The sequence below is a fragment of the Ochotona princeps genome, chromosome 2, assembly GCF_030435755.1.
Source record: "Ochotona princeps isolate mOchPri1 chromosome 2, mOchPri1.hap1, whole genome shotgun sequence".
Taxonomy (NCBI): domain Eukaryota; kingdom Metazoa; phylum Chordata; class Mammalia; order Lagomorpha; family Ochotonidae; genus Ochotona; species Ochotona princeps.
Window position 1 is genome coordinate 163651576 of NC_080833.1, and position 70874 is coordinate 163722449.

Here is a 70874-nt window from a genome sequence, read left to right on the forward strand (position 1 = left end):
GAAAGTGGAGCAGCCAGGACTGGAAACAGAACCCGTATGAGATGCCAGTTTTTGCAGACAGCAGGCTTGCCCACCAGGCCACAACACCAGGCAAACCAATAAAGCTTTAGAAAACTAACTAACTAATGTCAACAAGGGACAATACTGTGGCTCACTGGGTCAAGCCCCACTCAGGATTCCACGATTCCCGTTCAGCTTCCTGCTGATGAATGAGCCTGGGGAGGCGCTGGGACAGCAGGTGACAGCCTAGGCACCTGGGTTCCTGTCACCCTCACGGGAGACCCACATGGAATTTCGAGCTCCTGGCTGCAGTCCAGCCTAACCCAACCTTTGTAGACATTTGGAAGAATGAACTAGCAGGTGGACGATTTCTCTTGCTCTCTCTTCATTTCCCTTCTCTTCTCTCTCTGTCATTCAGACTTCCAAATAAATAAATGAAACTTTTACTTTTTAAAAAAATGTAGTCACCTCTCTACATTATCCAAAGAATGAAGGAAGATGATACACAAAGCACCCAGCAGCCATCATTACTGTACGAAGTGGGGTGAGTTCTCTGAACTTTGCCTTGCTTTGGCAAAATATTTCCCTGGGCTAAGAGAATTCAAAACATGCATCAACTTGTACCACATGCCTGGTACAAAATCCCAGTTACTATTATTTGAAATGTTTATTACTACAAACACACCCTCAATGTAATAACAAAAAATGCTTTACCATTTAAATTATGTTCTCATATTCCAAGGACAAGATTACAGCCTGGAAATGGGGACTTTAATTAAGGAGATTTAGAAAAATTGATTAACCTCTCGTGGCCATGGTTTTTCCATCTATAAAGTTACCTTCTCAGAACCTTCCAGATCAACCCCTCTGCCTCAGAGGCAGAGTCAGGGCCACCACAGCACATTTACCAACAGCACACAGGGTGGCAATGACTCTGCACTGAGCATGGCTGCTCATCAGCCTCCTGATTTGTTTGTGAACTCAATGAGGGCTGACAGTTCTCTCACCTCTTCTATGTGCCATTGAGGGTCCTAAGTAAATGTTCACTGAATAAGCAAATCCCAAGTTCCACCTGAGAATTCTGGCACCCAGATCCCATATGGGTGCCGGGTCTAGTTCCTGCAGCTCCACTTCCCATCCAGCTCCTTGCTTATGGCCTGGGAAAGCAGTCGAGGACAACCCAAAGCTTTGGGACCCTGTACCCACGCGTGGGAGACTGGGAGGAGGCACCTGGCTCCTGGCTTGGGCCATTGCGGCTGCTTGGGGAGTGAATCAGCAGAAGGAAGATCTTTCTGTCTCTCCTCCTCTGTATATCTGACTTTCCAATAAAAATAGACAAATCTTTTTTAAAAATCACCAGTTTAGATAATGGGAGATGTGCTTTTCCGTCAGAAAACTCTCTATTTTTATCAGCTTCTACAAAGGAATAAATTTGAAGCGATTGTTTTCTTTGCAAATAATGTTAGCATCAATTGCCTTTAAATTGCAAGTCACTCCAGGGCATTCAAAAATCAATTTGATCTAGTAAATTTCGATGTCTCTACAACTTACCTGTTATACAAAGCAAATGTGGCTGGATCGTGACCCAGGGGTTAATGGACACACATTATCAGGATGGCTGTTGCCTCTGGTGGGCCTGGGGATCGGTTTGTTGTTTTTCATAAAGAAAAAAGCTGAGGAATTGCATAATGAAGTCCTGACCAGAAGACACCACTTTGTTCTTAATTCGTAGGTATTGATTCAAATATCCAGCAAGGTGGGAATGAAACCTGGAAGAAGAATCAAACCCAAATAATTTTTGCTCTGGGAAAGTGAGGTTTCTTCTCAATCCCAAACCATGATTGCAGAACACAAATACGATGAAAATATCAGTGATTACATTCTACAAACACGGTCTCTTAAAACTCAGAAACAACACTTGTATGTCAAGAGCTTCTATTCCAAGAACCCAATTTGGGAATCATTAACACATACACACACACACACACACACACACACACACTTTCCAGCTCAGAATCTGGATTTACAGACATGGTGACATCTCTGGCAAGTGGGATCCATGTGTCTCCTCGGAATCTCCTCCCCTAGTGGCTGTTTCATAGGAAGGTGTTCCTCTGGGTCATCTTCTCGTAGGATTAAGTCACCAGTGAGCAAGGGAAAACAAGCGGGCTGGTATGCAGACAAGGTGAAAAGCAACATTGCAAAGGGCACCTTGCTCATGGGCCGGCACCGGCCTGTGTGCACACACGGGGCCCCATAGCCAATCCACCCAGGTTTCGCCTTCAGGGGTGCCACTGTAGCCATTCCCAGTTTTTTTCTGGAAAGGCAAGGAGAGCAGGTGTCAGCCTGACCATGCCCCTTGCAGCTGCCTGGATGGTACTGGCCATCACAGGCTTCAAGGGCAAACTCCATGACCCAACGCTGCCTTACACTCCAACCCCAGGTGTGCTATCTGCACAGCCAGCAGTGACGTCTGCTTTGACCTTAACCTGCAGAGGGTGATACAACTTAGACATCGTATGTATTCCCCTCACCCCAAACTATATGCATTTCCAAGCTACCTATATTTGGGCAGGTTTTGTGGCACAGTGGGCTAAGCCATTGCTTGGATTCCACCTCCCTTATGGCGCGCCACTTTGAATCTCGGTTGCTCAACTTCTCCAGCTCCCTGCTAATGTGCCTGGGACACAGCAGATACTAGCCCTCATGCCAAGTACTTGAGTTCCTCCCATGGGGGACATATGGATGCCTCCCTCTCAAATACGTAACCAACACCCATATATTTTATGCATACCAAGTGTCTTTAGTAAACCAGCTCCCACTTCTTTCAGGAATTTCTGTGTTTACACTTCGGTCAGCCTCACCAGATGGATTTAAGTGTCAAGGTCATTTTTGTTGAATCAACAGTGCAAAGCATGACACACAATTGGGTTGGCATTTGATGAGTAAGTAAACCAGTGTGCCCAGGTTCAGGGCAATGTGGCTCATCCTAACTGAAGTCCCACCCTTGGCCACCGTGCAAGCTCAGACGACTTCACCTCTAGCATCGGTGTTTTATTCCTCAAATATAATGTGCAGAAACCACAACACTGGACACTGTAGAATTTACACCAGGGGACCCTACACAAAGAACATGCTAAATATCATTACCACAGTTTTTAAATTCAGAATACCTAACCACTGCCCTATTAAAAGAATTAGAATGTTTATCTAGCTTAGTCCCAAGATCCTTGAAAAAAGATTTATTTATTGGGCCCGGCGCAATGGCCTAGTGGCTGAAGTCCTTTCCTTGCACACGCCAGGATCCCATATGGGCGCCGGTTCTAATCCCGGCAGCTCCACTTCCCATCCAGCTCCCTGCTTGTGGCCTGGGAAAGCAGTCGAGGACGGCCCAAAGCTTTGGGAACCTGCACCCGCGTGGGAGACCCGGAAGAGGTTCCTGGTTCCCAGCTTCGGATCAGCGCGCACCGGCCATTGCGGCTCACTTGGGGAGTGAAACATCAGATGGAAGATCTTCCTCTCTGTCTCTCCTCCTCTCTGTATATCCGACTTTGTAATAAAAATAAATAAATCTTTAAAAAAAAGATTTATTTATTTTTATTAGAAAGATTTGTAGAGAGAAAGAGCGAGAGAGAGAAAGATCTTGCACCCACTGGTTCACCCCCCAGTGGCTGCCATGGCCAGAGCTGAGCCAATCTGAATCCAGGAGCCACAAACTTCTTCCAGGTCTTTCACATGGTTTCAGAGTCTCATCCAGATCTTGTGGGGAAAAGCTCACTTCCTGAGATCTCATTTCACAGCTGAGATGTGAGATCACAGCCTTCTACAAAGGGAAGAAGTCTCAGGCCCTGAGGTGTGGTAAGCTCTCTTTCCTTGCCAGCAAGGACCAGGTGCAGGTCTTAAACATTGAGTGATTACGGAATAAAGTATTAGGAACAACTCTGTCATGTTTGAGGCTCTGGAACTGTCGAGGGAAGCCATGAGAACCCTCACACTCCCTTGAGATTCTTAAAAAAATGAGTCCGTGAATGAGCTTTCTCTAAGATGAGTAGGGGCCAGGAAAACAAGCAGTCTGCACTTGGTGTAAGACAAGTTCATCGGTGACGGACATTATTCCTGACAAGTGCCAAAGCTGGAGCCAGGAGTATGCAAGAGGAAGACGGTGTGGGAAGTACCGTCTCCCCCTTAGTAAGATGATGATTGAAACATTGTAATGTGGTGCTAATCCCCATTCAAAATAACTGGAGTCTCATTAAAAAGCCGTTTCTGAAGGGCTTGAAGGAGTGATGGGCTGGCCTAAGAACTTGAGCACAGGCAGCCAAGGCCATGCTTGGGGCCGCCCCAGCTAAGTCCCCACCACTCCATTGCTTCCAGATCACGTTACCACACATGCAATTTTCAGCTTAATATGGAAAATGGAAGGAGAAAAAGTCACTTTCATTCCACTCTCGAGGGGGAAAATGTGTCAGGGAAACTCATGTGAGTAGAGAGGCCTAAATTACACACCTATTATGCTTTGCAAGCGAGAGAGTACTTTGCATATTCCCTCTTGGGTGCAAATATTCTGAGTGTAGTGGAGAGGTGAATGCCGCCTCTTGCTCCTCTCCTCGGTTGCTCAGAGGAACAGACCGAAAAGAAAGCAGCTTTCTAGGGGGGAGGAAGAAAGCTTTGATGCCAGGCAACCTGAAGTCTGAGTGGGGCTTCTCTCAGAGTGTGTGTAGGTGAGGGATTCACAGCTTTATAGCCATATAAGGGGATTAGACAGGAATGGTGATATGCGATAAAGACACTTAAACGGAATTTAACGGTTTGTTCTCTTTCAAATTATTGAACATTAAGTTTAAATGTTTTCATATAAATATTAAATTTTATGAGCATAGCAGAATTGCAAATTTGCACACTGATACTCAGCTTTTCAAGGAAAAGTGGGTGTCTTTATTTCCTGTCACTAAGCCACGCTTCCTCTATGTTTGTACCCAGTTGAGGAGCTGGGGGGACCCTGAATCAGTCAATTAATAATATCTCAGGTGCTTCCCTTTGAAGCAATGTCTTTTGGTCTTTCTTGTTTTAAGTGAGACAAACTGTTCTTGAGGTATCCCCAATAGCTCAAAGTGATGGCGAAAGGGCAGGTGACCTACATATGGTGGCCTTGTCCTTGCTGCCAGGTGGCTTGGTCCAAGCCGGACCTGGATCTTCTGGAGCACACACACAGCTGGCCCCTGCCCGCCTCTGGGACACAGGTACTCCCTTGTGGAGCTGACACCATAGCAGGTTGCCGGGAGGAGGTACTCTGCCGCAGATCACGAATGTGGTCGCCACCAGGATCCTGCTTCTTGGCTCCCAGCTCGCCTGGGACAGACTGTCAAGGTTTGGCCACTTTCCCTGCAGCCTCACAGCCTTCCAATTCTCCCAGGCTGAAGGCAGACAGCGATGACGGGCCCTAACCTCTCCCACTCAGATCCACATCTTTCTAGTACAACCTGCTCTGTTCCCCAGGTTTCGCCTCACAAAGGAGGGGAAATGTTTCTCTTACAGCTGCGCTTGCGATGTTTCCCTACAACTAGTTTTAACCAGCTGAAGCTATCAAAGGACCATGACTTTAAGTCTTGCCCCAAGCACCAAGCAGCTAAATCCAAAAACAATTAAGAACAGGGCATTCCCTCTCATTCGTCAGACCGCTGTTGGTTCGTGTGCAGTAACATGGTGTGTTTGAACCGAGCATATGCACACACGTGGTGACACTGTGCCCGAGTGAAAACGCGCATCAGGCGCTAACAGGCCCACCAAGAGCCTCCTCCCTTCCAAGCGCATAAAACGTCCTGCGAGTCCTGCTCACCCAAAGTGTGCCGCAGCATTCTGCCTTAGAAGAGCCGAAGCTCAACATTGGCTTTGGTGAGCACTGAGGCAGCCCTGGGACGTCCAGGGAGGTTGCCAACAGCAGGAAGAGGACACAGGCGTTTGAGGGCTTTGCCTTGCCCTCACAGCCACTCCTCTCCTCCACTGCGCTTCTCCGCTTTGCGGAGGTCGTCCCCTGCATCAGGGTTCCCAGGGAAGTTAAGCCTCGTGGCCTAGCACCAATACCAGACGGGATAGAGAAAAACGGGCTGCACACAGGGGCACACAGTAGAGAGCATTTTTAAACTATGATTTCCATAATACATGTGTATCATGAAAGAACAATTGATAGTTAAATCTGACAGAGATTTTTTTTTTTAAACTCAAGATTTTACTTACTGAGACCTGTGCTATGGCGCAAGGGGTTAAGCTACACCTGTAATGCCAGCACCCCGTAAGGGCATCAGTTAGATTTCTGGCCGTTCCACTCTTGAACCAGCTCCCTCTTAGTGTGCCTGGGAACTCAGTGGGAGATGGCCCAGTGCTCAGGTCCCTGCACCCACGCAGGAAGATGTTCCTGGATTCTGTCTTCTATCTCACCCGGCTCTAGCCATTGTGGTCATTTGGAGAGAGACCCAGCAATCTTTAAATAAAGTCTCATTCTACTTTGCACTAGTAATATTTTCCATGTTTTCCTTTTAAGTACTTAACACAGGGCCTGGCATGATAGCCTAGTGGCTAAATTCTCACCTTGAATGTGCCAGGATCCCATATGGGTGCCGGCTCATGTCCCAACTGCTCCTTTTCCCATCAAGCTCCCTGCTTGTGGCCTGGGAAAGCAGTAGAGGATGGCCCAAAGCCTTGGGACCCTGCACCTGCATGGAGACCCAGAAGAAGTTCCTGACTCCTGGCTTCAGATCGGCTCAGCTCTGACTGCTGTGACCACTTGGGGAGTGAGCCGGTAGATGCAAGATTTTTCTGTCTCTCCTTCTCTCTGTAAATCTGCCTTTCCAATAAAATAATAATTATTTAAAAGTACTTCGCATGTACCAGGCACTTTTCTGAAAAGCTGACCCTTTAACTCTTGAAATTAAGTATCTTAGGAGGACCGAGGGCATCCTTTGCACTGAGGCCTGCTGCGTGCTCAGCCCCTGGAGAGTGGATTTGGTCACTTAGTCTAAGAAGCGAAACAAAAGCGGGGAACATCAGGCAACGTGGAGCGAAGTGTCTGATTTGTGTCCAAGGAAATTTTGTCCATATTTTTAAGATGAAAAAAAAAAGCCCAATAACAAGAGAGTGAACTTGGAAGTAAGGGACTCAGTCCCCAGTTCTTCCTGAATAAAGGAATTTTGGTGGGTTTTTTTGTTTGTTTTTCTCTTCATACCTGATCACACACTGAAGCCATTTGCTGGAATAACTCAGGGAAATCACTTTCTCCCTCCACAAAAATCAGCCAGAGACAAACATGTACTATCAAATTATCAGGGTTTAATCACTGACAACATCAGAACCACAGTGCATTAATGTAAAAACCGGTATGTACAATTACACACTCACACACACACACAATGCTCTTTGTGAGCAGCAATTTTCAGCAAATCTGACTAACAGTAAGAGTCATTCCTATCTGGGGTTTGAAAGGAGAGATGGAAATTTCCAAGATGCCCCCGCCTCTGTCTGGCTCCAGTGACCCCCGAGCAGCAATTTGCAGAGGCCCGAGGTGGCAGGGAGGCATTAGCAGTACCAGGCACTCATGCCTTCCCTTGTTCGGCGGAGGAGACATCTTCCATCATTTATTACACTGATGTTCCACCCATCTGCATCATTAGGTTCAGTAGTTACCATGACAATGTGATGCCTTCAGCAATCTAACTTGATAGCCAGATGCCAGAATGTGAAAAAAATAGGACCAGCCAAGAAAGTGAGAGAAATATAATTAATCTGAACCACAGAGAGAATATACGCAAAACTAGGACCAGGAGAAAAACCGCTGAATTGTCACTGAGAAGGGAATGAGGAAGGGTGAGAGCTACCACATTTCAGGGGAAAAGGCGTTGCTGACTACGGCCACAGGGCCTGGGGAGAGGAGGGGAGTCTGGGAGGTGGCTCTGTGCCCCTGCCACCCCACCACACCCAGCTCTGTGCCCCTGCCACCCCACCACACCCAGCTCTGTGCGCCTGTCACCCAGCTCAGTGGGCTCAGCCCTGACTCTGGTTGTGGATTCTAAAGGTCCTCGCATTATTGCCCAGGCTCCCTGGCCACCCTCATCTCAAACAGCCACCAGCAGACACTACTCCCTTCCAATTTGCTGTGGTCCCCCCGCCCCCGCTGCCTTCCTATGACATCATTTCTGCCATTCTGAAGCAAATCTTAAGAGCCTGCCCTGAGATACGTCTAAGGACGCCCTGTTCCCTGGCCTCCAAAGAGTTAGGTGGAGGCAACAGACCCCACAGACCTCCAGAGCAGCCAGGAAGTTGAGAAAGGCAGAGTAGTATAAACATCACAGTCCTGGCACCTGAGCCTGGCTGGGTGGTCGCTCTCAGCAGGGCTGCGTGGGGTAGCGGCGCTGAGCCAGGCGGTTTGGCCGATTGAGGCCAGTAGCCATGGGCAGCTGAAAAACAGAATAAACGTGATACCAGAGGAGGGCCAGGTGTTCGGCACCGCCATGAGGATGCCACTTGGAATGCCCGCTCTCCCATACCCAATGCCTGGGTTTGAGTCTTAACTCAACTTTCTACCTTCTTTCAAGTGGACACTGGAAGACAGATGTGATAGCTCAGGTGGTCGGGTCCCTGGCACCCATGTGAGAACCTAGACTGTGTTCCTTCCTGCCTCGTGGACTTGGTGTGACCGTGTAGAACACTTCTGCTCCAGCTGGCTTGCCTTTCCCTGGTGCCTCCACCTCTTATATATGGGAGTGGTGAAACAAATTCAACTTCATAAACAAAAGGGAGACCATATAACACATGAGCAGTGCTAAGTCTGCCCCTTGGGTGCTGAGGAGCAGGGGGCTTGGTCTCTCTCCAAGTCGGCTAGGAGCCCTCACCCCAAGACAGAGTGGTGCACCTGTGCCGCTGACCCAAATACCAACTGTGCCTCTCCCACGTCAAGATTAAGAGCAACATTAATTAGAGCTGCATTTATTGAACATTGTCTGGGGCAGGCTTTTCAGGAACCCATCTATAAGGTAGCTACTGCCAGCCCCATTTACTAACACAGACGTTGAGACGTTGCTTAAACAACTGCTCAAGATGGAAGCGCCTATGATGAGCAGTAGGCTGGAATTATAATCCCAGGTCTCCTTAATCCGAAGCCGGGAGCCCCCAACCCCACCCCAGGAGGGCTTCCTTACCTGCGGAACCTGGGATGGGTTGTAGAGAGGGACAGCCCCCTCCAAGGAAGGTGGAGGAAGTAGAACCCCAGGACCGGAGTAGAGCTCAGAGGACACACCCTGTGATAAAAAGTAACAGAAAATGGCATTGGTGGCCACGGTCCCACAGGGAGGACACCCTGAGCATCAGCTTTAGTCAGGAGAAGTTCATGGGGAGAATCTCTCAATAGAACGGGGAATAGCAAGCAAACACTGCCCAAGTGGGCACAGCAAGTCCTTGGTCCAGGAGACAGCACAGAGGCTTAGGTGTAAGGAAAACCCACTGTAAATTACACTGATGTTCTCATAAGCACCACCCTACTTTGTCCAGGACCTCACATCACCAAGAGCACTCTAATCAGGATTCAAGAATTAAACGCGCTTTCCTAGCAAGAGGTGTGAACCCCATGCTGACGTGACCAAGTCATCAGGAACCTGTTATAACCCGAGGTCAGGGCTGGGCTGGGGCTTTCTGTGAAACAGGGCAAGAGCCAGCGTCAGGCAAGGAAGCTGTTGGCAGCTGAATTGCATCCTGCCCCAAACCCATGCACTGAAGCCCTTGCTTTCAGCAGCTCATAACGTGACTACACTTGGACTCGGCATCTTTGAAGAGTGATCACAAGCAAAACGGCGGTCCTACAGGTGCCCATCCGATCTGATCGCTGAATACAAGACACACACACACACAGAGAAAGGTTTGTGTAGACACAAGGCAGGAACGTGGCTTCAGAAGCAAGACTTCTCGCACCAGGATCTTGCACTTCTGGCCCCCACAGCTGGGAGAAACATCTGCTAAGCTCTTTTGTCTGCAGCACCCTGTGCCTGTGACGACAGTCTGCGCCAATCACACACACGCTTCCTCCCTGTGATGACAGTCTGCGCCAATCACACACACGCTTTCTCCCTGTGATGACTGTCTGCGCCAATCACACACACGCTTTCTCCCTGTGATGACAGTCTGCGCCAATCACACACACGCTTTCTCCCTGTGATGACAGTCTGCGCCAATCACACACACCTTTCTCAGTCTGCGCCAATCACACACATGCTTTCTCATTTTCCCACAAGTCAACGCTTCCCAGGAAGCACCAGCAGTCCACACTGGGCGTTCAGGCCAGTCTCACATATGGGCATCTTTGGGATCACAGGCCCCAGTTCACAGCTCACTCACCCCTGGCCCAGACAGGTCTCCAATCCCAGCGCCGTTAGCCATCCCTGGGGTAGGCAGGCCTCCTCGGACTTCAGCCCTTCCTGGAAAGCAGGAGTCAGAGAGGTGTCCTCTACCCAGGTCCGAGGGACCCTTACTGCCAGAAGCCACCCCTTGCCCCTGGGGAGCACCAACAGCCTGAGACAAACCCCAGAATGTGAGGCTGCTGCTACCTTTGTCCCTAGAGAAGGTGCCACCACCTGGCACAGGTGGGGACTCCAGTGGGGGTGTCAGTGAGGGGTCCTGGCCAGCCTCGGAGGGAGAAGATGCTCTGGGGTTCTCCTGCTACGGGGAGAAATGAGAGCGGCATTGCAGACAGTGGTGGTATGTGGATTCCCCAACCCGTGATGATGGAGTCAGGTGCAACCGGCTGCTGGGCCACTCCCCACATCACATCTCTCCACGCGCCACGCTCCCTGCTCAGTGACCCATCAGCAACCCAATCGCTGGTCCCCTGACGTCAAAACCTTTCATTCGAATTTATAATCCACCTCTGCCCTCTCAAGACCAATTTATTTCCCATCTTCTCCCAACACAGAAGTCCTGGTTCATTCACACAGGGGTGGAGTCAGAGCGAGCGCCAGGAAACCCCAGCGGCTGAGCAAGTGCCCTGGACAGGTGCACAGGTCAGGGTGTGTCCTCTCCTCCCCCTGTGGTCACCTCTGAGTCAGGGCTGTCTGAGGAGTCCTCCTCTCCGGAGGGGGATGCATTCTTGGTGGGCTTCGAGCGAAACCAGCTGAACCAGCCGAACCCGGAGCTCTGCAAGGGGAAGTAGCATGCACACTGCTGCCGGTGACCTGCTCCCTGGTGGCCCTAACGTGGCTCCCAGCACCCAGGACCCAGGATCCCCGCAGTGCTCCTCGGTGCACTCAGGACCCGAAGGAAGGGGCAGAGACAGAGCAAGTCCTCCACCTTGCCGTTCTCTTTCCTATCGGCCGGCTTCCCTTTGCGTGCTGTATCTGGGGGAGATTTTCCATCTGCCTCGTCAGAGGACTCCTCCTCGGCCTCCTTGACCAACCTGGTGGAGGTCTCAGAGGAAGTCCGCGCCCGGGGAGCCAGCGGCACCTGCAGCGAGAGGAAATGCATGCCCTGTGGAGCACCTGATGGTTCACTGCGTGGCTTCCTCCCTAAGCCAGCTACTCCCAGGCACCTGCCCTCAGGGACTCGCTAAGGTGTCAGGATGGACAGCCCAGAGCCCAAGCCCGATGCTCACACTGCTCCTGGTGGTGGGCACTGCGGGCTGCCTCTCTGGAGAGGGCCCAAGAGGCAGCTGGCCTAGAGCCAGGGACTCAATGGCCCAAACCAAAACCCCCAAGGTTAACTCACTCACAGCTGTCTTCCTAATGCGCATGCCCAAGCGAAGAGTCAAATATGCCCCTTGGTGTTTGTTTCTCAATGTGCTAAAATACACGCAGCGTGAAGTCTACCATCTGAACCATTTTTAGGTGTCTAACTTAGTGACCTTAAGCATATGCAATAGGCTGCCCAGCCGTCAGCAGCATCTATTTCCAGAACCCCTTCTTCACCCTCCCCGACACCCCCCCAGAAGTCCTGACCCTTCCCCCAGCCCTGACCACTTTCATCTACTTTCTGTCACTCCAGGCATCTCACAGGTGGACCCATGCAACATCCTGCCCTTTGGTGCTGTTTTTAGATTCCATGCTTTTAATAAAGCATAATTGGGATAAACTTTGAAAAATACTTTGATAAAATATAGAAAAAGCTTTATTAAAAAAAAAAGGATCCTGACCTCTAAGAATACATATTTTAAATAGAAACAGAGACACAGAAAGAGCTCCCAACTGTAACTCACTCCCCAAATGCAATACAGGTCTCCCACATGAATAAGGGCCCAATTCCTTGAGGCATACCGCTGGCTGTCTCCCAGGTCCCATAATAAAAGCTTTACTTTTTTTATTCTGATACTGAATTTGCTAAATGCAGGCAACGCTCTAAGGGTTTTTATGTAAGTGGTCCACTTAATCCTTACAATATTCCTATGAGGGAGGTACTATTCCGACCGTGTTTGCACGAGGACACCAGAGCACAGGACGGTACAGCAGCCCATCTCAGGCCACAGCGGTAGCCAACAGCAGAACAAAGCTTCAAGTCTGAGCCATCTGACTTTGTAGAAATTTCTCCTGGTTTAATCATCCTAGATATAAACAAGTCTCATGTAACAGGAAGCCATTGTTGTGTGTTATGAATGAGTGAGAGAAAACAGAAAGGAAGGGGAGGAGAGAGGGAAAGGAAGTGGATAGAAATAAAGAGAAGGAAGAAAGAGGGTAAGGCAAGCAGCGCGTCCAAAATAGTGGACAACGCGGAAATGACCGACTGTGACCGCGCTCCTGACCTTGACCTCCGAGGCCCTCCAGATCCCACCTTGTTCCCACTCGGGCTCTGCTTCTGATGCCCGCCACACGCCCTCATCTCTGGTTCCTTGAGCCCCACACCAAGGCCTCTGCCCTTGCCATTCCCTGTGCCTGGAACATGTGGCCCTGGATTCTTGCCCGGCTCAGCTCCATGCTCCAGTCTCATGTCAGCCTGCAGGCCTCCTCAGAGGGCACCTCTGGGTCACCTGTTACAGCCAGCTCCTCCTCTGTCCTTCCAGGCACGTCCCACTACCCCCAGTGCCGTGAGGGGCGGCTTGCTCTGTTCGAGCAGTGCTTGCTGCACACTCGGGAATGAATGCTGGCACCTTCATACAACGGACTTCGTTATTCCAACATTAAAAATCATATTTATGATGACACAGAAAAATTATACCACAGAACGCCAAATAATCTAGTAGGCCAGGATTCTGGCTCAACGATTAAGTCGCTACTTGCAACGCAGCATCCCATTTTAAAGTACCAGTTCAAGTCCCAGGTGCTCTGCTTCCAATCCAACTGCTGCTAACACACCTGGGAAAACAGAAGACAGCCCAAGTGCTTGCTTGGGCCCCAGGCACTCACACAGGTGACCAAGATGATGGAGTTCTGGGCTCTTGGTTCTAGCCTTGCATAGCCCCAGCCACTGTGGCCATTTGGAGAAAGACCAAAAGACAGAAAATCTCCTTTCTCTTTGTTGCTGTGCACCAAATGCACTTTTTTATCCTTTTTTATTATTATCACTGTTTGAGAGGCAGAGAATGAGGGAGGACTGAGAACACTTCCCTCCCCTGGTTCATGGGTGGCTGTGTTCCAGCCCTGCCGTGCTTCTCAGTTCCAGCCTCTTTGTAATGCGCCCCAGGGAGACTGCAGGTGACAGCCCAGCCGCGTGGGCCAGCTGCCACCAAAGTGGGAGACACAGACTGAGGCCCTGGCCAATGGCTGCAGCTCAGCCCAAGCCTCTCTCCTTGCAGTAACTGAGAAGTGAATCAACAGATAGAAGATTCCTGTTTCTCTCTCCTTCTCTGTCTCACCCATTGTCTCTGCTTTTCAAAAGAACACACACACACACACACAATTTTTTAACGAAAAGTGAAGGGAGGCATTGTGATGCAATGCGTTGAGGCAATGCTGGACCACAGGCATCCCTCATTGTAGGGCCTGGTTTGAGTTCCAGCTACTGCAGCCCTGATCCAGCTTCCTGCCAAGGTGCCGGAGAGGCATCAGACAATGGTCTAAACAAGTGGGTCCCTGACCCCATGTGGGCAAGCTGGATGATGGTCTTGGCTCCTGGCTCAGCCTGGCTAGGCCCGACTACTGTGTGTATTTGAGGGGTGAATGTGCAGCTCTGTGTGTCTATGTGCGCGTGTGTGGGCTGTCCCCTTCTCTCGTCATATGGCTAGGTAGCTAGGCAGGAGCGAGGGAGGATGCCCAACCAACACAGCTCTGTAAGGCCAGACACCTGTTCTGCTACTCATTCTCCTCTGCCTCCCAGGACACAGCAGGATTAAATAATCTGACTCCTGGGATTGGGGCCAGAAAGAAATCACAGGGACTTAGCAGCCACTTCTCACAGCAACATATGCAGATGGCTGATAGACACACGAGAAAAAATGCTCAAGCTCCCTAGCTATTAGGGAAATAAAAATAAAAACCACAGTGAGGTTGTACCTAACTCTAGTGAGATTAGCCTACATTCAGAACTCTACTAACACCTGCTGGTGTGCATGTCGGGCGAAATATATCCTACTCCACTGTTGGTAGGAGTGTAGGCTAGTATAATGCCTACGGAAGTCAGCATGGAGAGTGCTCAAGCAACTGAAAATTGATCTACTGTATGACCCATATTCTCATAGGGGAATATAGTCAACAGAAGTAAAATCTGCTTATGACAAAGTGACCTGCAACCCTATATTTATAACAGCAGCATCTACAATAGCAAAGACAGGGAAATAGCCCAGATGTCTGCAAAAGAGCAATAAAGAAACTGTGGTACATCTACTCCATGGAACACTACTCGGCCATTAAAAGCAATGAAATTCTACCACTTGTGACCAAATATTTCCAACTGGAAACCATGATGCTCAATGAGAAAAGCCAATTCCAAAAGGACAAATATCATATGTTCTCTCTGATAGAGAGCAACATTCATGCAAAATGCAAAACAGATAACTCGATAAACATGCATATACATATAGTCTCTTAGATGAGCTGGGAAGTGAAGATACCTTGCTGTGTGCATCTCTGCTCCTGAATAAAAGACTCCCGATGCAACTGCTACATATCCTTTCACAACAGGATACTAGATTTCCTGTTACTGCCTGTATCTACAATGCCATGATGCCTTTAAATAGCAGACTGTGGGACTTGTGACTGCTGCTGGGGAATACACTAGTGTAGTAATATGGGAGAAAACAGCAGGGGCGAGTGGGGAGGAGTGGGGAGGAGTGGGGAGGGAGGAGGGGGGAAAACCCCTATACCTACAACACCATATCATGAAAAATAACATAAATAGATAAATAGATAAATAAATAAATTTTTAAAAAAGGACAAGGAGGAAGCAAGAGCTGCTGCAGTGTGGGGAGGGTTGTGTAAGAGCCTAGGAACCAGGGCACCTGTTCACATGAGCCCCACAGGGGCAGGCACCTGCCTCACTCGTGCGTCATCCCCTCACCTGGGGTGAGGAAACGACTTCCAGACTGTCCAGCTGCTGGAAGATTTCTGGAGCTGCTGTGCTCTCCGTAACATCTCCTGTGAAAGAATAAATAGAAGCCGTGCTTGGGAGCTGGGCTCCCCTCACCCCTGCCCCCACTGCATCCTGAGAAGGGCTTTGGGAGACCAGCAACTTCCCAAGCTGCAGAGTGGCGAGAGTCAGAAGCCCCTAGGTCTCTGGAGACCACAGCAAGTCACTGTCCAGTCACATGGCTTTTCCCAGTCTCTGCCACCCCAGGACACCTAACCTGTGTCACCCCAGGACACACTGGTCACCTAGCCTGTGTCCCCCAAGACCACTGTGGTGCTTTCGGCACCATGTCCATCTAGGTCACAGCCATCCTTCATTGGAGCCTCCAGCCTGGACAGAACCTATCTTAGGTCTGAGCTCTAACCCTTCTCGGAGCCCCCAGCAATTCTCTGGGGCTCAGCACTGCCCACCCACAGAAAGTCCTTGTCCCAAGTGGGCCAGGGTAGAAGCCCATATTTCTACCTTCCTCTGGGGTAAGCTCTGGGGTGCAGGATGACCCAGAAAGGGACCTGGGCTGCGGTACATATGGTGTTTTCTTCTCCTTTGTACCCTATAGTCTTCCTCTCATCCCCCACACCCCACCCTCAGCAGTTAGGTAGCCCAAGGCGAGAGCAGGACAGCCAGGAAGACAGCACACTCCTCCCGTTGTCACCAGAACACCAGAAGCACCACGGAGGCTCTCGGTAGTACCTGCACCCCACCACCTGGGTCTTCCCTGGCTCAAGGACATCTGCACCCACCGCTCCCCACACCTCCCTCCCCTGTTTGTTCTCTCCCAAGGTGTCCAGGCTGGCTGGCAGGTCTTACCAGGAACCGGGTGCGTCCACAGCGTGTCCTCCCAGACCCTTCCTTCAGGAGCCTGTGGTTGCTCCACACTGACCGGGAGGTGGGTCTCAGGCCCAGGTGTCCCTGCCTGCCCTGCCTCAGGGCCTGGCTGGAGGGAGAAGGGTTGCTGTGGGCCAGGTTGAGGCAGGTCGGTCAGCTCAGCTGTGGGCCATGGGTCCAGCTGGTACCCTGGGGCCTTTGGGTAGCCCTGATATCCAGAAAGATCCTGATAGAGAGTGGGCTCTGAGGACGTAGGAGAAAGCAGTGAGAGCTGAAATGTGGCATTTGCAGACACATCAATCAAGAAACCTTCCTGCTTGTGCCCTTCCAATGAAAGCAGTTGCAATGGCCAGTACCTAGACATGCCAGCCCCACAAGGCCACGCAGCACACGGCAACGGTAGCACTCGCAGCTCACCTCCTCTTCCCATCTCTACACTTTCCAGTGCTGCGTGGGGAGGGAAGCAGTGACCTCTCCACCCAATGCCACACCTCTGTGCTTTGGGATCAACTATCTCCCTTAAGGACTTCCTTGGCTAATTGAGACTTAGAAAATGGCCAGTTTGGGGACAGGCGTTTGGCCCAGCAGTTAAGATGCCCACATCCCACAGTGCCTGAGTTCAGTTCCAGCTTCCCACCAGTGCTCCCTGGGAGGCAACAGGTGACAGCTCCAGGAACTGAGTTCCTGACACCTGAACGGGAGACCTGGAGTGAGTTCCCAGCTTCAGCTTTGGCCCTGGGCCAGCCCTAACTGTTGAGGCCATTTGGGGATTGGAAGTGGTTCATAGAAGCCCCCTTCTCTCTCTCTCTCTCTCAAATTGTAAAAATAAAAGGAAAACTTCTAAATAAAAGCCAAAGTCTAATCACACATGCCGCACTGTGCACCCATCTCAGAAGGGGCCTGCTGCTTACGTCACCCAAGGTGGAGACAAGCATAAGAAGGAGCCCACAGCTCCAGGAGTGTGTGGACAAGGGGATAGGGCTGTGAGGCGGCAGCTACGAGGGACAGCAGCCTGGCGCTGCTGCAGCCTCCACTGAGCTCGGAGGCAAAACCTGCTTTGCTTCCTTCCCTTCACTCCGCTCACCCGTGAAAGACGTGCCAAGGTCAGGGACATGTCTGGAAGCAAAGAGATGAGGGCCCTTCCTGTCCCTCCTGCAGAGGGCCCCTGGGAAGAGTGGGAAGTCGAGGGGGCTAGACAGCCGCAGCCCCACACTGGGGCCTTCCGGAGAGAGACACCCTGAGATGTGCTCAGTGCTCTGTGACAGTGCCTGAGAGCTCAGAACTACCAAGAGCCCCCGTGTCGCTGGCACCAACCTGGGATGCGGGCACCGGTCTGCAGCCTCAGGACAGTCCAGCAGCTGGGGAGTTGTGGAGCCCTCGGCTCGCACTGCCACACCACAGCTACAGCACAGGTGAGCTAAGAACCTGGGTGCTCCAACAGGAACCTCACACTGCAGCCTCTTAGACCTGCAGGGCGGCTGTGTGGAGGAGGTGCCCGCAGGGGCGGAGTGGGGTTTCCCTATCCCACATGGCATCGCTCCGTAAGACCCTGTTGGCTCAGTACCTGTTGCTTCTCTGGCTCTCGGAACATCCGCGTTTGTAGAGCGAGGGTCCCCAGCATCTCCAGCGATCTTTTGCTGTTTAAAAGAAAATACCACCCTTTTCAGCAGCACGAAGGAAAACAAGGCTAAGGGAACAAGATTGAATCCAAAATTATATCACAAAGGAATCTCCAGTGGGGGTGACAAGGTGAGGCAACCTCTGCTAACTGCTCAGCCCCCTGGGGCCTTGTGACCTGGACAGCGCCTCCCGGACCTCCCCGCTCCGCCCAGAGCAGCGGCAGCCGGCTGCAGGTCATGGCCAACAGCAGGGAGGAACCTGCAGGCCTCAGACGATGCAGCCGAGGGAGGGAGGAGGGGCTGCTGGGCTTTCAAAATCCACTTGGCAAAGTGAGAGCAGGAACATGGAGGCGGCCCTGTTCCAGTTACCATCCCAGCGAATTCCCTGAAAGGTTGTACTGTTCCCGTAATGCCCTGCAGATTGGGCAATCCTCAGAACACCAAGGAAAGGCGTCTTTGAGTGATTGCCTGGCCCACATTACATGAAAGTGAGCGGTCCTCTCTGATCCATTGTTCCCAGCAGAGCTGGGGAAGCTTTGATAGCCATTGGACATGCACCCGAGGATCTCAGAGCAGGGCAGGCAACGCCCCTGGGTCCCGCATGGACCCAGGAAAGCATTTAAAGCATTTCAAAATGGAAGCAGAACAGGTGAGAAGCCCAGAGGCCCACCCATGCCCGTAGGGATGCATGGGGCCAGGGCTCACTGACATCCTCACCTCTCAGCTACCGCCTGCACCTGCTCACTCTGCAGCTCGGCAAGAGCAAGAGCGGAGGGAAGGTGAGGCCCGCCCGGGACCCCTCTCCAGCGGCTCACCTGCAGCTCCCAGTGCCGCCGAAGCTGCCGCAGCCAGACAGGCTCCCAGACCCCATCTCCACGGTGCCGCTCAAGAACCAGCGGGTCTGACAGCTTCAGCCTCTCAGCCAGCTGTGCCGGGGTTCCAGCAGGTCAGAGTGCCAGTGGGTGCAGAGAGAGAGCAGGGAGAGCCACGGAACAACGAGAGGACAAAGAGACAAGGAGGGAAAAGCGAAAAAGCCGTGACGGCCTCGTAAGTTGGGCTACAAAGGACTACTGAGAAATAGCAAATTCAGCAGGGAGTCCCCCACATAGGTATTACATGCTAACTAAAGCATGCAGGGAATCAGGGACCTGGCTCCAGTCTGCTTTGTCAAACTCCACCATCCATCAGGCCACCTTGAAAACAACGCCCATTCTGATGCCAGAGCCAGAGGTTTGGAAGGACTACCTTTCTCACAAGCTCCAGGCGAAACTAACACTGCTTTGCTTTCCAAAGCTTGATTCCATTACATTTAAAGATCTATTAACTGTGTTGTAGTGCAGTACCAGTACCCCATGTGGGCGCTAGGTGGTGTCCCAGCTGCCTCACTTCCAATCCAGCTTCCCGCTAATAACCTGGCTGGAAAAGCCTGGAAGGTGGCCAAGTGCTTGGGCCGCTGCCACCCACCTGAGCGACTCGGATGAAGCGCGTGGCTCCTGGCCGCAGCCTGGCCTCATCCTGGCCATTGTAGCCATCTGAGGAGTCAACCAGAGGCTAGAAGAGCTCTCCCCACCTCTCCCTCTCTCTCTGTGTCACTCTGCTTTTCAAACAAATCATTAATGATTTAACTGAAAGCATAGCCACACAGAGAGAGGGAGAACCAGAGAGTCTATCCTCTGCTTTGCTTCCCAAGTGGCCACAGCAGCCAACATGAAGGTCAGAAACCAGAAGCCCAGAACTCCATCCTGGTCTTGCCCATGCAACTCCCTGGGCAACCCACTGCCCCTTCCACAGGTGCATTGTAGGGAGCTGGTCAGAGGAACAGCAGCCGGGACTTGAACCCGTGCTCTGGTATGGTACGCTGGTCTTACCAACAGAGACTTAACCTGCACGGTAACACCATATCCCCTTGTTCAATCCCAGAACTTGCCCAGCCGTCCGTCCATCCTGGCTGCCTGGGCTCCTGGCACGCATCAGCCTGTGGGCAGAACCCTCAGATATGGGGCCTACCGAACACCACAGGCCTTACCGCCTTCCAGTCCAGCTCTGGGGCCTCATCTACAGCAAAACAAAACTTTTGGCTTTCTAGCTAACAGATTTTCTCCTTCGATTAATTGAAAGAACCATTCACCTGACTGCTGTTTTCCTCCCCAGGAACTAAAGGTTCAAATGTTTTTGTTTTTGTTTTTTTTAATGCACCCCACATGTGATAAAATATCCTGCATTTAAAAGCATTTTAACAAGGATCATTTCCTGCTTTGATCACCAACCATATTTTTGAAGTCCAGCTTTTATAATTAGAACGGTTCACCACGTATTTCTACTCTACTCCCAGGGAGCACACACACGGTGCTCCCAGGCCCCAGTCCCACTGCCCCAGCCCTGAGCATTCTCTCTGCAGGTCCACCTCTGCTTATCACATCTGGACGTACTGCTGTGGTCAAAGACAGCCGTGTGTTCAGAGAAGATGAAATGGCTGTCTCTGAGCACTGAAGCTCAAACACCAGCTGGGGCCCCTTGGAGACACGTACCTTGATGAGTTCCTCTAGCAGCACAGGGTGGCTGCTCTCTGCCTGGCTCAGGATGGCCGTGCCAATGGCTTCACAGTAATACAAGGCCTGGGACGCCAGACCATAATCTGCCAGGCGGGAAGCATAAATGAGCTTATACACCTGCGAAGAGGAACAGGGCGAGGGATGAGCCCAGCAGGAAGGTAGATAAGACCTCTGGGGAGCCAGCTGACTGCCGCCTTCCCTCACACTGGCACCCAAGTGTCAATGGCTACATGCCACTTGGGGCCCTTTTTCTGTGCATGGGCACACCTCCAAATTCAGTCCATGGTTCATGAGTTATAAAAAGATGACAGGCATCCCATGAGCTCAAGTCTAGGCCTTGGTCACCATGGAAATGCGTGAGGTACCCACTTTCTAGCCATCAGGCTACAACACAAGAGTCATCGGTTTGCGAGACATACAAGGACACACAGAGAAGAAGAAAAATCACCCTGGTGCAAACCCCCATGGAGATCACAGAGACAGGGGCACTCAGGCCACGGCATGAGGGCAGGGCTGAAGACTTGGGCACCGGGCAGACCCAGGTTCAAATCCAAGCTCCGTGCTTGGTGTGGAGCACTGGACGGCTGGGTCTGTATCTGCCTCAGTTTACCCATTACACGAGACCGTTGATTGTTCACACCACCTGCCTCCTCTTCTGCTGCCAAGATTAAATGAAATCATCCAGATACTCCGGAACAGCGGTAGGTAAGAGATGTAAGCTGATACTACATGAATCGCCGGGCCTCAGTTTCCACTCGAGATCAGCAACGCTGTCGTGCTGAGCACGTGTGGCAGGGTCAATGACCTCTGCTGACAAGGTGTGTGCTGCGGTGCCCATCCCAGCACCAGGCACAAGGAGGTACAGGTCTGGACTAAAGCAGCACAGGTGGGCAGGAGCATAAGGTCCCTGCACCTAACAAGCAAAGCAAAGACGGGGCGGCAGTCCAACGTCCCCTGGGGATGGCCCGGGAGGCAGCCCCCGGCTGCGCGTCTCGGGATGGGTGCCCAGTGTGGCACTCTCACACTCCCACGGGGGCTCCACCACACAACACTGCCATGTAACCCACAGCTCATCGCCAAGCCCACTGGCATACTCCTGAGTCAGAGGGAAAAACAGCACTGGGCCTCAGAGCACACGGGAGCGTGACACAGCATAGAATCACTCCATGAAATGAGGGGGACAGTGGACATCGCATCCAGAGGCTAAGCAGACAGAAGAACCGGCCATGTGCACACCGGTGTACAGCAGGAGACAGAGGAAAGAGAGGAGAGGGGGGCGCAGGCACAGAGCAAGGGGGAAGTTCTCAGGACAGAAGCCCGACCGGGAGAGAGACCAAGAAGCAGCGACAGGTGCAGGGAGAGGGGGAGGACTTTCCTCCAGATGGAGGAGCGGGCATGCCGCGCAGGTGCGGAGCGGACAGGAGCACAGGGCCGGCCTGGCCGCAGGTAGGGCCAGGCTGCAAAGCCAAACAGGAGCCTTCGGTAGAGGGGCTTTCCTAGCAGACATGAGAGACTTTTCGGGGACATGTGAGGCAAGCAAGCCCCTTACGCCGCTCACGCTAACGAGGGCAAGCCATCAGGGGACTGGGCCCAGGCCTCAGATCACCACTGTGTTAAGGCGGCCGCTATCCACAGGCATGAGACACCGCCAGGGCCGCAGCGTCGCGGGCTCGGTTACCTGGAAGGCAGGGATGAAGGATTCGGGGCGGCCCAGCGTCTGACAGTACTCGAAGATCTCTGTCCTCTGGATAGCCTCCGTGGTGGCAAATTTCAAAAACTCCTGACTAAAACAAGGAAGGGCAATAAAAAGCTTGAGATGATGGCGGAGGAGGCGGCCAGACTTGCCGCCACCGACTCCCTGATGGCAGCGCCCGGTCTGGGCTGACAAGGTCGCAGCGCTAAGGGAGGGGAGAGGCCGCAGGGTGGGTGTGTGGCAGCCTCCATGGGCTACAGGGTGTGCTGGCAGGTGCAGCAGGGAGCTTCCGTGCCCCGAGGCCCCAGGCGAAGGGCCGAAGCCCAGCCAGCCATCACCAACAGGTGCCATGGGTCACTCCAGAAAAGCAGGCCCGGCCAGCAGAGGACCAGCTCCAGCAAGAGAATGAGGGGACCAGCCCCTGTGGTCCATTTGAGGAGTGGACACTGGATGGAAAGACTCTCTCTCTCTCTCTCTCTCTCTCTCTCTGCCTTTCAACTAAATAAAATAAATCTTAAAAACAACAAAGATTTGGTGTCAGAAATATTTGCATGGTTTTTTCATCCCAGGCCTCTGCTATGAGCCTCCCGCAGACTGCTGCAGTAACCCACATACACACACTGAGGGTCCGTCTGGCCCAGACAGGCTTCCCTGAGGAGGGAACTGTGCTCTGGGAACCGCCAGGACAGAGAAGGCAAAAAGGGACAGCGCGTCCCCGGGGGCTCAGCTGAGCAGGCCAGTGCCATCAGCAAAAGGTGTGGCAGCCTGCCCGCAGGACACCACGTCCCTGCCCACCACACTGTAGCTGCACTGTCTTCCAAACATCGTTGAATCTTTCTGTACCTCAGTTTCCCTTCTCTGTACTCTCTTCACAGGGTAAATGTATAATAAGGGAAAGGGTGCAAAGAAAAGATCTGGCACCAGCTGGGAGCTTAGTTAATCACCAAGATTGTGGGGAGGGAGGTGAGAGATCAGGTGAGCCTCCGGAGAGCCACCTGCCAGCCCATTCATTCTCCTCGGGGCTCCCGGAATGATCCTGTGTGCCAAGAAGAGCGTCAAGTCAGCATAGGGGCGCTGGGACCCCACTTTCACTTCCTAGTTTCACTCAGAATGAGCTCTCAGGAGAGGCCCAGGGCGGCCTGACACAGAGCTCGCAAATAAAACCTTATTTTTGTTTTAGGTTTTTTTTTTTTTTAACTGATCCCTGGTTGTGGAGCCAGAGTGCCACCCAGTGGCCACATGACGCAATGCAGCCGGGCCTCCACAGCTCGCAGCTGCTTAGAGCAGCGCCTGGGCCCCGTGGTGACCTGATGTGACAGCTACTGAGCATCTCCTGGTCCAAACCTGCGGATTCTGCAGTCACACAAGCAGATGAGAAGCCGGGAAACCCAGCAAGGGCTGAAACATCCCTGCCTTCGTGTCCCCTCCGAGGTCACGCACCTGTGGCTGCTGCCCAGCAAAGCCAGACGGTCTGCGTTCACGGTGTAGTGTCCGAAGGGCACCTGAGCCATGAGGTAGCAGAAGTGGGCGGCCTCCACCAGCCCCTTGCCCGCTGCAGGAGGACAACGACAGGTCGCAGGGGGGCACGTGCATGAACTCGGAAGCTTGAGTCGCACCCCCCCCCCAGGAGCTCACTCCCTCTCCCACTGGCACTGCACCTCAAACATCTCATCTCGATTCTCTTTCCCCAGAAAAGGACACTCCTGCCTGTGCTCTGCAGAGGATATGCAACTGGCCATTTCCCAAGTGTCTGAGTCCTTGTTGGGGATGAGAGGTGAAGGAGAGGCTTGACCTCAGCCAAGAAGGGGACCTTCAGGAGAAGCAATCAGACCAGGCCTGCCCCGGCACTGCCATCAAGCTACAGGAGACCTCCCAGGCCTCATAAAAGTCACAGTAGAAACCATATTGTTCCCAATGTTAAAAGGTGCTCCCATACATTTTCCATTGCCTCAAGCAGATAAACACTAGCACCATGCCTGCACCGAGAGGGACTTAGCAACGGGTCCAACCCTTCGCTCCAAGGTTCCAGGCACCCTAGGACCTGGCACCAGATGTTGCATAGCCGGACATGGCAGCTTTAAGCTGAGCAGAACAGGTCTTACAAAGCCTCTCAATGGACGCCATGCATTCTGCGAATCTGAGAGCCACCAATCCTGAACATTCAATAGTCCGTGTTCACGAGATGACAGACACAAAGGCGTCAGGATTAGCAGGGGCAGTTCAGACAACCAACAGAATTTGCTGCCTGAGTAGGGTCGCTGGAATCCAGGTGGCACAGGAGGCCAGGGCCCGGGAGTTCACCCCATCTGCAAGTGAACATCTCCACGGAAGGAGGCTGCTGGCTGAGCAAAGACTTGCCCAGCAGCTCAGTGCCGAGTCTCGTGGACCTGGGCTGCGCTGGCTCGGCAGGACACTCCCTTCCCTGGACTTTGAATTTCTCAGAACACCAATGCCCGTGGTTCCAGAATACCGTGAGGTGCACACCCTGCACCAAAGCTAGGACACAGAGGAGTCAACGCTTCGGGCTGACCTGCAGACCTTGGGGGCGGGGCAGCCCAGGTTCCCGCTTACCCAGTGTGTCCCCCATGGTGACGATCACACGCTGACGCAGCTCCGGGTCCCCGGCCTGATTGGACAGAATCACAGCCAAGTGAGGTCTCCAGTCTCCCCACTGCGTGTCCCCACAGCACTGCAAAAGAGCAGGAAAAGCCAGCTCACAGGAGGACTTACGACACGAAGGTCGGGCTGCTGTCCTCCGCTTTGGAGGCGTTCAGGGTACGTCCACCACACCACCTGCAATGCTTTCATCCACTGATTTAGAAGTGTTTTATTTACAAAAAAAAAAAAAAGCCTAGAATCAAATAGATAATGAGAAAATCAAGCCACGTGGTCCAGCCTGGACTGGGTGCCCACTCAGTCCCCTGGCCCACCCCCACCCCGCAGCCAAGGACTATGTCCTCCCAGCCATGGCCAGCAGAGCAATGGCCCGGAGGCAGTGTACAGAAGCCCCGCCCACGAGGTGCTCTCCCACCATCTGGTCCTGGAGAAGCATTGGGGAGAAGCAAGATGAACAACCATGTCACAGCAACAACACAGACACAGGGTCTCCGTGCCCTGTCCCTCAGTCACCGTGTGGCCCGGCACAAAACCTTAAACTCCTCTAACGCTTCGCTCCCTCACCCCCAGAACGGAGACCACGAACATCTGCCCAAGCTGCTGTAGGAAGTTGGACAGCGAAGTCAGGCAGATGTGCACCACACAGACTTGCGCGCCGACCTTGGTCTGCACTGGTTGGTGACATGAAGGCGTGGACGCAAGGGCTGTTCACAAACTTCATGCCAGACACATGAAGGAAAGCTGCGCCTGGGTTTCAAATTCTGTGCTAAAAGACACATCTTTTAATTGTTTTGTTTTGTTTTTTTTCAGGTTTGTTGACTAGCCCTCACTCGTGCACACGCACACTGGAGCGCTCCACAGAGGTACAGGACAGCTTACAAGCCCGTCTGGCTAAATACGTTGCATGGCAGGGCAGTGAGTGGGGGGGCGGTCCATCGCCATGATGACAACGGTTCTCACCGATAGCCCGCCATGAGCCACCCACTGTGCTAAGCATTTATGCGTTAACTAACTTCCATGGGTCGGGCTTAGGACTGATATGTTCAACTATTCTTTCGCCTTTAAATTTTCACAGTAGCTCTACTGGTTTGGCACCAAAACTCCTGCAACGATGAAGCATGGAGACTCTGAGATCAAGCTGCAAAACCAAGCTTCCACAGCAGCAAGGAGAAAACGCGGCGTGACACCTGTGACGTGCCGCACAGCGGGGCGCCCAGGGACCATGCCTTTGCCACTTCCCTGCCCATCCCAGGTGACTGCAATCCTGCCTCTGACAAGATGTGAGAAGGCGAGCAAACTCCCAGCTCTCCCGTCGGATCCTGCACTGGCCTCTCAGCTGCTCTCCCCAGCTCTCCCATCGGATCCTGCACTGGCCTCTCAGCTGCTCTCCCCAGCTGTCTGCTTTAGGATGAGGCACAAAAGACATCACTTCCCTTTTGTTAGAATTATCACAAGCGAGAAGGACAGAAAAGCCAAAGGGTGAATGAAGCGCGTTTTCATTAAAACTAGTTGTCAGCAAAAGCCTCAAGACGCAAGGAAGGCTGCCAAATGCTGTGAGGAAGAAACGGCAGTGCAGCCGGGAGGAAGGAAAGAGGATGCCAGCCAGGGTAGAACCACAGAGCTCCCGTGAGCTGGGCACAGACAGCCCCTACCAGGCCACTCAGGAACCACAGGCCTGTGAGAAATGCCAGACAGCTCCAACTACAACCCCAGCCCAGAGCTCCTAGGAGCGTCTCCACTGCTGACAGGTGCGTGGCACTAAGGAACAAGCCCAGAATAAAATCCAGCACTCCTACAGGACTGAAGGAGGAAGGCAATTTGGAAAATAAATGGAGGATGAGAACATGCCACACAGCAATGCTCCCACCAGCCACACAGGAAGTAGTGGGTGGAAGGCCAACAGTGAAACCGTCACTTCTAAGGAACAAGAGTGTGAGGCTGCCTTCTCAGAGTCTGGAAAAGCAACGAGGAGATGAACGTGACCCGCGCAGCTCAGGAAAGACGGCAGCGACGAAGCCCAGAGATGGACAAAAAGTACGGAGAGAACTCAAAAGCAAGAGACATTGGTGCAAACTCACAAAGGGATAGAGAAGATGGCGGGGAGAGAGAGACAGAGAGAACAAGACGGGGGACAGAGAGGAGGGTGGAGTGTTTGGCACAGCAACTGAAGTGCCACTTGGAAAGCTGGCATCATGGAGCAGAGGCCGGGCTCCGTCCTAATGCAGACTCCTGCTAGCGCGCATCGTGGAAGGCAGCGGGCAGTGGCTGAGTACTTGGGATGTCCCTGCCTGCACAGGAGCCCCGGGTGGCATCCCCAGCTCCTGGCTTCAGCCTGGCCCAGCTCTGGCCTTTGTGGAGCATTTGAGATTTGGGGAGTGAAAAAAGAAAGAGGACTCTCTCTCTCTCCCCCTCTAGCTCCCCCACCACCCAGTGTGTGTGACCTGTGTGTGTCTGACTTTCAAATTAACATCTGAAAGAAAGAAAAAAAAGAAGAGAGAAAGACAGCAAGCAGGAATGAAGGGAAGGAGAGAAAGAACATAATGGTGGGTATATTTTATGTCTGTGAAACGTGCATACGTGGAATTTCAGAGTGACAGAACAAAACGAACACTAAAGGGTAAACTTCAGGAACCTTCTCTGGAACTCCGCAATACAAATGCACAGATGCAAAAGGCATCCAACACCCCGAGAAAGGACTGACCAGTTGACACTCTCTATCCTAGAAGTTCTTAGACTTCCAAGACAAGGAAGGAATATTTGGAGGCAAAAAATATTAAGTCTACTTTAATGGGAAAACTGTCAAGCCAGCCTTGGGTTTTTCTTCGCCCCAGTCAGCCCCAGGGCACGTGACATCTCCCCTGTCCGGCTCTGAAGGATCCAGGTGCCATGGAGGAAGGCTTTCCTTGGGGATAAAGGGCAGCCCTGCCGGGGGAAGCCTGGAGCCCCCAGCTCGTGCCAGGCAGCAGAGCTGGCAGCTGCGGGAGCACAGCCAGGGTGAGGTGTTCAGACTCGGACAGACCTGGGCACATGCCCAGCCCACAGCCCTCTAACCGTGATCGGACCTCACTTCACACCTCTGCACCTCAGGTTCTGTGTCACACCTCCAGGTATTAAACAAAACAATGTGATGGGAGCCCTTGGTACGGGGCAAGGCCCCAGCAGGTGAGCAAGCTTCAGTTATCCACATCCCAACTGGAAAGCCCCCACTGCCTTCCGGAGCCGCCTTTCTAACAGCAGGATGGAGGAAAGGCTGGGGACAGGGCATACCGTGGCTGCCTGTGGGATCCTCCCGGACAAGAGCTGGAAGAGGGTCTGCAGGGGGTCGTTGAGGGCCAGCGTGCTGGTGAAGCTGCAAAGAGAGAGGCTGCTGAGTGGGGTCCGACACGGGAGCGTCCCTGCCCGTGGGCTGCAAGGCCTGGGGCATTTCCGCTTGGCGTTCTTCTCTCCCTGCGCCTCTGCAAGAGTTTGGAGAGTTTGACAGGAGCTGCATTTCAGCGCACACTGCACACCAACCTTGTTCTGACACGGAGTCCTCTGCACTTGGGCCCTGCCACCTGGACTCCTGAGCAGCCATTTCTGACAGCCTGCTTCTACCACAAGGTGTCCCAGGGCCATCTCAGAGCCCCCCCTTCCCAGCCACCCTCTGCTCCTAGTCCCTTCCCACACTGTCCCAACCTCCTCCCTGCCAAGCCTGCAGCTCCCCACGTCACTGCTGGGTCTGGAGTGCTTTTGCTTGCAGCTCCCAAGCACTAGCTAGCCATTTTCAGTAACCAGAGAGGCATGGGACAGGGACCAGGAATGAGCCTGCAGGAGACGAGCCATGGGACGTGCTTAACAAGGACATAATCTGCGTGCTCAGGAAGGGAGATTTCTCACAATTCACTGCCCCCCTCACAACTCAACAGCGCAAGGCAAAATACTGCCCAGCAGACAGTGCCGTGCGTGACTGGGGTGTTCACTTCCAAAACCCAGGGGCAGATTGTCGCTCAGAATGGCCTGCAGGGCACTTGTCATCCAGGATCTGCAGGATCCCCCACCATCCAGCAGCTCTGGGGATGATGGAATATGTGGGAAGAAGCAGATGTTCAGCCAAGGCCACCATGAAGAGTAGGCTCCCAGGATCACGAAAAGAGCTTAAAGTGCAGGTGGCCGACATTGCCTCTGCCCCTGCCAGCTCAAGTTCAGCTGAGACACAGCAACACAGCTTTAACCAACGCTGGGAGACAGGCATCAAGAAGGAACATGCCCCCCATGGTATGACCCGAGCCTTTCCCTACAGGTGCAATCCACTACCTCTCATTGGCCTTGCCCCAGGCACACTACACGGAGCACAGAGGGCTCCCTCAGAAGGCTCCTCCGGCACCCACGATGCCCACCGCCTGATTCTCCTTCCTCCTGGCTCGTGCTCATTCTCCCACAGTCCTAGCTGCGGACCTTTTCCTCCTGTATCCCAGGACTTGCTTGGAGGCGCACCCCAGCGCCCAGGTCATCCTCAGCTCAGTCTCAGCAACCCCACTGCTGCTGTGTGTGTGTCTGAGTTTCAGCTCCAGTCCCCAGAACCCCTTCTCCTGCCACAGCTCGTGGTCTTCCACTCCTGTTGCTGTGTTTTTCTCAGCACCCCAATCCCGCGCCCCCTCCCCACAGGGCTGAGCAGCTGACAGCCACAAGGTGAAGGCGTCCATCCCTCCAGCTGGAGGCTCTCTCGGTCATCCTCAGTGATCGCCTGTTTCCCAAGGATGGAAGAAGCCAGAACAGTCCCCTCCAATCGAGAAAAGACTCCGGCAATGCAGAGACCTACTTAATCTTTTAGACAGTGAGGGCAGCAAGTAGGAAGAATGCTTGTGCCCCTTGGATGTAATAAGTCTTGGAGGTGAGAGATGCTGTGTGCAGCTCAGAAGCTGGAAGTGTGTAGGAGTGTGGGCCTTCTCACTGTATCTTGTAAACCTCACCCCCATCCACTCACCTCAGCGCCCAGCCAGACTCACCCACTCATGACCCAGTTGTAAGTCCTTGGGTCCATCTTGTAGGATAGGAACAAGGCATGGCCCCACAGATTGTTCTTCATGGCCCACTCCAAGGCCTCCTGAAAACCAGAACACCACATTGAGCAGAGCCTTACCCCCCTTCCTTCAACCACCACCTCAGGTGCCTGCCCGTGAGCACCCCTGCACACGAGAGTGTCCCACAGGGACTCAAAGCAGGTGTGGCAGGGGAGCAGGCACTAAGCTGCGCAGTACTGCTCTCTAGGCCGCCCCCTCCTCCTTACCAAAACCCACTAGCTAGCTCATTACCTTCCCTCAAACAAGGCTGCCTAGTGACTTTATCTTTTTAGCAAAAGTTAGGAAACATTTTTAAGAGTCTACACACCAAAAATAAGAGAAGCACCTGACCTCAAATATTGATCTCAAAATGTGAGCAGCCAAAGGGATAAAATGGCTATTTCTAAGGGTGTGTTAAAGGAACAGTCCCTTTAAAACAACAGTGGCAGAGGCTGGGAGTTGCTCACCAAAATCCAGGTTGTCCTCCCTGGGCAAAAAGTTGGGACCTTTTTCCCACCTCTCTGGGCACCTGGGTGTGGCCAAGTCCTAAGCCATGGATTGGAAACAGAATGGTCATTGGCCACCTCCAGGTAAGGCTCATACGATACAAACACCCAGCCCGCAAGTGACGCCTGAGAAGCCTTAGGAACTGTACATGGAGGAACAGAGATGATGCTGGAGGGGCGCTAACGCCTGCCTGCCGTGCTGTCTCACAGGCACTGGGACACCTTGTCAATATAGCAGCAGTTAGTCCATCCACCCAACGTGGCGACGACCTGCTCATTAACTCTCAGACGTCTGCATGGCCCAGGTCACTGACACCATTCAGCAGCTGAGATGGGTTAGTGCTGCAAATTTTAAAACACCTTTTCATTTACTTTTCCTAATTGTTTCCTAAGGAAATAATGTATACATGAAGCTTTGAGCTGGTATTAATAAATTCCTTGGTACCAAGAAATAATAATGTGGTTTTGGACAGGAATCACTAATGAGGTAATTCTATGTCCAAGTGACAAATTCCTTGGTCATCCCAATTTCTCCCCCATATAACCCTACAGAGAGAGACAGAGAGAGAACAAATAAATAACCATCGTTAAGGATGTCAGTACACGAAAACATGGCATCAATGATTTAAACATTACATAATCTTTCCAAATTTATTTTAATTCTTTTGGAGACAGAGAAATCTACCTGCTAGTTCCCTTTCCAATAACTTCAAGATCTGGGACCAATGCCATGAACCAAGAACTCAATCCAAGTTTCCCACATGGATGGCAGGGATGCAAGCGCTTGGGCTGTCGCCAGTTGCCTCCCAGAGGCACACCAACAGGTCGCTGGCATCCTGAGCAGCTCTGGGACTCCAACCAACCCCTCGGATGCAGGAGGAAGGAACCCCAGTGCCATATGCTCTCCATGACTCTTCCATTGAAAAGGACTTATTTAGATGCTTGGTTTGGGAATAGATCGCTTACTCAAAAAGCTACTCTTCCAAAAATATAGTTTTAGAATAAGATACTTAGAATTTATATTAAGGATGCCAATTATGCATGATGCCAGAAGTAAGACCATGGTAAACAAAATAAAACAAAGAGATTTTAGCCAGTGCTGGGCCTCATCATAAGGCCCTCTGAACTCCCAGGAACTCCATTTGCTCCTTGCTTACTGTTGAACAAGCTCGGCTGCTGGGAGGCGGCAGGACCTCAAGTTCAGGCTTCAGGCTGGTGAGCTCTAAAGCCTGGCTCTATGGCCGATGAATCACCCTCCTTAGGAATACATTAAAATAGGTCCCAGTGCTGTAGTGAAGCAGGTGAACCAACATCGGCAATGCCGGCATCCTACATGGGCTCAGGTTCAAGTCCCAGCTGCTCCACTTCCAATCTAGCTCCCTATTGATGGCCTGAGAAAACAGGAGTTTGGGTCAAGTGTTTGTGCTTGCTGCCACCCATGTGGCAGATGAAACACCTAGCTGCTAGCATTGGCGGTGAGGCCTAGCACTGGCAGTGAGGCCCAGTACTGGCGGTGAGGCCCAGCACTGGCGGTGAGGCCCAGCACTGGCTGGTGAGGCCCAGCACTGGCGGTGAGGCCCAGCACTGGCGGTGAGGCCCAGCACTGGCTGGTGAGGCCCAGCACTGGCGGTGAGGCCCAGCACTGGCGGTGAGGCCCAGCACTGGCTGGTGAGGCCCAGCACTGGCGGTGAGGCCCAGCACTGGCTGGTGAGGCCCAGCACTGGCGGTGAGGCCCAGCACTGGCGGTGAGGCCCAGTACTGGCGGTGAGGCCCAGCACTGGTGGTGAGGCCCAGCACTGGCGGTGAGGCCCAGCACTGGCTGGTGAGGCCCAGCACTGGCGGTGAGGCCCAGCACTGGCTGGTGCAGCCATCTGGGGAGCAAACAATGGATGGAAGAGACCTCCATCTCTGCCCCACCCTTCCCCACTCCTCCCCACCCCACTCCCTCCCCTCTGTAACTCGTACATTTGGATAAACAAATAAACCTTTTAAAAATGCATTAATATGATCCCCCCAAAAAAATTTTGTGATTTTGGGCAGAAATTCCTTAAAAATGAAGATTTTCAATAAGTCACTAAATAAGGAAAAGATCCAGTAGAGAAATACAGAGAATTCATGTCAAAAAACTTCAAAGATTAAAATATCTAGAACTTCATCCATAGTAACAAATAACTATACCAAATCATATTTTCACCTCTCATTTTGCTATTTATGAAAACAGCTCGACACACCCAGATGGAGTTCCTTTATATATTCCAGGCACCTTTGCCCATTGCTGGTAGAGTGGGTTAGTACAATGTCAAAAAAGGCAATTTTCATTGGCTCTCAAAATTGTAAGCCATATATCCTTTGACCCAACATCTCCACGCCTAGAAATATGTATGCTGTCACACTGAGCAAAATGACAATGGTTATTCATTCGGCATTGCTTGTAATAGCCGAAGATGGAGAATCACCTAAAAGTTGACCAGTTGATCTATGGGTTTTAGTTAAATTACCCATAGTGCATCCTATAACTCTGGATCCATAAAAAATAACAAGGAAGAACTGATAGAAAGGGTGAGGCTGGGGCTTTGCCCGCTCGAGGTGATGATGACGGGCAAGGTCTGTTCTAGATGACCTGAAGGCAATCCAGCACACTGCCTGTTGGATTACAGACCACAGATCCAGAGTAACGGTCCCCTTGCTAAGCTACAGAGGGAAGAGGCAAAGGGAAGCTTTACGGTAGAGTTAGACACAGAAGTTATACGTAACTCAAGACTCAAACTTCTGTGTCCATAAAGTAACTGCATCAGCTGCACACCCATTCACATATGTACCATATGTGGGTGCTCTCACACCACAAAGGTGGCGCCAAGGGGGAAGACCCCAAGACCAACAAAGCCCAGGACACTTACTATCTGTCCCTTCATAGAAAACGCTCGCCAACCCCCAAATTTCCTAAGAAATTTTGATAATTGCCAAAGAGAAGGTGCAAGAATGGTAGAGTATGCCATAAGAAACAGCAGAGAGTAATTGTAAGTGCAATAGGAAAATCTTCAGAAATGTAACTTCCTTCATGACTTTTCTGAAGATGTGTTTATTTACGTGACAGGCAGAGTTACAGGGGACAGGAGGAGGACAGGGATCATCCACCTGCTGCTTTACTCCACAGAGCGGGGCCACGCTGAACCTGGAAAATCATCATCGGGGGGCCGAGGGCAAGCGGTGGTGGTGGTTCAAGCCTGGAGAAAAGGGTTCCTCACCTTCTTCCTTCCGTAGTAGAGCAGTTTCGTGAACTTTTGCACAATCTGTGCGTGTGTTTCCACGCTGGGGGGGATCTCCCCAGTGAGTAGGTTCCTCGTCCCAGAGCTCAGCACCGGGTGGTCCTCATCGGTCAGTTTGATGAGATTGCCCACGGGGGGCTGCCTCTTGTACTTGTCCAGCTTCTTGCAGTCTCGCATAAGCAGCTCAGCAATGTCAGACCCCGCTATGGACTGCAGGGCAAACAGGGTGATCCTGGTAAGCGGGGCGGGGGCGGATGAAGTCCTCCTGCTGCCAGCCCAGGCATCTACCTGCCTTCCTCGTAAGGAGGCCAGACAAGTCAACACAAAGACACGGGTGCTTGGATTGCTCTATGCCAAACGTTGGCTTCAGTGTTATGGTGACTTTGTGCCTGTCGGGCACCACGCAGGCCACAGAAGCATTGTTGTTGTCACAGGCGCATGATCTGGCTCTGTGCCAACTCAGGAACCGCACGGTGATCCCAGGCCTGGGCAGAAGGATGCCAGGGGCTGCCCACTGGAGTTCCCCAAAGATTTAACACTGCTTCTCTTCAGCATGTCGAATGTGGGCCACCCCTGGAGACTTAGAGTTTAGTCTACACCTGATGCCCCATCAGAGCAAGAACTTACCCCGTTCTGGCGACAAAGGAGAACCAACAGTTGCCACAGGAGAGCTGAGTCTCTGCTGCCCAATGTCTCAGATTTGCGGCTCTGGGTGACCTTCTGCTGGCAAAATGTCATGATGTCTACCTTGTGCACATGGTCCCTGTGGAGCAAGTCCAAAGCACCAAGAGTGAGCAGATGGACACTTGCCCGACTCAGGACCCCAGGTGCAGGCGGGGCTGTGCTGGGGCGGAGATGGAGGCCTGTCTGGGTCTGAGAAGTCGTTTCCTTGTAGCACAGACAGCAAGAAGGTCCATTTTACAGCAGAGAAAGCAGAGCCAGAGCCCTGACGTCACTGCACAGCATAGCAGGTGACGGCCCAAATGCTGTAGCCGGATAACCCTGGGTGCACATCTGCCCTGCCACTTCTCAGTGTAGGCCAGTGTCCGACCTCTTGTGAGCCTCAGCTAATTTCCTAAAAGAGTGACAGCAAAAGAACCTGCCTCCACGCAAAAAGAAATTAGCCACAGGCTCAATAAATGAGCTTCGTTATTTTGTTGAGAACATTCACTAAGTTAAAGGCAAGTGGAGACCAACATTCAAGTGCCTGAATATACGAGTTGTGTCTCCACCTGCACATCTGTATGGCTGTGTGGGAGACGTACAGACAGCACTCATTTTTACTTGAAGAAGTTGTCAAATACCATTAGGGGGATGTCCTTGGAGGGGAGCTTCCGGATGAGCACCTACTTGTGTGGTGGGAATAACCCTGAAGGTTTCCCTGTGCGTGGTGTCAGCTGAGCCACACAGCCACCGCCTCCAACAGGCAGAGCAGGTGCCACAACTTTTCTCAGAGCGAAAACTAAGGCTCAGAGGGGGGCCAGGTGCACCACCATGGTGTCCCTGGGCAGAAAGGGGCAAGGATGGGGTACTCAGGTGCCCCCTTACCTAGCCAGGACTGTTTCCAATAAGGCCGCCCTGATCTGTAACCAGAAACATGACTGGTTTGCAAAACTAGTTCCAGTTCATTCCTGCAGGGGGCAGACTTGCACAGCAGCCTATGAACTGCTGAATCTATATTTCCAGGAAAAAAAGAAAAAGCCACTGTTGCCAGAATTTCTCCCCTGTGATCCACTTCTCAGCAATTTCCCAGGCTGCACCCCACTCTCCTACCAATCTCTAACGAGCACACAAGATGCTAAAAGCTCCCCTCCACACTGCTTCTGCAAAATGGGACAGATTATAAGTTTTCTTCAGTTGAGCTCTTTTCCAGGCCTTCACCATGAAAACGGTTTGATGAAATGACTCAGCTCACGCTTGGCTCTATTCCATCACATAGACAATTCTCTTCCAACTATTCAGTCCTTCTTCTAAGGAAACCAAAAATAAATTCCCAAAATGCTAACCCTGGAGAGGAAGAGTTCACAGGTTTCCAGAGCCCTTCCTCAGCAGCTCGCGCATGATTTACCTGGTCAGGGGTCCTGGGAACATCCTCATCTCCTCTTGTTCCTCCCAATCATTGAGAAGAACCTGGAACAAAGAATGAGCTCTGGCCTTCATACTGTTCCACCTAAGGCCCTGTCAGTCATGGCAGGGTCACATCCCAAGGCCAGGGCCCTAGGATAAGGTTTCAGTGCCCTGGGGTGAAGGCAAAGGGCAAACATGAATCACCTGACTGCTGAAGACGAGCTGCCAGCGCTGCAAGGGCAATGGAGCTGCAGCATCACTTCCTGCCTAGGAGAGCCCAGCATCCCACGCCCTCCAGTCTGGGACACGCCTGGGCCAGGTCCCCACAAGAGCAACCATTCCTGGAGATGCCAAGTTCAGGCTAGGCAAGCAAAGGAGCTGGGTGTCCACGAGAGACAGGATCCTGCTTACCTCCATGCTGTGCAGCTCAACAAGAGCGGTTTGCCCATCCGTGGGGGAACTCGGACTCACACACACCAGCTGACCTCCTGGCCCAAAACTTACGGACACATGAGGGACATGGAACTTCTTGGGCGCCTTGGAACCGGCCACCAAGACATCCTCTGACCAACAGACACAGATGGACATCATTAGCATCAGCCCCACTGCTTCTCTGAGAGACATGAAACCCAGGTCCAGGATCAGACTGGATGGGCTCCCTAGTCCCCAGGCAGCCATCAGAATACAAAAATACATCAGAACACAACATCAGCAACTTAACGATTTGGTCCAAAGGCCAACATGCCAGCCCTGCTTCTCAGCAGGTCAGTGAAGTCACGGAGTTTGGCTCTCAGAACTTCACCACTTACAGGAGACCTCTGACTTCCAGACAAGCTGTTAGGCTCTGTGTCCTAGTTTGGCTTTGTTAATTCTCTTTGGTCTTCACTGTCTTCATCTGTCACTTAGAAACCCAGTTTAAAAGCTCCCAGCCTAACCATAGCCAAGGGAGGTGTTTGCTTCCAGGAACCAAGCGCAATGCAATCTCTATTCTAACAGTCAAGGTAGGAAATGGAGCCAAGGTTGGCCTCTTCCTGGAAGAACTAAAGAAGCTTGTGAGGCCAACCCTGATCCCTTCCTGGAAACACAACGTAAGGATGACTCTCCAAGCTCCTTGCCCCCTGGCCTTCCCGCATCAGACTCAACCAACTTCTGCGATCACTTCAGTACCCACCTGCTGACACTGGACGCCAGCCTGCTGCAGCCGTAGCATTGTACTGCTCCGACATACCGACCATGTATTGACTGAGCTCATAGCTGCTGGAGCTGAGCCCGGACTCATGCTGCCGGAGAAGGTTGGATTTGCTGGCCAATGACGGCTGCAAGTTCAAAACAGGAGGAACAATTGGGGAAGGAGTTTCTGGGAGCTGGGTCTCCTGAGTGCTTTCTTTGAAAAAACGAAGTTCAAACTTCACAATAAATCCATTGGGAGTAGATATATTGAAAGAAGAAGGGATAATTTGGGAGGAGAGGTGTTTGCGAAATGATGCATTATGGCCCAGTGGGAAGTGAAGACCCTGCAGGCAGTGGGTCCTGGATGCCAATCTCAGCTTTGAATCCCAGTGCTGTGACCCTGGCCCAACGACCTGGGCTCTCCTAGCTCCATGCTTCCTCTGCAACATAGATGAAGATATCTGCCCCAGAGGCTTCCAGCACTTACTCCTGGATTTTATGTCCAGCTATTTAATCAGCACCTTCTCTATGTTGTCCTTCCTCTGGTACCGAACAATATCTTTGAACTTACATTGTTAGAAGATACGAATAAAACAATAGATTCAGAAGCTGTTGCGCACTGCAAAATACCTCCCACCTGCTGTTACTGTGTTGCTAGTAATGGGCGTTATAATATGTGCCTGTCTCTTGGGCACTAGCTGAATAGAGACGCTGTCTTCAAAAGTCACACAAATCTATTCAGGGCTGAAAAATTAATACAAGACTGCCAAAAATTATCCAGCTCAGCTCAACAGCACCTTGGTAACTTTTCCATCAACCTAAACATACTCCAACATTAAAGATTTTTTAATTTTTATTTTTATTCAAAAAAACACATTTACAGAGAGAAGGAGAGAGATCCTCCACCCGCTGACTCACTCCTCAAATGGCCACAACAACCAGAATTGGGACAAACTTCCTCCAGGTCTTCCGTACGGGTACAGAGTCCCAAGGCTTTGAGCCGTCCTCCACTGCCTTCCCAGTCCACAAGCAGGGAGCTGGATGAGAAGTGGCGCTGCCAGGATTAGAACCAGTATCCATATTGGATGCTGCTGCTGCAAACCAAAAGCTTAGCCCATTTTGCCCCTGAAGTTTTTTGTTTTTGTTAGAAGTTTTATTTGTGGACCAGCTAGAGAACATGGGGTCCCTAACACCAAACACCGGTGACCCCTCTTGTCTTTCTCAGCAGCATGAGGGGCCTTTGGTGACATTTTCTCAACCTGTCTGTGGAATCAAAATACAAAGAGACCATCAGGGCTTTGGAGCCATAAGCCGGTAGCAGGAAAGCAAGGAAAGCAGCAGGTGTGAGAGGAGGCTTTGCCCAAGGGGAGGAATGGGCCCCACAGACCCCGTCCCCAGGGGCCCTACGAACAGGGCCACTGTGCGGCAGGGCCCCTGTGATGCCCACCACGAGCCTACAGCCCCCACATCACTGCAGCTGACCTTGTTCTTCCAGGTCCCACTCAGCAACGTCTCTGGCAAAAGCTCATTTGGTCTGTCCTGCCCAAGGTCATCTTGATAAGGATTCCGCCTGGTGGACCTGCAACGGAGCAGTGGGAGCTGCAAGAGGCAGGCAACAAGGCAGAACTGTTTTCCACCGGGGGCTGCCCTGCTTCAGCACACAGGCGGTGTGGGCGACCTGAGTTCCCCAGAAAAATAGCATTATCCCCACCTCCTCATTTGCTTCCTTGGCCAGAATAACAGGGACACCTGGGCACCCCAGCGTGGGCACTGGAAGTGGCCTCAGGCACCAGGGAGAAGGGTTGTGTCTGCAATCTGACATCTTGGGGTGGCTAAGAAGCAGCGCACTTGGGTCAGTCAATGCCAGGGCCACGGGGGTCAGGGTAGATACCTGGGCAGGTGTAGACACCGGCCTTGCCTCGCACCCAGTGACTGCCCATTCCTAGTGCTCATGGAGGGCACAGAGGACATGCCACAGAAGGATGCTGTCATGAGTGCTTCTGAAGACGCCTGTGTCGTGAGACCCCAAAGAACAGGTCCTCCTCCAGCAAAACCTCACCGAACTGCCAGAACTCAGACCACAGTCTCTCTAACTCCTCTGACTCCCAGGGTCACAGGGACAGCTAGCCAGGTCCTCCTGGGACACTGTCACATCTCTGTGGCTGGCACAGAGAACCAGCATCAGTCTACAAGGTTTGCCTGACACTGGGGCCGGCATTGTGGTGCAACTGGATCAACCACCACGTGCAATTCCTGTATCCCACCTAGGAGTACCAGTTCGAGCACCAGCTGCTCCACTTCCAATCCAGATGCCTGCTAATGTCTGGGAGGGCAGCTAGTGCTAGTGCTTGAGGCCCTGCATTCATGTGGGAGGTCCAGATGGGCTTCCTGGCTCTTGCCTTCCGCCTGGCCTATTTTTGGTCATTGGGGCCATTTAAGGGGTGAACCCCCCAGCAGCCGGAAGATCTAAGGTGCTCTGTGTCTCTCCTCTTTGTGTCACTTTGCCTTCCAAATAAATAAGTGAACATTAGACATAAAATTGCCCAACATAGTCTGCATTGGGCTGAGTGACGTCAGCCTTCTTTCTGTACTCACTGGAACTGGCTCTCATCATTTCTTCCAAATGAACTCCTTTGGTTTTCATGATGATGCCCTCGGAGGTACCTCTGATCCCGATACTCTTCATGCCAGACAAAAGGACTCCCGTGCCTTGGCACTGCACCCTCAGAGCAAACAAGGAAATGCGGATCAGACGAATTCTAACTGGGAGACTGAGTTACTGTAGGAAAACGGGTTCAAAAACAGATTTTCCCAATGGAATTGAATTGATGAGTGAGACCTAACAATGAGAGGCCCTAAGATATCCTCTGGATCTTTCCTGAACCGACCTCATTGGTGTGACTCGGAACTGTTTATGGGGAAGATGGTGTGTGTTCCACATTGAAACAAATGTTTCTTTTCTAGCAGGTTGGAAGCTGCCACTAGGGGCCAGCGTGGTAATGCAGTGTGGTAAGCTGCCACCTCAAATGTCAGCCTCACACAGAAAAGCCCTGATTCAAGTCTTGGCTGCTGTGCTTCCCAGCTAGCTCCCTACGAACGGGGGCAGTGGATGGTGGCCTGAGTGCTTGGGCCCCTGCCACCCTGATGGGAGACTCAGATGGAGTGTCAGGCTCCTGGCTCAGCCCAACCCAGTCCCAATCATTGAGCCCTTTTGGGGAGTGAATTGGGGGGTACAAGATCAAGATCTTTCTCTCTCTCTCTCTGTGTGTCAGTCTGCATGTCGGTGAATAGATAAATGTAGAAAGAGAAAGAAGAAGGAACGAAGGAAGGAAAGAAGGAAGGAAGGAAGGAAGGAAGCCCTGCCACTCGCTCACACCTAAGCTTGTTGCTACAGTTGGTAAAATGCCTACTGGTGCACACCTGCTGCCCTGAAGCCCGTTAGAGCTGCCACACACACCAGATGCCCTTGAGTGCTGACTTCAAGGGTCAGAGCCTGTATCCCTGAACGTAGGGAGGATGGATGACAAGCTCTCCCCAGCACCGGCAACATAAGGACAAACACAGCACCATCATGTACACATACTGCGAACACCTTTCTCCCCCTCCTCCTCCACGGTGTTCAGAGCCATGTTTCTGTCACAGCCCCACCTGCCCAGACAGAGCCTCTCCTCTTGGCTCCTGTGGTCTTAAGCCCCTGGCGCTATCCCCTGTCCCAAGGCCTTCGTGAAGTTTATCCTTTACCTCTTTCTTCCTGCAGCCACTGTGGGTGTCCGTGATAGTAATGACTTCTGTAAGCATAGTCTCCCTTCAGGGCTGGAGAGTGGTAGTTCTGATAGGCACCCTCATAACTGGGCCTGAAGGGTCACAAAGAGTCAGACATTGGAGGTGAATGTATAAACAGAGGCCAGTGGGAGACTTGCCAGAGACTTCAGGGGACAAACTTCATTTGCAACCCAGGGTTTGCCTGGAAGCCTCTGGCCTGACCCAGCCTTCTTTAATGCAGGCATTTGGAGATAAACCAGCTGACTGGAGGGTGGAAATGTTTGCGTGCTCTCTCCCTCTCTGTTTCATAAGCATATTAAAGATATATTACAAAAACAAAATCTTGTCCTGACAGATCAGAGCCCTTTCTATATGACTATGTAAGGATCCAATGCATTATTGTAACCCCATGCACATTACAGAAATGAGATGAAAAAAATCAAGTTTCCCTTTAATTACTTTTACAGCCTCTTTCCTTACCATAAATTGAGCATTCAACTATCCAAAATGATTGGAGAAAGAGATACTATGCTGCGAATATTTTTCTCAATTAATAGTTCATGTTTCATAGAGGCAAAATTCTTTGCAATGTTTATCATAATTCTAACCTTGAATATGTAGGCAAGTAGATTGATGCTAACCAGAAGAGCTAAAGAGAACACAGAAGGCTCCCAACACTGTAGATGCTCAAGTTCGGTCGATGAGCACTCCAGGAGCAGGACTGCAGGTTCTCCAACCTACCATGCCTCTCTCTGATCTTTTCCTTGAACTGAAAGTTCAAGAACTGAAGTTGTGTTCCAAAAAGCTCCCACTCATTCCACAGAGGCTTATTGACCCCTACCACACTCGAGGTGCCATTCAAGCCAGGAGGATCCTTTTGGACTTGGGTTATCACACTAACCCCAGGTCAGAGTGGTCCAATGAGTAATGGCAGCTCCTTGTAGGTGTCCCCAGGCACAGTTTTCATATAGTTTATCTCTATGGCCTTCGAGAGGGCCCATCTGCTCTTAGGAATCTGCCTCCACCCCTCCCCTTACATCCAGGGCTGGCTTCTTCAGCAAGCTGCCTGGAAGGATGGGGGGCAACGTGAAAAACATGCTCTTCAATTGCTGGAAACCAGTTTGGGATGGGATAAGAATAGGCTTCAACTAAGACCATACGGTATGGTGGGGATGGAAAGAGAAATAAAAGGAGAAGGAAGAGAAGAACCGTTCATACGTGTATAGTCCAGGCCAAGGCCCCAAATCCGTACCTTGAATACAACTGACCGTGGTAGTCAGCCCCAGATCCACGCTGTTGCCACAGCCCACGCCGGGACACAGGGTGAGGCTGCTGCTGATCCAGCCTGGGGTCCTGCTGGGGCTGGGGGCTCCCCCGGACCTCCTGCCATCGGGGAAGCCTCTCCCTGTTGTTGCGAGAATGCGTGGCCGACCGACGGAGTCCATCTCTCTGAAGCGCTCCCTCAGGTTCCTGTGCTGGTGAGCTGGGCCTCCCCTGGGGCTGAGGTGGCCACTGAGGAACCCAAGCTTCCATCCCGAGCTGGTGAATTCTCCTTGGCTTTTGAGTCAGTTACGTAATGATTTTATCTTCCTGTGGACTGAAAAAAAAAGAGGAAGAAGGAATGGTGGAATGGTTAACATTTTAAGCCTTTAAATAAGCCAATGGCTGGATCCCTTGCATGAAAAGAGCGGCGATCGTCCTTAACATTTGATCTAAAACAAACTAAGTGAGCTCTAGTATAGAGAAGTCTGGAAAAAAAAAAATCCCCAGCAGATATGTGAAATAAATAACAGGCTTAACAATCATATCGATGTTGCTTTAAAAATTACTAAGTACATATGGGACAACAGATGTGGGAGACAGATAAGAGCCAGAGATAGAGCCAAACACGCTATCAAGGAATCCCAATTAAGGCTTCTTTATGTACTCCACCAGCAAATATTTATTTCACACCAACCTTGGATATACCGTGGTATCACAGAAACAGAGTGGGCCGGGGCTGGAGCTGTGGTAAAGTGGGGTACACAGCCACTGACATTGGCACCCTATACCAGGGCGGCAGTTCAAATCCCAGCCACTCTGCTTCCCAGCCAGCCCCCCGCTACCCAATGAGGCAGACTGGAGCAAGTTCTGGGAGCCTGCCTTGGACTGGCCATTGCAGACAGGGCTGGAACATCTGTGTGAGAGAGTGAGAGAGAAAAACAAAGAGAGAGGGAGAGAGAGAAGTAGAGAGATTAATTAATTGTAACGGAGAAAAAGGAGTAGAGAGGGCTTTGGAGGGAGCTAGATTGGAGTTTCAATCCTCAGTTTGCCATTTACTAGCGAAATTCTTCAGACCTGGTTGTTCTATAACATGGCGACCATATAATTCCCTGGCAACATCCCTGTCAGAGCCAGGGCCTGGTGTGTAGTAATTGTTCAATAAAGAGTAGAGCAATTTCAGTGGCTGAAGACATTTGCCAGAGAAAGCCAAGCTTAAACTCAATCCTTGAAGAGGCATCCTTTTGGTGCCAGCCTTGTAGGTTAAGCCCCTGTTACAATGCCTGCAGATCCCTGTCCAAGTCCTGGTTACACTGCCTACAATCCAGGTTGTTAACACACCCGGCAAGGTGGCAGGAGCTGTTCAAGTGCTCCACATGGGAGAGAACAGAGCTCCTGGCTCCTGGCTGTGCCTTGGCCCAGGCCCACACACACGCACACAGAAGGGGGGGGCTGTCTGTGAATCTATACGTGAACCTCTTAGAAGAACTAGACTTTATGCTGCAGCCTTGCCCGCCCCTCCTCCCAGGGAGGTTAGAAGAAGCGTGTTTGGGGCTCTGACAGGAAGAAACAGGAGCTGTATCCCCCAGCTTCTTCACAGCTGGACATTTTATAACCCATCCATCTCTCTTGCATCATGCTAGCTGCCACCACTTACTTCTCAAAATGAGACTGTATTGCTCCTCCCACACGCCTAGGTGGACACGCCTGGGACAGAGCACAGGGGCCTGGCTGCCACTCAGGGTGAGTCTGGGGACCCGGCCTACTGGCCACAGCAGCCTGCGCTCAATCCGTTAAGTGGCGCCAGCCCTGAGGCGCTCTGCTTCACCTGAGTGTGCAGATCAGACAAAAGGCCAAAGGGGTGTGTGTGTGGCAGCTGGATGTGGCGCCAATCAGACGTCCAGGGGCCGCCTCCACAGCTGTGAGCCAGGAGCCATGAGACAGCAGAATGGGCCCACAGGTCGGGCCACACAGGGCCTCCCCTGCAAGTTGGTCACAGCCTGAGAAATTCCTGTGTGTCTTCCTCCACGTGTCTACCGACTCCTCGAAGAAGCCAGGTGCAAACAGAACTGTTGCCAGAGAATCCCGGGAAAGCCGAGTGCCCGGGGCACAGTGGACGGTCTGTGAACCAACACCTTTCGGTACAAGGACACCGAACAAGAACAGACCCGCTGTCACGTGGCCGCCAGATGGTTTGTTTCCCCCAACGCAAACGCACAGCCCCCAAGCTCTTCCTTGAAATCACCTTGTCCTCCTGCCAAGAGACAGCCACTCCGGGCCATTGGAGCTCGGGTTACGGGTTACGATTAAGGAGAGCACTGAATATTCTCTCCGGGAAGGAGTCACTCCCCGGCAGCAAAGCCCACTCCCCAGTTCGCAGGAAGGACCTGCCCCAGCCCGGGGAGGGGCCCTTCTACCGCTCCATCTGTCACAGCACCGAAAAGCACGAAGCGCAGAAGGGGTAAACGGGCGCTCCTGTCCCCACACACCTGCTCCGCCGCCTTTCACCTTCCTTCGCGCTGCTGCTGCTGCTGCTGCGGGGAGCTGGCCCAGCACTGCCTCCTGGCCCCCGGGACACTGTCAAAGTCCAGGTGCCACATCTACCAGCGCTTCCCCGGCCCTCACGACTACAGCCAGGTACTTTACTTTGCACCCGCCCGGCCTCCGTGGAGCTGATTCACTGGGGCAAAGTACAGGTCTGCGCCCTCAGGCTGGGACAGCTCCGACTTGGCGTATTTGCTCAGAACTCTTCTGGAAGCTGGTGTTTTCTGTTTGCCCAGCCGAGGGCTGAGCCAGGTGCGCTCACATGAGGAGGCAGCCAAGGCCCTCCTGCCAATGCGGAAGAGGGGACACCAGAGAGAGGACGCTCCCCAGAGGCAGCAGCCCGGCCTGGCCAAAAGCGCAACCCACCCAGAGTGTGAACTCTGGACTCTGCCGCTGGCTGCCTCCGAGTCTCAGTTTCTTTTCCTGTAAAATGGGAATGCCAATGCCTGGCTCAGCGGGGTCATTGTGGGACTGAGCTGCAAATGAGAGTGCTCGATAAATAAATGATCTTGCCTAGCCTGACAGGCGCTGATGTCCCCCGCTGGCTGCAAGGCGGGACTCCCCGGTGGGAGGACGTACCTGGCCTTATCTTTTACCGCCTTTCTCTCCATAGGGTCCTGATGGGGTGGCCAATTCTGTTCTCCAGCTGAAAAACACATTTAAAAGCTCAGCATTGAGTTGAAGGCATCGAAATGGTTTCTGTTACAAGAAAGACAGCATTGGAAAAAAGGAAAAAAAAAAAGTTTTGGGCCGTTGTGAAGGTAAACATGAAAAGAGGGCACTCATGCCTCCTTTAAAATTAACATTTTATAATTCAGCATTTGGTCCATAAAGATCCACTCTTTCTTTCTCTCTCTCAACACCAGGTTCCCATTCTGTGCCAGGATCTGCCAGGATCTACCAGCCCAGAGAAAGCCAGTGCTTTGGGGTGTCGTGCTTAGACAGGTCTTGTTCCTAAGACTGCAAGATTTTCTCTTGGCAGAGTGCTGGGACTGAGTGCTGTCAGCTTCTCAGGCTGTTGCAGACAGCTTCCCCGGTCTCCGATGTGCCGTGCAGTTACATTGGCCACTCCTCCACGCGCCTGGGCAGCAGGAACCCGAACAAAGACAGACTTGATACCAACTTCCGAGCTCTGCGCTGTCACCGTGACAGACGGTCACCCTTGGATTGCCACATGACGTCACTATTGCCCTTTGCCCCCAGCTTCACCCCTACAACACTAACCTGGAAATGGACCCTAGAGGCTATGTGTGCAGCTATGCTGTTTTAATCATAAAACTGAAAGACAGAGACTTGAAGTCATCACAGGTAATCTGCGGCTCCGTGAGGAAGCTCTCCAGCTGCCTTGCACGGGTTTGTAAGATCTGGTAATAACTGCTCAGAACACGTGTGCCAGTTGGCAAGCTACGGAGGACCTGAAGTCCACCACGGCAAGGGGGTTTTCTCCACAGAAAGGGCAAACGCTGCAAAGCACAGTAGTTGTTGGTTGGTTTTTCTAGAAAGTCAGTTAACTAGTTTGCTCACTGCAGCCCCAAATACTTAGTCCCTGACTTACCGCTTCAGGCGCAGCGTGGTTGTTCTGTAACCACCCCCATTGCTCATCTGCAGTTTAATATCTCTCTTGATCCCTCCAAATACTCCTTCTGAGGTATCCCAAAGCCTCTTTAATTATCTCAAGAGTTATTAGGAAACTCCTCACTCACCAACCAAAATTAATTTTAATTGATTTTAATTATTTTCATAGACACATGGCATACAATAGTTATTTGGGTCACAGAATGAGTTGGATTGTGGTGGGATCGCGTCACCCCAAATGGTTTGGGACTCATCAGTCCCTGCCTTCCCCAGGTCCACAAACCTATAGATACCAAGTCATTCAATCTGACAGCTCAACTCCTAGTTTCCAAACCAAATTTACCCAGCTTGCCCATATGTTAGGAATTCAATGTTCGTCTCGCCAGCCTGTGCTCTGGTTGCAGAGCCCTTGCATAATCCTGCAGACTCCCTCATGGCCAAGCAACTGCAGGCTTCACAGCATCCCAGTCCCAGTGCCATGTCCTTTAGCTCATTCCTGCTGCACCTGCCAGCTGTCTGCTGCACTGATCCCTGGAAGCTTGCTCATCTCGGTCCCTGTCTCCATCCACAAATGACAGATCACTGTGCAGATTCTTCCTTCAAACAGGAACTAACTACCCTGTCTGTTTCTTTTATTTATTTGAAAGGTACAGAGAGAGAGAGAGAGGAGACTTGCTATGTGTTTTTGACTCCCCGATGCCTACAGCATCCAGGACTGGGTCAGGCTGAAGCTCAGACTTCCATGTAGGTATTACATAAAGGTGACAGGGGCACAAATAGTTGAGCCATCAACTGCATCTGGTACCTCTCACAGTGTGGTTAGCGGGACGTTGGGTGGGAGGTGGACATGGGGGTCAGACTCTGGCCTTGTAATACCGGACGCAGCATCGCAATCAGTGCCTTACCGTGCTATGCCACAACACCCACCCTGACACTGATGTTCAATCAATCCTGTTACAAATGTATTGCAACTTCAATAACTAATTAGGCATTTCATTGCTAATACAGACAGCAACTCCTCAAAGCTTTCAAGATTGGTTAACTATTCCGTCAGCCATCCTGGGTGGTTCAAATCATTCATTCATTCATTCATTCAACAAGATCCTTGAACATCTGCTGTGTACCTAGCATCATCACATGCACTGGGGATACAAAGATAACCGATCCCGGCCGCAAAGAATCTGCTAATCCAGTGTTGCAGTAGACACTGAAATAAACAATCAGTATTCTTCTGGATAGATCATTGATTTTTGCAATGGACAGAAGCACAGAGAACTGAACAACACTAGAAATGGGAAGGTTGCTATTCAAAATTATTTCACCAATCAAGCAAGACAGGTGACTTGCTGAACCACAACACATTACAGAGACATTAAAAGAAAGGGAACACATAGATGAATGGGTGATATATGATGGGATGTATAGAGGTGATCCATGGATGGATGATAGAGGCAAACGTATGAGATGTAAATGATTAATAGATTAATAATAGATACGTACACATATCTACTTGCATAGGTACATACACAAATGTACTCACAAAACAGGGTAAATACTATGTGATACTCTGTTAACCATATAAAATGAGGCAGAATGGAAATCAAAGACAATTCCAAACATTCGGACTATTGAGATGAAACTGTACTGCCTTTTTAGGTTAAGTAACCCAGGGAAAGAAGCCAGTGTGTGGGGGGCATGCTGACTGTGAGGGGCCTGTGGAACAGCTGGCAAGGATGGTCAGTGAGAGGTTGGCTCCAAGTGCCCAGAGCTCTGAGAGGAGACTCACTGAGGCCACTGGCCTGGACAGCGCTGCTGAAGAAAAGACTAGAATCAGAAGTCTAAGGATGGAGCCCTGAAGATACCAACATTTAACAGCAGAAAACTCAATCAACAACAGACATTAAGGGCTGAGAGAAGAGGATGTCCCAGAAACTGGAGAGTGGAGGAGTGGTGAGCCAGGGCAAACTGAGGAAGAGCCTTGACAGTTGAATGAGAAAAAGGAATGTTCTCTGGGTTAAGAGATTTGGCAACCGTAACATGAACATTTCAGAGAGAAGGTGATCAAGGGAGTGAGGCCCTGGGCACAGAAAGCCACAGCAAGGGAGAGCGGGGAGGCAGGCAGCAAGCAGGTCACCGCTCCTAGCAGCCCAACTGGGAAAGGACCAGCCGAGGCTATCAGGCCACACTCACTTCTGAGACACTTGGGTTTGAAGAATTAGCTTAGGGTGGACAAGACAGAACCCTCCGTGTTGGTTCACATGAAGGAACTGAAGCTACGGATTTGGTTCTTGTGAGAGGAGCTTGTTGGAATGCCAGCAGAGCGGCAAAGGTTAAACCTCACTAAGGGAGGAGACTCACGGTCCTCTGAAAAGGAATGAAGGAGATGAAGACAGGCAGGGGTGAACACCAAGTCTGAGAATTCTCAGCAGAGTGCAATGCTCCATTCTACTGCCCGTCTCCCGGACGCGGATTCGGTAGGGGCAGCTTCATGGACGTTAGGAGTGGCCAGGATGGGAAATGGGAGAGGAGTCTGAGTAGACACTGAGTCCGACTGTAAATTTCGCAGAGATCTTGGCCTGTTGTGATCTGGGTTGTGCCGTCTCTGGCTTGTCCAACACAGCGCCCAGGCTCCACTCTGATGGAGTGCCGCTGGCGTATTTCTCCAACAGCATTCGTGACTCGTTTCACATGTGAATGAACGGACACCTTCTATGTGAGGCAGCAGCAGCAAAGGAGGCTGCTAAGACAGTGAGTTAAAAGAATGCCACATGGGACGTAATTGAGATAAAAGCCACAAATGATCCGCATACCTTATTAAACCAAGGTCCCTAACTATAAATATCCACTCCGACAAGATATGGTGAAAGGAAAACACCAAACCACAATACACTGAGCCAGGAGGAGCAGAATGGCAAGTGGCCGCTGCTGTGACTTTTGACTCCATGTCACCCTGCACTAGACAGAGGTGACTCTCACAGCCACTGAATGAGATAAAGGACAGCACTGTGCTTGGAGCATGCTCCCAACCGCAGAACAACAGGATGCAAATGCCCTCAGAGGAGCAAAGGCAACTTGGAGACCTTGGTACACACCCCAAGCTCACCATCTGCTGGCTGTGTGAACGTAGGCAAGTTAGTTTGTGTCTCCTTTGCTTCATCTGGGCAATAGAACAACAGAATCTTCTACTTCACTAAGTTATTAAAGGACAAAATTGGAGTTAAGACCTACAAAGTACCTGACGTATAATAGATGCCTGCTACATATCCACAGGAATGCCCCGGAAGTACAGTCGAGGGCCTGCAAAGGGCTCCACACAAGCATCAGCAAACGATCCGTTGTTCATTTTTTCCATCATTCCTTGGAAATCCCTAACTCCTCCCTCATACAAAATCCAGTGTCCCCATCAGCCAGGAGATCAAGGGGAAACTGCGTCACAGAACTACACAGGGGAAAAAGATACAACGAGTTAGGACAGGTGTTCAGCCTGGTGGTTAGGACTCCAATTGAGACACTTGAGTGCCGTAACAGAGAACAATCTGATCTCAACAGCTTGCTCCGGCTGCTGGCTCTGGCTTAGTGTGGACCGAGGAGGCAGCAGTGACGAACCACCCACTGAACCTTCAGTTTCTGGTGTCCATTCAACTCAGTCCCGCCCACTTGGGACATGTGAAGAGTAAGCCAGGGGATGGGAACGCTGTCTCTCTGCCCTGTGAAGTAAAAGATAATAATAATAATAATGCCTTCAAAGAACGATTGCATTAAGGTGAGACCACCAGAATTAGAAGCATTATGACTCCAAAACAAAGCAGGACACACTTGATGAGCAGTGGTGTTCTTTTATAAGCAAATTCTATTAGACATCAGGAAAATCTTCTTTGTTTCAGAGAGAGAGAGAGAGAAAGAAATCTTCCCATCTACAGATTCACTCCCCAAATACCTTCAGCAGTCAAGGCCGGGCCGGGACAAAGGCAGGAGTCAGTAATGCCATCCAGGTATACCCTTCAGTTGGCTGCAACCACTCAGTCACCACCAGTTGTCTCCCAGGTTGCGAGTGAGCAGCAAACTAGAATTAGAAGCAAAGCTTGTGCTCGAGCCATCGGGTATCCCAAGCAGCACTGAACCCCTAGGACAAACACCCACATTCCCACATGCAATTTAGAAGAGTATTTTAATTAAAGCAAGCACATATTTTGGAGTGCATTTCAATTTTGTAATAATATTTATTTAAAAATAGTTTTGCATTTGTAAAACAAATTTTTTTAATACACAAAATTCCCACACACTCCACTGTATTCGTTTTTCAAATGAAGCACAGGACAGAGAGATTTCCTACTGGCCACAGGACAGGCATGCGTACGCACGCGCACACACGTCCCCTGCACCGCCAGCAGTCACTCCCTGTCATCCAGCAGGAGAGTGTGATAGACAGTCTGAACAAGGCAGACGTTCAGAGTCAATGGACTGGAAAGAATCTTGGAGAGAGTCCACCCCTGCAGGTGAAGTGGAGACTAAGCCAGCAAGACTGAAGCCAAGGCCCTGGGAGCCTGCAGCTTTCCTTTCCAGACCCGAGCATAGCACTTCCAGCTCCGTACTGAGAGACCAACGTTCTCTGTTATGCAAGATTCTTCAGGTGCCCCAGGAGCCCAGGGACTCGCAGGTTATAGGACAGGGAGTTTATTCCGAGTGAGCCTAGGTCCTCACACTCCTTATAGGAACATATCCCAGTATTCAGGGTCAAGTTGTACTCCCCGTTGGGGAACACAGCAGAAGCAACCCAGATTCTCACATGAACTCTGTGAGTGGCAGCGGAGCCATCGTCAGCCTCCTCCTCTCTAGGGTACACAGCGTCTCCATCTTGTTTACAGCTCCATGTAAAATTCCCTTCCCTTAATCATTTTGAGGACTAGCCAAGGCCCAGGGGAGAGAAAACGGAAATTGAAACCTGGATTTAGTTTGAACTGTGCTATTCCCTAGCCACGGACCCTTGGAAAAAAAAAATCACCCGTGCTCTACAAGTCAGCGACTCCACAGCATTAAAATGAAACCTACAAATCACCTCATGGGAATGTGATGTGGCTGAAATGAAATGAGGTACAAGGAAACAGCGACAGAACTGCCTGCAAAATGTCGGGCTGAGCTTTCAGTAATTCATTGCCTGTCCCTTCCAGCGCCCTTATGTCCTGTTGTAGATGTGACCAGCCACGCTCTCTACTAAGCTAATGAGTGTGGACAGGACAGTGGCTAAGGGTTGAGACCCTGCGGTCGGAACCGAACGCAACAGCTCCTGTGGGTAACTATGGAGCGCTCAATCAAGTTCTTTGAGCCTCACCCTTTGTGCAATGTGCGTGCAATGACAGGGCTCGTCATGGGCTTGTTGGATAAACGAGACAGTTTGGTGGTTGTGGCACACAGTGAATACTCAGTAGCAATCCGGTGAATAAATAAATGGGTGATCTAGGGAAGCTCTCAACACACAGCCTGCACCTGGGCAGGGTTCCGCAGACAGCTGTGGTCAATGTCATTTAGAGGAGCGTTACGAACGACTTACTCTCTAAGTTGTTGAGGCATTGCGTTCTTGTTCACCTTTCATCAAAGCAGCTCACCGTTAACTTGGATCTCAGCAGCTCTTTATTCGTGGTAAAGAAGCTGACCTGAGGCCCTTGCTTCCCTTCTCCAAGTGTCTGCCCCAGCTCACTGTTCCCCTCACCCCGTGGCATCAATGGACAGTCCGTCCACTTAAGAGGCCATACAGAAACCCACAACATGTCAGTCATAAGTGGAGTAAGATCTACCACAGGACTTCTAGCTCGATGCTTCTGCTAAGAAAGGCATCCTGCTTAGTAATATCCATGAAACCTATGTAACACAAAAACATACATCATTCAAAATCCATCCTGGATAAATATAGTGATTGCAGTCTTTAAGGTTATTGTCATGTCGAAATGAAAAGATTCATTCAACCTGACCATAGAATGGAGAGATATTTAATTGCCCTAACAAAAAGTCAAAGATTATTTTCTGTACTTTCTCCTCATCCGACAACCAATAAAGGCTCATCCCACTTTTCAGCGTTCTATCCCTCTGCCCACTGTTCTGTGTACAGAAATAGCCCATGTGTGTGCACACTGTGAGCGCATGCACAGGTTTGAGTGGCACTCACATCCCGTGTCCTCTGTGTCTGGCACAAATGACGACAGATACAGCAGAGTTCCCAGGAGAGCTGTTCTAATGCTGAATTTAGCACATCGGGACCATCTCCATAGGCGGCAATTTCCATTAAGACGCAGAAACACAAAGTTCAAACTTCTAGAGGACATTGAAGAGCACGACCTGGTCATGGAGATGTTTCTTCTCTTAGCACAGCTGTCTTGGTGAGCACAGGGGATGTGTCGGAGCTTGCGTGTTGAGTAAACACCCCTGCCTTTCCCACCACTGCCTCTCTGCTGGGGATTTTATACGAGCTTGTTAATCATGGTATGCGACACTTTGCATATCCCATAACATCATAACATTGTAGCACTATGTCCTAGTACTGGTCCCGATGCCACTCATGGAATAAATGATGTTCCTAGACAAATAGGCCAGATTAAAAACAATTTGTCTCATTCAATATAGTATTTCAATTATTAATTCATTTGGTCCTTATGATAACAAAGATTTTTTTCCCAAATGAACCGACTGTCCACTAGCTGCTCTAACAAAGCTGCATGGTATGTGTGGCAGCCAGAACAGCTTATCTTCCCATCTGATGTTGCAGTTTAACAGTGGGGCACTGGAGGCCAGTGTTGTGATGCAAGGGTCAGGCATTACCTGTGATGCTAGCATCGCAAACCCTGGCTGCTCCATTTTTGATCCAGCTCTCTGACAGCAACAGAGAATGGCCCTCCTGCCACCCACAGGAGTTCCAGGCTCCTGGCTGTTGCCTGGTCCAGCCCTGGCCGCTGCACCCACTGAGGGAATGAACCAGCAGAGGAACATCTCTCTGTGTGACTCTTTCTCTCTGTGTCTCTCTCCTCTGTGTAAATTCTGTCTTTCAAATAATCAGATCTTTAAAGAAACACAGTGAGACAATGAGTAATTCATTCACTGTGTATTTACTGAGTCCTATTATGTGCCAAGCATTGTCTTAGGCATGAAATTCAGGCCACACGAGGTGAACAAGACGAACTTGTTCCTTGTCTTCTTGGAGTTAATTGCCTCATGGTCATACGGATGAGGTAAAGGGCAAAGTCAAGGATACACACCAGGAGAGAATGACAGGAAGAGGGAGATTAATATACAGCACAGCCACCAACCCTGGGCCAAAAAATGCTTCTCTGCAGAAAAGCAGTCTCCATGGAGACTGAACGAGGAACGTGCCTCACCTGGAAACAGATGGAGAACAAGAGACGGTGAGTTTCAGGCTGTATAGGCACGGTAAGGGTCAGATACCGGGGAAGGCCTGGTGTGTTCAGAGCATCAGCCATGGGCGTGTGTTCAGTGTGGCCTGAGCCTGGAATGCAAAGACCAGCGCTGAGGTAAGACTGAGGGCCAGCTGCCTGGACCAGTCAAGGAGATCAGAGAGTGGCCCCAGCTCCCCCTCAGTCCTGGGCTGTGTGCCCACTCAGGGTTGGACATCTGCCCTTGCTGTTGCCCAGCATCCTGTTTGCTCGAATTTAACAGTAAGACACTGGTTTTCTTCGAAAGTCTTGCGTCTCTCTGGCTGTGGTGGCCAGTTTGGCAGTCAACACTTGTCCTGAAGTTGGGTATGAGAAGTGTGCACCCAAAACTCGCACTGAGAGGGAAGGGTGCCCCCAGGGCTCCAGCTGAGATGCCAGAGCATCAGCCTGGGCACCTTGGCAGCCATCTGTCCACCACTTGTTCCATTCGAAAACAGTTTATCGAGGAACTATTATGTATCTTAGGCTACTTTGAAAGTTAAACCTCTCTCTTACTCTGCCTTTTAAGTGAAACCAAGTAAGTGAATAACATTGTTGAAAAGTATTAAGAACACAAGAGCTAAAATTAAAAGATGGAAGTCTTTTTATATGTTCAATATTAACTGAAGAGGCAAGTAAATGATGCTTCAGTAAAATATGATGTTAGAGTAGAAGTTATATAGATTTTATGTGCATCTTTGAGGATTTATTTCAGTTATTTGAAGGGCAGAGAGACAGAAAGAGAGGACAGACAGAGAGAAGGAAAGCTCCCATCTGCTGCTTCACTCCCCTGGTAACCAGAAAGGTCAGAGCCAGGCCAAAGCCAAGACCTAGAACTATCCAGATGCCCCACATGTGTGGCAGAGGCCCAAGCACTTGAGACAGCTGCTGCCTCCCCAGCTGCATGAGCAGGGACGTGGATTGGAAACAGTGTGGCCAGGACCTGAACTGACATTCCTGATTTAGTATCACAGGCAGGCAGTGGTTTGACCCATTGCTCCACACCACCAGCTTACCTGGATTGTACCGTGGGCCCAGGGCTGCTCAGCAGCAGTTCCCAGAAGGCTCCCTGCTGGGGAAGCATTCGCTGAGTCTCAGCAGGTAATGAGGACTTAGTGGTGAATCAGCGGTAGCGGTGGATCCAGAGAGTAGGTAATTCCAGAAGTGGGTCAGGGACACTCAAGGGCACATTCTGGGGGCTCAGCAGAGTCGGTCAAGCTGGAGGCCAAGCAGGCCAGAGGCCAGTACCACCCAGACATGAGGAAAAGAGGCGGTGAGAAGGCCAGTACTGGGCAAGGGTCTTTGCTGAACACCGTGAGGAGCTTCTGGAAGATTCAAAGCCAGCAGACAATAGCACCGTGGTGAAATGTTAGAAGTCATTCAAGGCTCACCCCAGAGGATGGTAGGAGTGTGCGTGGCCGCAGCCAGGGGAGGTCCTCGGAGGCAGCTGCCCTCCACCTCTTAAAGTCAGTGCAGGCCGCTCTGAGACCCTGGTGCAGGGAAATGGTGAGCACAGGGCATGTGTCCGGTTCAAGAGAAGGCAAGGAGGCACGCTAAATATGTACAAGAGGACCTTTGACCTTACGCAGCCTGAACAGGTGGTTGGGGACGGTGATGTTGCTGATCAAGACTGGAATGTGTCCCGAGTGACATGAGGGTGCCTGGCCAGCAGGATAATGTGCCATGGGCCTAAAGCAGAAGCTATGAGTCAGAGCTCTCCAGAAAAATCTGCAGAGACTCACGCTCGTGGTGGGTGGTGCTCATTTGTTTATCAGTAGCTTTTTTCCTAAAGATCAGGATGGGCTTCAAATTTAAGAGTTATCAGCACCTGAATCATAATTAACTTCCTGCATTAGAATGAGTTCTCGAAGCATAAACACAGACTTCTAGATAAGAAAATAACTGGGTAAAGTAAAAGGCAGAGAAAGAGATGCCCAGGTCGGGGTCGGCACTGTGGCACAGAGGGTAAAGCCACTGCCTGGGGACCCCATATGAACCAATGCCAGTTCAAGTCCCAGCTGTTCCGCTTACGATCCAGCTCCCTGTTAGTGTGCCCGGGAAAGCAGTGGAAAACGGGGCAAGTCCTTGGTGCTGCATCCAAATGGGAGACCACAAAGAAGCTCCTGGCTCCTGATTTTGGACTGGCCCAGCTCCAGCTGTTGCAGCCTCTGGAGAGTGAACAGTAAATGAAAGATCTCTGTCTCCTCTATCTCTCTCTCTCTCTCTCTCTCCCTGCCTTTCAGATTTAAATCTCTTTTTAAGATTTACATATTTTGATTGGAAAGGCAGATCAGATTTACTGAGAGAAGGAAAAACAAAAAGCTCATCCATCCACTGGTTCATTCCTCAAGTGGCCACAATGGTCAGAGCTGAGCCAATCTGAAGCCAGGAGCCAAAAGCTTCTTCCTGGTCTCCCACACAGGTGCAGGGTCCCAAGCTTTTGGATTATCCTCGGTTGCTTTCCCAGGCCACAAACAAGGAGCTAGATAGGAAGCGGAGAAGCCAGGACACTCATATGGAATCCTGGCACTTGCAAGGTAAGGATTTAGCCATTAAACCATCACTCTGGGCCCAAATGAATAAATATATAAAGGAAAAAAGGAAGAGAAGTCCAGGAAGACCAAGAAGGCGAAGTTGTAACAGCCGAGCAACCAGGAAGGAGACAGTGTCCATAAAGAGGAAGAGGCAGAGAGAAGCAGATACTAGAAAAACTGAAAACCATCTACTGGGCTCCGTGGACCTGGGAAGCCTCAGAAAATGGAGAGCAGCTTGAGAAGGTGTGGGGTTGGGTCACTACTGGCCAGTTGGTTGGTGTAAAACAGGAGAGCCTGGAACACACTTCTACTCATGGTGGAAAAGAAAAGACTGAGACACAGGGAGAATCAAGAACTGAGTGATGAGTGTGCTGGTGCCCATGGAGGCTGAGGGCGAGGGGAAGGGCTTGGCCCCAGGAGTGGAAGTGCACCCCTGACTTCGTGAAGGGAGGGGGGCCACAAGCAAAGAAGGAAAGTCCATGGCAATAATTCTATTTTGAGCTAAGCTAGGCAAGATTGATGGGAAGTATATATCCCAAGTATGTTTCTGGAATCTATTTTCTCCATCATTCTATTTAAACACAGTATGAAACTCCCACACTTCCAAAATCAAAACTGACTGAGCTGATGGTGACAAGCTTCGGGAAGCTGGGACACGCCTCACAGTCACCAATGATGGATACATTCTGTTCTATTTGAAATCAAAGCCTGGCTTATCTCTTGACTTCGATTTCTCGCAGGCTGGAAGCCTGTGGGATGCGCCTATTTCCAAAATCGCCTTTTCCTTAGCGTCAGGTTTTAATGGAGTCACCCCGCCCCCCCGGAGTCAGCGACAGGGGTAGGCACTCAGCCTAGAAGTTCAGACATGTGCCAGGTTGAACAGGCCCTAGGGGGCCACGGCGAAGGTTCACGGAACCTGGCTTCTAACACCCATGGCAAGACCTGGATTGAGGTCCCAGATCCTGGCTGCAGCCTGACCCAGTCCCAGTGTGGGCATTTGGAGAAGGGACTAGCTATTAGCATATCTCTCTCTCATTCTCATTCTCTCTCTCTCTCTCTCCCCCCCCCACCTCCCCCTCTCTTCCAAACTTAAAACAAAACATAGCAGTAGAAAAGGTACTTGTTCTATTTGAAAGCAAAAACTTTTTTTTTAAGATTTATTTATTTTTTTACAAAGTCAGATTTACAGAGAGGAGGAGAGACAGAGAGGAAGATCTTCCATCCGATGTTTCACTCCCCAAGTGAGCCACAACGGGCCGGTGCTGTGCCAATCCGAAGCCGGGAACCAGGAACCTCTTCCGGGTCTCCCATGTGGGTGCAGGGTCCCAAAGCATTGGGCCATCCTCAACTGCTTTCCCAGGCACAAGCAGGGAGCTGGATGGGAAGTGGAGCTGCTGGGATTAGAACTGGCGCCCATAGGGGATCCCAGGGCTTTCAAGGCGAGGACTTTCGCTGCCAAGCCACGCCGCCAGGCCCGAAAGCAAAAACTTTTAAAAACACACTTACAGTGAGTCTGTGTGTAACTGCTCCCTTAAGAATCTTCCTTGGGGGCTGGTGCTTGGCAAATGCAGCCTGCAACCCTGGCATCCCACGTGGGCTCCAGATCCTGTCCCAGCTGCTCCACTTCAGATTCAGCTCCCTGCTAAGGATCTGGGAAAGCGGGTCTAAGGAGGTCCTGAAGAGAATGGTCCAAGAGCGTAAGCCCCTGAAGCCACACGGGAGACCAGGAACAAGTTTACTAGCTTCCAGCCCTTGCCATTGCTGCCACTTAGGCAATAAGCCAGTGAATGGAAAACCTTGTTTCTCTCTCCCATCTCTCTGTAACTCTTTCAAATAAATAATCTTTTTTTTTTTTTTTAAATCTTCCTTGAAAGCAAACTTTCACCCTACCATTTTCATACTGTGCATGGACCCACCCAGGATCTGAGGAGTCCTGGCTAGTACCTTGCATGACCCGTTTCCTAAGGAAAGCACATGCCCTGACTTTGATGAGAAGCCAATTCCGTGCTGGGTGAGAAGCTGCTCAGCAGCAGGAGGCTCAGCCCAGGTGAGGAGCCAAGTGCTGGAGAGGTTTATCCAGCCCAATGCACTTGTTTTACAGCACATAAACCGAAACCCACAGTACCATATGGCTCACCGGGATCCATGCCAGCCCTGCATCCACGCCTCCCAACTCCCAGCCCGCGCTCATTTCTGCTCTCTTACCACCTGCTTCTCTGGCTGCCAGGACACTCCACGGGGGATCAACTGCTTCCATCCCGCTCTCTTAGCTATCCCCCACTTAGGTGGTGATCAAAACTATCTTTATGTCAATATGCTAACCACATTCAGGGTGGGCCATTTATGAAATTTCATGGAGAGCTGAATAGCAGGGGTAAAAAGGCTTGACAGAAAGAAAAGAAAAATCACCAACTAGTAAACACAAGATTAATCAACTCCGAAAATGTCCCAAACTCTGTATCTCACTCCCAGCCCGGAGCCTTGGGAGCAGCAGCAGCCACAGAGCCATCTCTTGGTAAAGGCATCTGTGCCAGGCTCTCATTTGCCCTGGCATGGCAGACACCACACCCTGGGCCATCCATGAACAGAAGTTTCCACCTCTAAGTCAGCTTTCACCCAAGTGGATCCTACCTAAAATATTCACCAGCCTCTTTCCCTCAATGCTGCCTTGGGTGAGACGCCTCTCACTGGACCGCAATCAAACTTGCTTACAACTTCTATGTAAATGGAATCACACGTCCTTCTGCCCGTTGGTTAGTAAAGCATGCCAGGCTACGCAGATTCTTCTAGGAACCGGGGTTTGAACGTGGCAGGAGCTCCAGCTGAAGTTAGTTTTTGCTGTTTTGTTTTGTTTTTGCCTTCAGACTGGAGTTGTTCAGTTTGCTGAAAGCTTGTGCTGGCTGGATTCCGTTTTCCAGATGTGACCAGATGCTACTCCAGTGAGTCTGCCAGGAGGGTCTCTAGGGGGCAGACTGTACCCTGGCTTAGCACTCTTCAATTCAGGCTTGGTTTGGGTTAATCTGTTAGTGGAGAAAGTAAGTACTTACATCTCTGGCCCCTGAATCAGGAGTCGCTGCCTCTCCTGCTGCTCCAGCCCCTCAGGACAGCCTGCTGCTGGAGCTGGCAGGCACTGCTGTGATGCCACGTCAGCTTCCCAGAACTGTCCTGCCTCAGCAGCAGTTTCCCAACGGAATGTTCAATATGCAGCTCCTGAGGCTGGAAACATGATCTTTCCACCATACTGGGAAGGTCAAATAAAACAAGCCACTAAGTGGGATTGCAGAAAGAAACCACACATACCCCGTTAGGTGTGTGAGGATTCCAATATTGTATGAAGTGTAATATTCGCCTTCTAAACAATCGTGGCAGCAGGTTAATAACTGACCAAAAATCTCCAGACCGGAATGAAAAGGGTAGCAGGTAGGGACTGTTAGCATCATGAAGATTAATGCATTAAAATATCAGGCTTTAGGGTGGCAAAAACTTGAAAATTTTTACTCGTGAATAGAGAAATGAGTGAAGAAATTATAGGCATTTACATTGTGAAACATTAGGCTATGTAATAACTAGAAAGCAAAGCTTTATCAGCTGGTTTGCAGAGGTTTCTAAATGCAGTGTTGAGCAGTATGTGGTATGCCTATAATGTATGCATATACCATTGATCGCATACACTGTATCTGAGTACTTCTGTAAGCATTTAAGCAAAAAGTAACAAAAGATGCAATCATGGAAGTTAATGATCCTTCCCTTGGTCGAGGGTGAGGATGAGAGGTGCAGCAAGGATAAATACAAGTAACCTATGTTAAAGGCTTTGCAATAAAAACAGCATTGATTTCATCCAATTCCTGTAGAATGGTATGTTTGCAAGTTGTGTGTGCTTCAGGGGAATTATGTATAAGTTTATAAAAATGTTAGATGGTAATTAGATAATGACTTTTATTTTCTCCTTATTTTTATGCACACTTCTATATTCTGAAGGAAGAACTTTTTGCAATCAGAAGTAAGAATAAAGCTGCTTTTATTATGTAAAAATCATTGACAAGTAGCAACTTGTCCAAGGTCTCAGGTTTCTGATCCCTCTGCTGAATCTTGAATACATTTGGGATTTTTTTTTCTTCTCTGTGTTCCAAGAAGAATTCTGAAGATGTTCTTATGCTTATCAGACCATGCCAGAGAGGAACGCAAGCACGCTCCAAGCCCAGACCTCCCACCGTCCCCTCCTCCGTTGGGACTGTTGTGAGGTGGGTCTTGTCTCCCTGGAGCTGCACCGCAGAGCGAGGCCCGGGCCCAGGCTCACGCGGGGATGTTGCTGACCGTACAGTTCCTCCCACATCGCCTCAGATCGTGTCTCTTGGGATGACTCAGGAGTCATTTGGGGAAACGTTGGTTGCAGAAAGAAGGCTTTGGGAATCCACCAACCAACGCTGAATTTCAACAATGCAGTCTGGAACTGGAAAATAAATGCTAATATTGACCCCAAGTAACTTGACACATTTTTCATAAATAGAACACAGGCAAGGTCACTATGTACTTCCTGGTTACACTTTCTGGATTAAAATGAAGGAAGAGACGTGAACGTACTTGGATGTTAAATCGCACTCATCATCTAGACAACATCACAGTTTTTTCTAATTGGGAAAACTTGAGAAAATGCAAGATACAGATGCACACTCATTGTGTCTTCACATCTGTATGTGATAGTCTCTGCTACACAGTTACTATACAGCCCCATACATGAAAAGCGCTAACACAAAATCAGCAACAGAGAGAAAACTAGAAAATTTGCAACAACATGAAGTTAAATAACATGCCGCCGCTGAGTGACCAATATGTCACTGAAGAAATGAATATCAAAGACCTTCCTGAAGCGAACGATGCTATTGTGTAATCTTTGAATCAGTGAGGAAATTAATAAGAAAAAGAAAAACTTTTTTTGAATGAATGGAAATAAAAACAAAAGTATCAAAACCCCTGAAATGTAGCAAAAACAGTATTGAAAGGGCTATTATCTCATATTTTGCATGAGGTCACCTTATATCAGGGAGAACACATGATATCTGTCCTTTTGGGATTGACTTGTTTCACTGAGCATGATGGTCATTAGTTGGGACCATTTGGTTGTGAATCATAGAATTTCATTCTTTTTAATGGCAGAGCTGTTTTCCATGGAGCAGATACATCATAGTTTCTTTATCCACTCCTCTTTTGATGACATTTGGGTTGTTTCCACGTCTTCGCTATTTTAGATTGTGCTGCTGTAAACATAGATTACAGATCACTTTATTATATGCAGATTTCATTTCCTATAGATATATTCCCAAAAGTAGGATCTTTGGGTCATACGGCAGGTCAATTTTCAGTTCTCTTAGCAGTCTCCATACTGACTTCCATGGTGGTTGTACTTATACTCCCACCAACAGTAAAAGAAAGTACTTTTCTGTAGCTCTGTTTAAGCTTGAGTGAGGAAAAGATCTGACTTTAGCAAAAATTTCTGAATTTTAGGACTCTTTTAAAATAACATTTTTAAATTGTATTTATTTATTTATTTGAAAGGCAGAGAGATACAGACACAGGAGACTGAAACAGAAAACCCTTACCTGCAGGTTCACTCTACACACTCCTGCAACAGCTGAGGCTGCACCCAGCCAAAACCAGAACCCAGCAGCCTAACCCAGGTCTGCATGAATAGCAGGATTCAACCACATGGCCCTCCTGCTATGCCTCCCCAGCTGTGCATAACAGGAAGCTGAAACTGGGCCCTGGAACTACACGCCAGGAACTCTGAGGTTGGCTGCAGGCAGCCTTCTGGTGCCTAACCACTGCACTTTTTTTAAAAAAATTTTTTTAATTCTCTTTTCCTTTCAACTACAAGTAACTCAAAGTAGAGTCCTAAAATGTTTCAATCCTAGAGGAACCTTCTCTTGGTTCATTCAGGCTATTATAACAAAATAGTAAAGAGGGTTGAAAGCTGGAAGTTCAAGACCAAGGCCCTGGCAGAGTCCAGGTTTTATGAGGACTCACATCTTTTGGGGACAGCTGCACACCACTGTACCTGCACAGGGTGGGAGGGGTAGCTAGGCTCCTCAGGCCTACCCTGTCAGGGCACTCGGGCCATTGGTGAGGCTGTTATCACCTCCCAAAGGCCTGCTCCTGACGCCACTCCCTTGGGTGTGAAGAGTTCAACAAGCAAATCAGGGAGCAATCTAAATATTCAGACCACAACATTCATGTTACCAGAAATGCCCGGTGGGTTCTTTCCTCAGCTTAGTATAGAAAGAAAAAGCCGGGAATCTGTTGCAGACAGAAAAAAGTTTATTTGCGAAGGGACCAGGTGAGCAGGGACGGGGGGGGGGGGGGGGGGGGCGGGGGGGAGAAGGGAAAGCACCTCCGAAAAGCCTGGAGCTGGGGTGCCTCTCAAAAGGGGAGGGAGAGAGACACCAAAGGTTTGAGGAAGGGTCTTGGGATTTTAAGCCTTCCTTGACCCCTCCTTATTGGGCGGGGAACCTACAGGTAAGATGTTCCCCATTGGTGGTCTCTTAATTAGTTGAAAATGGGTGGGCAATGCTGGTACCGCCCACCTGAAGGTGTGGCCAAGACCTCAGCAGGCCTCAATTCATATCTATCTCAACTCATTATTTTAGGTGGAAATATTCAAAGATTCAGAGCAGTTAGGAAACTCATTCAAGGTCACACAGTGGAACTCAGGGCTTCTGACCCCCAGAGGTCAACACACATTATGATGCAAATATTCAGGCCAGAGCCTGCTGAACCCGGCTTATCAGACTAGAAAAGAAACATACCTATGCTTTGTTGTCAAGAAACACTTAAGCCTTATACACTTAAGCCTTAAGGTTTATACAGAGAATAGATGCGGCCTGTATTTGCCATCTTATCTTGCCGTCATCTGACTCTCCTTTATCTGCGGATGTTGCACGTTTTCCAAGAACACATCTAGTGTGCAGGCCAGGATGAGCAAAACCGGGCCTCGTTCCCAAGGGGCTTGTGATCCTGACCCTAAAGCAATCCCACAACTTCATTTCCCACACATCTTCCTTGCTTAAAAAGAGCCATATTTGGACCATGCACAAGAAGAATGTATATGTGTGTGTGTGTGCATGTGTGTGTGTGCATATATATATACATAATTCCATATTCATAAGCTGGCACTTGCTTTGGCAAGGCATCTTGAGTAACTTCAGGAAGTTCCTAGACCTGCCTGCTGTAGCTAAGCTAGTGAATACAAAGTGGGAAATGCAATGGCTGCTATGTTCCCAAATACAGGCCTTCTGCGTCTTGTGGGCATGTCCTCTCCAAGATCAACAGTTTAAAAGTGTTAGCTCAGATTTGGCCAAACCAAAGGCCACAGCAGAAAATAACAAGTACAAAAGTTTCTCCTTGAAAGAACTTCACTCCTTAAACTAAATCATTTATTTACAATATACAGAAAAAAAAAAAAACACTTCATGTTTACCTGCCACAAGACCAACACAGGTGACGTCAAACACTTGACCTCCCAAGCAGTGACTGCCCCCATGTGAGAGCCTATTCTCAGAGTAGAGCCAGGGCCCCACCGTGCTTACATGAGAGGGCTCTGAAGCCACCTGCCAGGCCAGGGCTCTGGTCCCGCTACTCCAGTTTGATGACAGCAGGTCAATCATCAAATTCTAGGTTGGTTTCCCTATCTGTAAACTAGGGCTGACAGTTAACCACCCAAGGGTTATTATAAATAGTAATCAAATAACTCTAGGTAAAATCCTGCATTTGGCATGGGCGTTTGGCCTGCCAGTTAAGCTAAGGTAGCCGTGGCCCAGACTGGACCTGGATTCAGTTCCTGAGAGACCGAGCTCTTGTGTCCCACTGTAGACATTCGGTCAATGAACAAACGGGGAGCATGCTCCATCTGCCTGTTTTTCTGTCTCTATTTCAATCTCTCTATCCACCTTTCAAATAAGTCATTCCTTTTAAAAACAGAAAGAAACTTGGATCCTAAGATAAGAAAAGGTCAGAACCAGGACAGGAGACTATTTTAGGCACAGGATTCAAGGGAGGTGAGATGAGCCCTGTGAGGGGTGTCCCACGGCAAGAGCTGGGGGCAAACGTGGAAGGCAGAAGGACTGTGAGTGAAAACCTCTGGAGAAATAGCAGCAATAAGCTCCAGCTGTGGAGAGGGCAGCCAGAGGCACTGCAAGGATGGGGGATGGGGTTAGAATTGGGGTTGGAGTTGGGGTTGGGATCAAGGGTCTGAAGCCAGTTATGAGGAGCAAAGCAACTCTTCCCCACATCAATTCCCTGCTTGCTAGTCTCTGCTGCTTCCCAGAATTCCTCGGTCCTCTGGGCCACGTGGCTTCAAGCCTGCCTCTCCCCTCACATGGCCATCTTTCCCCTGGGTGAGGGTTGCTATCTCTCTCTCCTTATAAGGCCATCAGGCCTTGGATATAGGACTTGCTCAGATCTTCATTTGCTCACATTTGCAAAGACCCTATGTACCAATAAGGTCACATGCCCAGGTACCAAGGGCTGGGACTCTAACACTTCTCTTAGCGGGATGATGTTCAGCCCGCAACAGGCTGAACATGGACATAATGGGACTGTTAGCTCCTACTCAAAGAACACAGGCTCTGGGGCCGCTGCCACATCCACAAGCAGCCCATCCCAAGCACAGAAGGGGGACACAGGCTTGCTTTAGACTCATGGTCCCCAGAGAAAGGCGCTCTCCAGGCATACACAGCATGGAGGGCCTTCCCCAAGCGTCCCCTGACTCAGAGGAAATCCATCTTCAAAGGGGGATAAAGAACCCAAGCTTCATGTCTGCATCAAGTCAGCAGTCTCTGAATGCACACACAGCATACCTCTGATGAGACGCCACACACTGACAAGATAATGAAAGCCAACAAGGTCTCCAGCCACGTCCCCACTAGCAGCAGGCAGAGGGAACTGGAGAGACAAAGGCTGAAAACAAACAGCCTGTGTTGTGCTACAGAACTCAGGGTTAGTTAAATAGGCAGTGTGCTCCCCCAGCCACTCACCAAGCATCAGGGGTCTCGTCCTAGCCACATTAACACAAGAAACATTGGATGTATTGCACTTTCCCACCAGGAAGTTGTCCACCAGACAGGGATGTGGGGGAAAAAAACAGACTCACATATTAAACACAGGTTACAATGAATTGCTCAACTTTGTGTTGGAAATAAAGTCTCTAACATATGAGCTCAAAGAGAGGAAGAGGGCATAACATTATGGCACCGGGAAAAGCTGCCACCTGCAATGGGCCCTGGTCATGTGCCAGCTGCTCCACTTTTAGCCCAGCTTTCTGCTGGGGGCCTGGGCAAATCAGCAGAAGATGGCTCAAGTGCTTGAACGCTGCCATCCTGATGGAAGACCCAGAAGAAGCTCTTGGCTCCTGGCTTCAGCTTGGTCCAACACTGCCCATTTTAAATATCTGAAGGGTGAACCAGCAGCTGAAGACCACTCTGTCTTTCCCTCTCTTTCTGTAAGTCTGATTTTCTTTTTTTTTTTAATTAATTTTTAATAATCTTACTTAGTTGATTAGGGAACAAAGTGTCAAGGGCTACAGGGTGAAAGTGGGTAATACCATTGTTTCCACAGCAATATCATTTTACCCTGTATCTGGGGTCAGGGAAAAAAAACAAAGGGAAAAGCCCCAGCCAACTCCCACCCATCCCAGATCCCCAACGGGAGGTGCGCTCTGAGGGTCCTGCTCATACAGTTCTGATAGTTCATCAGTTCTGGACTGCTGCCAATCTCTCAGTTCCAATCGCAATGAATCCTATTCAGAATCCACTGGCTGACAGTCTCTTCATGGTTGGGGTTCTAAGATCAGCAGTTCAGTTGGAGGGATCTCCAAAGAAACTTCATCTGAGATGATCCCAGACCTGATTATTGCGTGAGTTTGCTAGTACAGAGCCTGACACCGTCCGTCACACCAATCAGCTTATGCTCATGCTGGTCGTTGGGATTGCTGGGTTTGTTCTGTTTCCAGCCCTGTCTTCCTCGTGAACCAGCGGGTGTTGTAGTCCAGTTCGATCCTACCCACTTCATACTCGGTCCTCACACAAACCGGTTGGGGCTGCAGCCTGGTTGGGGCGACTCCCCATAACCCCCACCAGTTCTGCCCCCTACCCTGGTTCCCATGCTTGCCAGTATGCACTGCAGGCTTGTCAAGTCTGTCCCACATCCTGTTTAGCTCTTGCACGTGTCGATGGGCATTGAAGCCCAACTCAACCCAACCAACCTACTATCCAGCCCACACACCTACTGGCAGGTGCCCTTCTGTACAGCCACCCCTGCCCCTGTCCTGGTGTTCGTGCTGTCCAATGAGAGTGGTAGCCCCGAAGGAGGTGCCCACTATTTCCCTTCTAGGCCACACTCACTCCCAGATTATGCACTCTCCAGGTAGTTCTGGCATTTGACTTGACAGAATTAGCTCCAAGTGCCAGCCTCTGCTAGCTAGTACTGCGGCTAGCCCAACCAACCCTCACCCACTCTAGCTTTTGCTTGCAACAGTCGGAACAGTCAGCCCACCGTGGCCCTTCCCTTATCTAGCCCACATGAGGCACACAGGTGTAACAGCCCTGCCTATTCTGATCTGCCCCCATCCCAACTCACGCTTTCCAATGGAAGTAGTTGTCCAGCAGGGGAGCCCAGATTTCCCTGTCAGCTTTGCCTGCTCCCCCTGATTATCACATGTGCTGTTTGGGCGCTGCAACCACATCTGGTAATAAATAATGTCTTTTTAAAAAGAGGAAGAGATGCATAATTCCAGGATTACTCAAATTGAGATTTCTGGAGCTTGGTAAGCATCTCTTTGGCGTCTCTTCTGTGTATCAGAGTCCCCGGGCTGACTGGGCCCTAAGCCCTCCCCCTCGCTCTCTTGAATCCTCAGCATTGCTGTTCTGCAGTTGGGAAAACTGAGGTTCCCAGTGCTGAAGTGACTCACCCAAGCTCAGAGAAGCATCTACATTTCCAAAGCAGGAACTGAGTGTGAGTGCCCTAGCCTCCAGCCCCAGGCTGTCTCTGCAATGCATCGAAGGACCAGCAAGGCTTAGACAGGTGTAGAAAAGCCAGAAGGTTTCGCATGTGGGAAACAGGATTAATATTTTATTATTACACTTAGCTCATTGGCTCCCGAGAGCTGGCCTATATCCCCAGATGAGAACCTGCTGTCAATCGCCTAAAATATCTGCTCTTCAACTATCTGGGTCAGTGAGAAGAGGATTACAAGTTCTCTTCTAGTTATTTTTAACATTTAAAAAAATAACCTTTACACAGGGGCAGAGAGAAATTAAAGAAATTAATAAATAAGCCAGAAATTTGACAAGCCGAGGGCAAAAGAGAACGGTTTCACAGGAAGAGTTAGGTTGCTGACCTTGACTTGGGAGCAGCAGGGTGGGGTCCTCAGTGGATGGCAGTGGTTCCAGTCCCCATTAGAAAGGAGACCTGAGCTGTAGGGACAGATGGAGGCCAGGGGCACACAGGTGTGTTTTTCTATACCTGTCTTCAGAAAGGCATTGACCTTGATTCTTTCCTTAGAAAATAAAGGGAGAAAGAAAAACAAAAGCATCAACTCTCTATCCATGCTTTCACCGTGCGTCTTGTCATTTTGAGAACGGGACAGGAAGGAGAGAGCCTTGCGAGCAGTCACCCTGCTCCATGAACGCAGCATCCTGACAGAGGAACGCTGGCTTCCTGTATTTTTCTAGACCAATCAGCAATAACACAAACCCATGCACAGCTGCTTTCCCATCAGTTCAAAGATGCCAGGGACAAAGAACGAGCCGTGGCACGTTCAAGCAGGCCTTCCAGGACCTCTGGAAGTGAGCGGTTCCTGCAGACACAGCTCAGTGTGGCACATGCCGAAGCCAGTACGTGAGAAAAGGAAATTTCCTTCTGGTCGAAGGCGAAGGGAAACGCGTCACACAGTGAGGCTAAGGAATTTCATGGTCTCTCCAACCCAGGCCCCGAGTCACGGCGAGACTTCACACACCTTGTGCGATCACTGTCTTAAAAGACAGGGCGTTGGTGGGTCACAAAAGGCTGGCACTGACTTAGGGTCCATGATGTGTCCGGGCCTGTGCCGAGTGCTTCACAATTGCGTTTGATTCTCACTGACAAAGAGAGATTCTAAGATCACCATGCTAAGGAACTGAAACCTAGATCACACAAAGAATTAGTGGGGAGGGCAAGCTCCAAATCCAAGGCTGCCTGGCTCGTGCCCCATCCTCCTTTCATTCCAGTACCTGGAAAATAAGGCACAGCTTGAAAGGCAGGTGCCGTCCACCTGTGTCCATAGGATGTGGCCTGTTCCTCGTTCTTTCTTCCTGCTGTTGTCTCCCCCCCTGCCACGTGGGATTCTTAGGAGAACCAGGAGGCGCTCAGAGGCCCCTCCAGGGGGCCACCTCTCCATCTGCCTTCCTGCTGCCTTGACCTGCAACAGCCTCCTTGAACGGAGGGGGTCGTGGCGCTGCTGGAGACCCCCGCCGCGGGAGGGGGCTCCTCGCGCGGCGGGAGACCCCAGCAGCGAGGGGGTCCTCTGGCTACGGAGACCCCTAGCTGTGGAAACCCAAGAAGCGAGGGTCCTGTCGCTGCGAAGACTCCAGCCGCGAAGGGGTCCTCGTGCGGCGGGAGACCCCAGCAGCAAGGGGTCGTGGCGGGATCACCTCAGATGAAGTTTCTATGGAGAGAATTACAGGTTATGTGGTCTGACCATGGAATGCATGTGTCAGAGCTGGAACTCCTCAGTGGCTTAGATGGAGCAGTGGACAGCATGTCCAGTTACTCACGGAGGATATGGCAGTACACTGGAGCATGCAGAGGACACCTGGTACCAGAACAGAGGACAGAACAAATTGATCAACTACCCCAAGCCAAGTGTTGGCAGTGAATATCCGGGCAAACGGAGACTCTAAGGTGGACTGTGTCAGCCAGTGGTTTCTGGAGAGATTTCGTTATGCTTGGAGTGGCGAGATTGGCAGTAATTTGGAACTGTTGAACTATGGAAACCTCTTGAGCAGGACCCTCGGAGCATGCCCCGCAGCAGGGATGCTGGGATGGTGTCAGGTGGCTGTCCTCCATCCCAGGGTGCAGAGGCATTTGGGAGGCTGGGTGTGGCTTCTCCCCTTATCTCCCCCCTTACCCAAATACAGGAAGCAAAAGAGAATGTGGAAATGGTGATCTCACCCACCTTCCTGTAGCCCTTGACCCTGGCCACCCTAATTAACTGAGTAAAAATTATCAAAAATAAAAACAATTAATAATTAAAAATAAAGAAAGAAAAATGCTGACACGATACACATCATCACTATGGAATATTAAGCAGCTATCAAAACGAATGAGAAAAATCAACATTTACTAATATGAACAAGATCCTGGATAGATTTTTGGTCAAAAGCAGCACACTTTAGAAATGGGCAGTTAGCCTGGTAGTCAGGTGCCAGTTGGGACGATGGCATCCAGTGTCCAAGCAGCGGCATGTGAGTCCTGGCTCTGCTCCCAGGTTCCCATGAGTGCAGTTCCAAGAAGGAAGCCAGTGCGGGCTCAAGGATCTGCGGCCCCGCCAGCCATGCAGGACATCAGTACAGACCGGCCCAGTTCTAGCTGTTGTGGGCATTTGGGGAGTAAACCACAGAGTGGGAGCCCGTCCTATGTTTGTCTCTTTCTCTGTCTCTCAACTAAAAAGAGAAACAACACGCTACAGAAGAGTATGCATAACATTTTTCAAATACTTGGCACATATATACACATTGTTGGATTCAGAGTCCAGAGTGCTCACCATTACACCATGGAACTCAACTCATATATATACACATTGTTAAAATAATGTGTGTGTCTGTGTGTGTGTGTGTGTGTATGCTTTTTAAAAGGTCTGAAAGAACACCAAACTGCCTCGCACAGGTTGCTGGATAAGGAGATGCAACAAGATACAGCAAGGTGAGTTAACAACTTCCACCGCTGGATCCCCGGGAGGCTGGACTTCCTCGAAGATCAGGTGGCAGTGCTGAATTATTCTACCATTGCCAAAGCATGAAGAAGTTCATTTCTCAACAGGCAAAGAGGAGAACACCACAGCCATTCTGCGCACGACTCCTCAACCACGAGTAAGTTCCAGAAAGTAGCACAATCCCAGTTCAAATCTTCGGTCCAGCATCATCGCTGTCAAAGACACGGACAAGGAAACAACGGAAAGGGTCCCTCTCCTCCCTGAGGTCTTCCCCTCCATGACGGTCACGGACAAAAATGATCTTGACAGAACACTGGTCTTTGATTCCCTTTTATAATTAAAAGGAAAAATAAAAGAAAGCACAACAAAGCCCTTTTTTTTAGTTTACTTAGATTTTGTATTTAAGCAATGACATAGAAATGCCTCTACTCCCCTTCGTTTGTCAAATTATACAACTTTTATTGTCTTAACTGCAGCTCAAATTTTTTTAAAAAAAAATGTTTTCTAAATGAATTCAGATCACAGAGGGCGCAGTGGGGACAAAGGTGCAGGTGGCTGTGGAGGGTGGCACTCTGGCCAGCGCAAACCTCCCTGGCTGTTGCTAGAAGCTCGCGCAGGTGGACAGAGCCATGCTCCTGAGGAGAGAGTTGGCGTGTGGGAGCGTTCTCCAGCAAGCGGCCCACCAGAAAGGGCTGGAGAAGCCTCTGACTACAGAAGCACCACTGTCACCACGAGCCACAGATTCTTCTTCAGAGCACATCGTGGTTCAGATGGCAGAACAGCAAACGACTGAACTCTCAAAGGTTTCAGAGTCAAATCACTGCCGAGGGGCAGAAACACAGCAAGCTGAGAGCAAGCCACCAGCGCCTCTGACCAGCACTCTTCAGTCTGGAGAAACCCACTCCCTCTAGCCACTGCCTCTGGCATGCCCGTGGACCGCTGTATG

The 70874-nt window shown here is 50.6% G+C and overlaps 1 protein-coding gene across 3 annotated transcripts; it reads right to left on the reverse strand.

Annotated features, from left to right (window-relative positions):
* Window positions 1–8019: 8019 nt before the first annotated feature.
* Window positions 8020–44733, reverse strand: SEC16B (SEC16 homolog B, endoplasmic reticulum export factor). 3 transcript variants are annotated; one of them, XM_058660711.1, is made up of 26 exons: window positions 44390–44733; window positions 41893–42237; window positions 40620–40732; window positions 39474–39594; window positions 38361–38457; window positions 36880–37024; window positions 36120–36271; window positions 35710–35771; window positions 34269–34404; window positions 33621–33851; window positions 29816–29913; window positions 28098–28179; window positions 24786–24903; window positions 23655–23766; window positions 22200–22305; window positions 20498–20638; window positions 18785–18895; window positions 17915–17981; window positions 16333–16593; window positions 15457–15533; window positions 11326–11478; window positions 11074–11172; window positions 10587–10698; window positions 10378–10457; window positions 9189–9287; window positions 8020–8447 (listed from the first exon to the last, which is right to left on the reverse strand). In XM_058660711.1, the coding sequence occupies exons 2-26, from the start codon at window positions 42171–42173 to the stop codon at window positions 8376–8378; spliced, it is 3126 nt and encodes a 1041-aa protein (XP_058516694.1). In that variant the 5' UTR covers window positions 42174–42237; window positions 44390–44733; the 3' UTR covers window positions 8020–8375. The 3 variants fall into 3 exon arrangements, with proteins under 3 accessions (XP_058516694.1, XP_058516693.1, XP_058516692.1); XM_058660710.1 differs by lacking the exons at window positions 41893–42237; window positions 44390–44733 and having other exon boundaries at window positions 10587–10695; window positions 39474–39601; window positions 40620–40734; XM_058660709.1 differs by lacking the exons at window positions 41893–42237; window positions 44390–44733 and having other exon boundaries at window positions 39474–39601; window positions 40620–40734.
* Between the last annotated feature and the right edge of the window lie 26141 nt (window positions 44734–70874).

Bases quoted from the DNA above. Each gene is read 5' to 3' on its own strand.
- SEC16B (XM_058660711.1), bottom strand. From the start codon at position 42,173: ATGGAAGCTTGGGTTCCTCAGTGGCCACCTCAGCCCCAGGGGAGGCCC. The intron at 28,180-29,815 runs GTGAGTCTGGCT...CTCTCTTTGCAG, and splicing joins TACAACTGGGTCATGAGTGG to CTTCACCAGCACGCTGGCCC. The intron at 8,448-9,188 runs GTAAGGAAGCCC...TCTGTTTTTCAG, and splicing joins ACCCATCCCAGGTTCCGCAG to CTGCCCATGGCTACTGGCCT.